The sequence below is a fragment of the Pinus tabuliformis genome, chromosome 5_1 (genome assembly GCF_031772625.1).
Source record: "Pinus tabuliformis cultivar Carrire ecotype Pingquan chromosome 5_1, CPIR1, whole genome shotgun sequence".
NCBI lineage: Eukaryota > Viridiplantae > Streptophyta > Pinopsida > Pinales > Pinaceae > Pinus > Pinus tabuliformis.
Genome location: NC_142305.1, coordinates 656169054 through 656241142, shown reverse-complemented (window position 1 = coordinate 656241142; position 72089 = coordinate 656169054). Strand labels below are relative to the sequence as shown.

Below are 72089 nucleotides of genomic sequence, written 5' to 3'. Positions count from 1 at the left end.
TTGTTGTGTTTTATTTTTCTGCATTTTACTTGTTGTATATGTGTTTTAAACAACTAATTAACCTCATAAATTTCTCACAAAAGAAACTCAATACTTGACACATAATTCCTGACATTTTGGTTAATTTGAGACGATCCTAAACACATTTTTAATACTGATGAGGGAGATTTCCTAACATTAACAAGTTTACACAACATTCAGATCATCCACTATTCTCAACCTTATCACCACCATCATTCAGGAAGCAATGGCAAGGATTGCATGCCTAAAGAATTTAAGAAAGCTAAGCCACCCAAATTTTATGGGGATATCAAGAAAGAAGAGGATATAAAATCTTGGTTGTTTAGTATGAAGAATTTTTTTAGAATACATGACTATTTTGAAAAATATGAAAGATAAAGTCTCCACCTATAGCATGAAGGGAAAAGTCGATATATGGTGGGAACATATGAAGAATTTTAGACGCAATGTTGAGAAAGGACTCACATGGTGCGAGTTTGAAAGGATCTTCACAGAAAAATAGTTGTCTAAATTCTATTATGATGGAATGGAAAAATAGTTTTATGAACTCAAGATGGGTCAATTAACTAGTGATGAATATGTCACCATGTTATTAGAACTATAGAGGTATGTGTCATATGTCTAGGAGGAAAGAGATAAAATTTAGAGCTTCATCAGCAGATTGCCTATGGGATTCAAAGATAAAATTGAATTTCTATAACCTCAAATGTTTAAATATTATATCAAGAGGCTATAAAATTGCTATGAGAAAGAAAATCATAGGCCAGAAATCAAAAGAAATTGTCAAGAAAATAAAAAAGTTGCACATAAGAAGAGATGGCCCAAGAAAAGCTTAGGGAAGAGAGAAGGTGAGCACCCAACTCATTCAAGGTAGTCTTAGTAGAAAGCTAATTTCATTGTTAAGAGAAATGTAAAACATCCAACATTAGCACAACCTATGTTTGAAGGTCAAGAACTACTCAAATGTTGGACTCATGGTGAGAACCAGATAACAAGGGACTACGAAAACCAGTAGAATGTTGGACCAAAGATTTACAATGCTCAAGAGACTTCCACGGTGGGTAAGGTAGCTTGGTGTATGCCTATAATTTATGTAATAGTGGACAACTTCCAGGCATATCACCAATCATCCATCATTGAGATGGAAGGTAAGATGCATGACAAAGTTATTTCCATTTTAATTAATCTAGGTTCTAATTATACTTAACGAGAGTTTGTGGAAAAATGCAATCCAGTGAGGGAATTGCATGAAGAAGCATGGCTAATTCAGCTAGAAACTATGACAAAAAGGAGGATCAACCATTGGACAATAGTCTCTGCATTTGATATTAGTGACATGCCCATAATAACACACTTGAAAGTATTTCAATTCAGTGTGTATGGCATATTGTTGGTCACAAACTAGTTGTATCAGCATAGAACAAAGGTAGATTATTTTATAAAGGAAATGAAATGCTTATATGAACAAGAAGAAAGCAAGGTTATATAGGAAAAAAATAAGGCTACCTCAATAAGACTAATTACGGCCATGCAAGCCAAATGCGGCAGTAGAAAATGATGCATGTTTTTGCGGTGTAATTTTCTAAGGACAAGAAAGCTGACAGTGAAATGGAAGATGTAACACCCTCCCCCCACATTTATGCAAGCTAACTGGTCCACTGGGGTGAACATGTGACAAATATTTATTGTGATATGATTCAAATCACCATGTACAATTAAGGAGGTGGAATTGACATGACGATATTAGTCTGACCTTCCTTGGAAGCTATAGAACCTTCAAGAGCCAACCAACCCCTTTAGGTGTCTAACCCATGACAAAACTTGATTTTTCACTTACCTAGAGCCTCATTTCCTCCCATGACAAGGAATGCATACAACTCGAAACATCCAGTCATTCCCAAAGAAAGGAATCCATGCAACTGTGACCTTTTTTCAGGAAGTTCAGTGCCAACGACCCCTAATTTTCTGCCACTTTTTCAAGGTCAAGGCACAGGCCACTGCCCAAAAATTCATGAAACTTCAAGAAATGTTAAATATGATTAAACAAAGGTTAACAATGGAAACAATTTAATAAGTATGATATGATCTCTATTATCCATGACAAGGATTTTGTCAAGCATATCATAAATAGGTTATCTACTGGTCACAACAAAAAATCTAAGCATAGGGATCTCATACTTATATGAGAATCATCAAAGAGGACTGATATATTTCCAAAATAGTTGAATTGTTATGTATTAGGTCATTCATTCATTAACGCTTCATATAATAACCAAAAAATGATGAGATCCATACATCATAACTGCATAAAACATTCTTATAACCAGCAAATACCTAGAGATATATCAATGAGGAAACAACCATTAAAGTCACATAATGGCAAGTACATTTACTCATAAAAGAAAAAAGGAAAAGGAGCTCTTACTAAATTCAAAATCTAACCAAGTCAAGGACTTCCACGTACCACCCAGCCAGAGTCATGGCTCAACCAAATCATTCTTTCAGCCAATCACGCCTGCGCCATATTCCAGGTGTGAATATGTGATCTCATGAAACAAATTAAAAAAAGGAAACCAAGACTTCCAAAGGCCAAACCACCTCAACCCTCAACGAGTGATTCCACCTCACAGATGCACATCAATAACCATCACCAGCTCGATCTCTACCTAAGTTTTCAAGGGCTCAAGAGCATTTGTTCCATCCAAGGCTTCATGAACTAGGAACTCAACCTAGAACTACTACGGGGCTCCAGATAATTTATCCTAGGAAGGATTCCAAGACTAGTAACTTAACCCACTAAGGGCTCTAGATTGTTTTTCCATCCAAGTCTTTGAGGACTAGTAACTCAACACCAGTTGTTATAAGGATTCGAGAGTTTTTTTCCAATGAAATCTCCAAGAACATGTAACTCAACCCATAACCATAAGGAACGTGAAAAGCGATTAGAAAAGAAGAGGAAATAAACCCACAAAACCATGGCTATCCAAGAAATTAAAATTCTAGGAAAAGCCACTATCAATCCAGGAATTCCTCCATGCCAATGACAAATCATAACCAAGAAACCACATGCATATGCCATGCATGCCAAAACTAGCAAGGAAAACATACAGGAAACTTGGTACCTGCAAGAAAATCCCATTGTAGTTGTTGATCCTAATGTCCTCTTGTTCTTGTCTCTTCTTTCCATTTCCTTATTGCTCCAAATCTCAATTATGGCACACTGCTCCAAGAGCACTCTAGGAAAACTCTAAGTGTCCAAGAGTATAAGAGAGAGAGAGAGTAGAAAATGAGAGATCCAAAAATGAACTAACAAAAAGCTACAAATTGATCCTCAAAAATGTTTTTATTAGTGATGGCTCTATTTTCTTTATTTTCCACTATTTATTCTTCGTTTTCATCCTCGCATCCAACATGTGACCTTTCAGCTCCATTTTCTCCTATTTTCCAATATTTTCATAAATAGGATGCCAATAAATGTCTCATGCGTTTCCAAAGCCTTTTCCATTTCCTTTGCCAATTTCCATAGCCATTAATTAATCACAAGTGATCCCCGTCACTATTCTTTTTCCCAACTTTTAGCTTGGAAGACGTGTCCCATGACCTTGGTTATTATTTTCCTTTGTTAACTTTATAACATAGATTTTGACTAGGGTTGTTACAAAACCCTCCCCCTTGGGGGAACATTGTTCTCAGTGTTCAATGACACCTACAACCAACAAGGTTGTTGAAAAGAAAAACATATTGCCCATTGAGATTTATAAATTAGCTTGTTGCATTATTTACATTGATAATCCTACTAAGCAAGAAACCAACATAAGAAACATAACAACATGACAACCATAATGAAATGATATCTATATTTCTTATTGGATATTTATAACATAGTTCATGGAGATATTCACATCCATATACATCTATACGCATATACCAAAACATCACACAAAAAATATATCCTAAAAACATTCACTCAACTAGCCAATAGAGAAGGATAGATAGTCTGCATCTAATTAGCCATCACCCATGTAGCTTCATCAGGCCCAAAGTGCTTCCAATGCATTGTAACCTTCTTGATTGCTCAGTTCCAAACAATGAGCATCTTTTTATACAAAATTCACTAAGTTTCTAGTTGGAATTCTCCTTCTAGTTGCACCTATAATACAGACCATCCAATCACATGATCAACAACTTTAACATACTTCTTGAGCAAAGCCACATGGAAAACACCATGGACTTTCATTGTTAGAGGAAGTGCAAGTCGATAGGCTACATGTCCAATCCTCTCAAGAATATTGAGAGGTCCAAAAAAGTGAGCTGCAAACTTGACACATGATCCAATCCTCAAGGAGCTCTTCTTGGGATTCATGCGCAGGTAAAACCTATTCCCAAAAATGAAACTCCTTAAGCATCCTATTCTGATTTGTATAAATTTTTTGTTTGTCTTATGTTGCCTTCAAATTCTTCTTGATTACTTGCATTTCTCGTTCCATCTCTACAAACATGTCCATTATTATCAACAATATGTTAACTTAATCACTCCAACTGATGGAAGTATTACAAATAGTGCCTCCAATGGACTCATCCTAAGTGACTCTTAATACCCATTATTGTAAGAAAACTCAATGAGTGGAAGATACTCTTCCCACCTCCTCTGTTGATGCACCACATACATCCTCAACATATCCTCCAAAATCCTATTGACCCTCTCTATCTATCCATCTATCTATAGATGATAAGCTATACAAAATTCTAACTCTCTGCCCAAACCTGCAAACAACTCTTTTGAGAATCTAGGAGTGAAATTGGCATCCATGTCTAACACATTATGCTTCGGAACACCATGAAACCTCACTATCTCTCTAATCAATACATGTGATACATCATTAGCTGGATAAGTAGTCTTCACTAGAATGAAGTGACTTACCTTTTTCAACCTGTCAACCATAACCATGATGGAATCATGCATATAGATGTCTTCGGAAAACCTGTAATGAAATCTGTTGAAATGACCTCATATTTCCCCTCTGGGATTATAATCGACTATAGTAATCCACCTAGATGCTTACCCTTTTCTTTTACCTGTTGAAAAACCAAGCATCTAGCTACAAACTCTGCCACTTTCTTCTTCACATTCAACCAATAGTAGAACTTCTTCACCACTGTCAATGTCTTCTAGTATATTGGGTGTCCTGAATATGTTTTCACATGGAGTTCTCAGAAAATAGTCTTCCTGAGCTCACTGTCATTTGGCACATAGATCTTGTCCCTAAATTTGACCAAACCATCTGCTGTGAGACATTAGTCCACATCCTGATCACCAGTAACCTTTTGTAACTTGTGCTTAAGCTCCATGAACCTACCATCCTGCTATCCTACCTGCAAGATCCAATGTGGATCCAATGTTGTAAATCTATCCACTAGGAGCTCATAGTTGTTATGTGATTTACATGTACTCTCCTAATAAGAGCATCTGCAACCCTGTTATCTTTCCCCTTGGTGTACATGATCTTTAATTTGATCTCACAAACCATGGCCAACCATCTAGATTTCCTGGTATTGAAGTTCTCTTGGTCAAATAGATACCTCAATCCACTTTGATCACTCATCAAGATGAATTGCTTGCCAAGAACATAGTGTCTCCACATATTCAAAGCATGGATGATCATTGCCAGCTCAATATCAGGTGTTGGATAATTTTGATCGTGCTCATTTGGTTTCCTTGATTCATAGCATACTACATGTCCTTCTTGCATAAGGACTCCACCAAGTCCTCTCTTGCAAGCATCTCTACATACCAAAAAATCTTTGTCCTAATCTGCAGCCTTTAAAACCCGAGCATTTGATAAAAAATGATTTAACTACTAGAAACTGATTGCACATTCCTCTTTGCCTTCAAATTTCTTACGTTTCCTTTATAATGACATGATGGGATATGAAATTTGCAAGAAGCTCATGATGAACCTCCTGTAATAACCTGTTAATCCCATGAATGATCTTACCTCATCCACATTCCTAGGAGCCTCCCACTCCATGATAACCCTTATCTGTTCTAGATCCCCTACTATGCCTTCCTTGGAAATGGCATGTCCCATGTAATGTACACATGTCTAAAAGAAGTTGCATTTCCCCAGCTTAGCATAAAACTAATGCTCTCTCAGCAATCTCAACAATGTTGTTAAATATTTAGTATGTTCTTCCTCATTCGTAGAATATACCAATATATCATTAATGAATACAATAACAAACTTTTCCTGAGAAGGATGCAATCCATTATTCATCAAGACTATAAAAGTAGTTAGAGTATTAGTCAAACCAAATGGAACTACAACAAACTCATAATTCCCATACCTAGTCCTAAAATAAATCTTGTAGACGTCGTCTTCCTTAATGCATAAATGATGATATCCTAATCTCAAAACAATCTTTGAGAACAATTTTTCTCCCTTCAACTCATCAAGCAAATCATCAATCCTCAGCAACAGATACTTATTCTTTATGGTCACTTTGTTCAATTTCTTGTAATCAATGCATAACCTGAGAGTACCATCCTTATTATTCGCAAACAACGATGGTGCACCGCAAGGTGACACACTAGGCCTAATGTATCCTTTGTCAAGCATTTCCTTCAACTATAATTTCAATTCTACTAACTCTAGTGTGGTCATCCTATATGGTTCCATTGATGTTGGTGGTGCCCCTGGTACCAACTCAATAGAGAATTCCACTTCCATATGAGGTGAAAACTCTAAAATCTTTGCTGAGAACACATATTAAAAATGTTGTAAAACTGAATACCTCCTCGAGACATCTAGGTCCTCAACTTCCTTACCTTTGTCAATAGAAATATGCACTGCAAATAACACACACCTTTTTCTATGACTATGCCTGGCCTGCATGGTTGTCACGATTCTAATTGATGTTGCCTTATTCTTACCCTAAAAGATTCTTTTCCTCATTGTCATCCAAGCACTCAATGGACTCGCTATAACAATCCACTTAATTCCTATGAATATATAGCCAATCCATACCCAAAATCATATTATATGATGCCAACAAAAGTACATTCATATGTGTTGATGTAGGAATACCATTTAACTCAAAAGCACAAGCTCTTACCCAATGATGAACTCTCTTCTTAGTACGCATAGACAACTTCACTAACTAAGAAACTACATGAACTTATTTATCCAAACCACACTTATCCAACAAGTTAGGACTAACATAACTTTAATTAGATCTAGGGTCAATCAAAATAGAAAGAACTTGATCACAAATCTTATCATCCAAATTAATAATACATGCTTGGTGATCTACCTACCTATTATCCAGCGCTGCATAAATTTTAGGAATACTTTGTCCAACATCCCCCACTATTTGTGCCTCCTGAGAACTGTAGATATTCGGTATACCATCTTGATACTGTGGAAAATCACTCATGCAATGATATTTTCCACATGTCCAACAATGTAAAGGCTTCCAAACATCACCCTTGTTCTGCTCCTCAGATTGATATTCCTTTCCTCAATCATTTGCATTGAACTTCTTAGGTGGCGCTACATTCTATTTTTTACCTAGGTCGTGAGGTTTTGTTCACTTCTTATCCCAGTTTCATTTATTCTTCTCATTACCTTCCCAATCCTACTTAATTTCAGATCTGCACTTTTTGGTGGCTTTCTCCAATGGTCTAGGCTCATCAAACTCCATCCTATCTTTGGATGCTACCGGAAACCCACTGATGAATCTTTGAATCCACTTTCTCCTCCTTCAAATAAGGCACATACCTCAATAACCAAAAAACACTGCTAGTGTATTGTTGCTCAGTCACAGATCCCATCTTCAGCTCATAAAACTCATTTCTCCTGTCATCATAGTATCTCTCGAATAGATACTTCTTCCTAAAAAGTATCTCGAACTCAACTCCTCTTCATGAATATCTCTGAAATTCTTTACATATTCCCACCAGATATCTTGTTTACCTTTAATACTGAATGCAACTATTATGGCCTTCATCTTTTCTGAGTAATTATGTAATCTGAATAACTTATTCATCACAAGAAACCATGCTTCGGGATCATGTGACTTCTTAATTTTCTCGTCAAATGTAGGTGGCTTGGATTTCTTGAACTTATATAAAAAATATCCTGTATCACTCCTCCTGTAAGGATGATAACAATGATTACCATGATACCTATCTAAACCAGAAATAGAGTACAGTCCATGTCCACTCTATCATCTATCTGGTATATCTAAAAATTTATCATCTCTAACCATGTCATCTTTATCCAACCTGTGCCCACCATGTGACCTACTACCATATATTCCATTAGTCCTATCCTCCTTTCCATTACTGATTCTAAGTGGTCCCTATCCCTAAAAGTCTAACAAACTATGGAAAATCACCACATTGACTTTTGTTTGTTTCCCCTCTGCCCTAGAAAGTATCTCTTGTGATTGAATGATTTAGTCATTAAATTCTTCGCAACTCCTTATTTCTTCCTTCAAAATTCTCAAAGTGTTTGTTATGTTAGGAGAATATCCCTCACCATGCTAGTTATTTGATCTTTAGGGAGAATCGTGTGAGTTGTAGTCTACCATATTGCTAGTCATCTTTGACCTTCTCTTCCTACAAGGTATATCATGTTAGCTAAATCAAATTTGCAATATCAACCAGATTAGTGCAATACATGCATAATCATAATCATCACAATATATATGCATAATATCAATAATCATCTAGTTACCATGCATGATACACAACTACATATCAACTAGGCACAATGCATGCATAACAACATATATACAACACACATTAAAATACAATGCATATAAACACTGACATGCATTAATCACAAACACATTCTGACAACAACACAATTGACTTTTGCATGAAATCAAAACGACAACCATGACCACAATCATTCATACACAATAGCAACATGTATCACAAGCACAAGGACACATATTCAACCGACATGTACACATGAAAACACATTCATCCAAGGAGAATATAAATAAGGCATCACATAGGGAGAACAAAACCATGCTCTGGTACTAGTCTGTAATTCCCTCCCCCGACATTTACCCAAGCTAACCATTCCACTCGGGTAAACATGTGACAAATAGTTCCTATGATATGATTCAGCTCCCCATGTATAGTTAAGCAAGTGGAATTGACATGACAAGACCAATCTGACCTTCCTCAAAAGCTACAAATCCTTCAGGAGCCAACCAACCCCTTCAGGTGTCTATCCCCTGAGAGAACTTACTTTTTCAATGATCTGGACCCTAAATTTCTCGAATGACAAGGAGTTCATGCGACGAGGATCCTCCAGTTGCTCCAACAACAAGGAATCCATGTGACTATGGCCTGTGCCAGGTAGTTTAGTGCTAGTAACCCCAAATTTTGTGCCACGTTTTCAGGGCTAGGGCTCAGTCCACTACCTAGAACTTCACGAAACTTCCATAAATATTAAATGATATTGAAACAAGATTACTAATGCACACAATTGAACAAGGAATTGATCTAGCCCCTACTAGCCATGATAGGAATTTCGTCAATCATATCATAAAGAGGTAATCTACTGGTCACAACAATAGATCTAACCATATGGATCTCATACTTATCTAAGAATCATAAAAGAAGACTGGTATCTTTTCATAATAGTTGAATTGTTATGTATTAGGTCATTCATTCATTAACATTTCACATACTCACCAAAACATGATGAGATCCATACATCATAACTATCATAAAACATACTTATAACCAACAAATAACCAAAGATATATCAATGAGGAAGCAACCATTAAAGTCACATAATGGCAAGCACATTTACTTATAAAATACCAAAGTAAAAGGAGATATTATTAACATATGAAAAATATAACCAAGTTAGGGACTTCCATGTACCACCCAACAATAGATTGGGTTGAACCAAATCTCTCTTTCATTTGATCACCACCGAACCATATTCAAGGCATATTTCATGAAACAAATCAAGAAAAACCAAACCAGGGCTTCCATTGGTGAAACATCCTCAACCCTGAACCATTGATTCAACCTCATGATCGTACATCAATAACCATCACTAGATCGGTCTCTACCCAAGTTGTCTAGGGCTCTAGAGCATTTGTTCCAATCAAGGCATACATAACTAGTAACTCAACCGACAAATGTTTCCTGTATCTAGAGTTTTTGTCCAACCAGGGCTTCTAGGACTAGTTACTCAACCCACCGAGGGCTCTAGATAAATTTTCCAACCAAGGCTTTGAGGAATAGTAACTCGACCCAGGTTGCTACAAGGCTTCCGGAGCATTTTTCCAACAAAGGCTCCAGGATCTAGTAACTCAACTCACATGCACAAGGAACATGAGAACCAACCACAAAACAAGAGGAAAGAAATCTACAATGCCATCTATATCCAGGAAATGCAAAGGCTAGGAAAAACCACTTTCAACCCAGGCAGTCCTCCATGCCAATGACAGATCATTACTAGGAAACCACATACTTGTGTCATGCATGTGCAAACTAGCAAGGAAATCATACATGAAAATCTGTACCCACAAGGAAAACCCATTGTATCTACTGATCACAATTTCCTCATCCACTTTCCTTCTCTTCCTTTTACTTCTTGTTGTAAATCCCAAGTATGCCACACTCCTCGAAGAGTTCTCCAATAAAACTCTAATTGTCCAAGAGTATGAGAGAGAGAGTAGAAAATGAGAGCTCCAAAACTAAACTGATAAAAGCTACAAACTAATTCTCATAAACCTTTTTATAATGAGGCCTCTATTTTCTTCATTTTCTATTATTTTTCCTTCATTTTCATCCTCACATGCAACATGTGTCCTTTCACCTCACTTTTCTTATATTTCACAATATTTTCATAAATTAAATTACAACAAATGTCTCATCCCTTTGCAAATACTTTTCCATTTCCTTTTCTAAATTCCATAGTCATTAATTAATCAAAAGTGATCCCTATCACTATTTTTTTTCCCAACATTCAACTTGGAATACATGTCCCATGACCTTCATTATTAATTTTCCTTTATTAAATTTATTACATATATTTTGACTAGGGTTCTTACAAAACCCTCCCCCTTGGGGGAATATCATCCTTGGTGTTCAATGACACCTACAACCAATAAGCTTGCTGAAAGGAGAGAGATACTTCCCATGGAGCTTTATAACATAGCTCGTTGCAGTATTTACAATGATCATCCTGCTGAGAAGCAAACCCACATGAGAAACATAACAACGTGAAAACCATAATTACGTGATAGCCATACTGTGTATTGGAGATTTATAACCTAGCTCATGGAAGTATTTACATCCATATACATATCTTCACATATAGTAAAACATCCCACCAAAACATATGCCAAAAATGTTCGCTCAACCAGCAAATAGAGGATACATAGACCACATTTGATCAACCATCTCCCATGTAGCTTCATCCAGCCCAAAGTGTTTCCACTACAAGTTAACCTGGTCAAATACTAGGTTCCGGAGCATGAGCATATTTTTCTGCAAAATACACTGAGGTTCCAACTGAAATTATCCTTCTAGCTCCACCTACAATATAGAACAATCAGTCAAACAATCAACCACTTTAACATACTTCTTTAACAATGACATATGAAAAAAATCATGGAATTTCACTGTCGGAGGTAGTACAAGTTGATAGGATACTGGTACAATCCTCTCAAGAATCTTGAAAGGGTAAAAAAATTGAGGTGCCATCTTGGCACATGATCGAATCCTCAAGGAGATTTTCTTGGGCTTGATGTGTAAGTACACATGTTCCCCAACCTGAAATTCATTAAACATCGTGTTCTGATTTGTATAAATTTTCTCTCTATCACATGTCGCCTCTAGATTCTTCTTGAATGCCTGCATTTCATGTTCCATCTCTTCCAACATGTCTTTTCTTATCAACAACCTATTAACTCGATCACTACAACTGATGTGAGTATTACAACTCTTCCCATACATTGCCTCGAGTGGATTGTTTCTCAGTGACACCTGATACCCATTTTTGTAAGAAAAGTAAACCACTAGAAGATACTCTTCCCACGTCCACTGTGGATGCATCACATACACCCTCAGCATGTCCTACAAAATCCTATTTACCCTTTATGTCTTTCCGTTTTTTTGCGGATGATAAGTTGAACTGAAGGGCAATTCTATACGAAAACTTACAAACAACTCTTTCCATAATCTACAAGTTAACTTGGAATCCCTGACTAACACAATCTTCTTTGGAATTCCATGAATCCTCACTATCTCTCTAATGAAGACCTGTGATACATCATTAGCTGAATAAGTAGACATCACTAGAATGAAGTGACCTACCTTTGTCAACCTATCAACCATAACCATGATGGAATCATGTTGTCTAGATGTCTTTGGAAAACCTATAATAAAATCCATGTAAATTACCTCCCACTTCCACTATGGAATCAGAATTGACTGTAGTAATCCACTTGGATGCTTACACTCTAATTTTATATGCTGAAAATCCAAGCATCTAGCTACAAACTCTTCGACTTTCTTTTTCATATTCAACCAATAGCATAACTTCTTCAACATTGTCAATATCTTTTGCTATATTGGGTGTCCTGAATATGATTTTACATGGCATTCTTGCAAGATAATCTTCTTGATCTCACTTTCATTTGAAACATAGATCTTGTCCCTAAATCTTACCAAACCTTTCGTTGTGAGACGATATTCCACATCCTAATCAACTCTACCCTATTGTAACCTGTGCCTAAGCTCCATGTACTTATCATCCTGCTATCATTCATGCCATATCTGATCCTGTAAATATGTCTCGTAGGAGATCATAGCTGCTATGTGATTTACATGTACTCTCCCACTAAGAGAATATGTAACCTTTTTATCTTTCACCTTGATGTACCTAATCTGAAGGTTGAACTCACTGATAATGCCAAACCATCTAGCTTTTCTAGCTTTCGGGTTTGGTTGGTGAAATATATACCTCAATCCACTGTGATCACTCGTCAGTATGAACAACAGGTAAGAATATAGTGTCTCCACATCTTCAAATCATGGATGATCACTACCAAATAAAGATCATATGTCAGATAATTCTACTAGTGCTCATTTTAGCTTCCTTGATTCATAGCATATTACCTGTCCTTCCTACACAAGGACTCCACCAACTCCTCACTTGCAATAATTTGTATATAACACAAACCCTTTGTCTATATCTGCAATTTTTGAAACTTCTTGAAACTGACTGCAGATTCCTTTGTGCATTCAAATTTCTTAGTTTTCCATTGCAATGATGTGATGGGATAGAAAATCCGTAAGAATTTACTAATGAGCCTCTTTTAATAACTTGTTAATCCCATGAGTGATCATACCTCATCCACGATATTAGGATCTTCCCACTCCATGATAGCCCTTATCTTTTCTGGATCCACTGCTATTCTTTCCTTCGAAATAAAATGTCCCATGTAATGTACCTTTGTCAGAAAGAAACTATATTTACTAAGCTTAGGATACAACTGATGCTCTCTCAGTAGTCTCAATATTGCTATTAAATGTTCCATGCGTTCTTCCTTACTCGTAGAATATACCAATATATCATCAATGAATACAATAACAAACCTGTCTAGATAAGGACACAAAACATTATTCATGAAGAACATAAAAGTAGTTGGAGCATTAGTCAAACCAAATGGAACTACAAGAAAATCATAATGCCCATACCTAGTCCTAAATGAAATCTTGTACATGTCTTCTTCCTTAATGCATAAATGATGTTATCCTGATCTCAAAATAACCTTTGAGAATACTTCTTCTACCTTCAACTAGTTAAATAAATCATCAATCCTCGGCAAAAAATACCTATTCTTGATAGTCACTTTGTTCAACTTCCTGTAATCAATGCATAACCTGAGAGTACCATCCTTCTTCTTCACAAACAACACTAGTGCACCCGAAGGCGATACACTTGTACTAATGTATGATTTGTCAATAATTTCCTTCAACTAAAACTTCAACTCTAATAACTTTGGTCTGCTTATCTTGTATGGTGCCTTTAATGTTGGTGCTTCCTTTGGTACCAACTCAATAGAGAATCCCACTTCCCTGTGAGGAAGCAGCTTTGAAATCTCTATCGAGAACGCATCCTGAAACTACTGTAAAAAAAGGTACCTCTGAAGTTATCTATGTCCTCAGCTTCCTTACCTTTGTCAATAGATTTATGCATTGCAAATAACGCACATCCTTTTTAGCAACTATGCTTGCCCTGCATAGTTGTCACCATTCTAACTGATGTTTCCTTCTTCTTATCCTGTAATATTATTTGTTCCGCGTTGTCATCCAAGCACTTAATGGCCTTGTCATAAAAATCCACTTTAGTCTTGTGAAGATATATCCAATCCATACTAAAAATCATACTATATGATCCCAATGGAAGTACATTAAGATGTGTTGATGTAGGCATACCATTCAAATCAAATGCAGAAGCTTTAACCCAATGATGAACTCTCTTCTTAGTACCTATAGCCAATTTCACTAACCAAGACTTTGCATGCACTTATTTATTCAAACCACACTTGTCCACCAGGTTAGGCTTAATATAACTATAATTAGGTCCAGGGTCAATCAAAATAGAAAATACTTTATTAAAAATCTTAACGTCCATCTTGATAATAGATGCCTGGTGATCTCCCCGCCTGTTATCTAGCACTAAATAAATCTGAGGAATACTCTATCCAACATCCCCCATAGTAAGTGCCTCCTGGTCATTGTAAATTTGTGGTATACCACCCTCCTACTGTGGACAATCTCTCCAGAGATGATATTTGCCACAATTCCAACACTATAAAGGCTTCCTACCATCATCGTTGTTCTTCTCCTCAGAACAAAATCCATGTCCTCTATTAGATGCATTAAACTTCTTACGAAGTGCTTCATTCTCTTTGTCAGCTGTGTCCTGAGGTCTTGTTTGCTTCTTATCCCATTTTCCTTTATTCTTCTCATTATCTTTCCAATCCTGCTTAGTTTCAGATTTTCACTTTCTGATGGCTTCCTATAGTGAAATATGATCATCAAACTCAATCCTATCTTTGGTTGCTACAGACAACCCAGTGATGAATAATTGAATCTTTACTTTATCCTCCTTATGATAAGGCACATACCTGAATAACTCCAAAAATATGATAGTGTACTCCTCGGCCATAGATCTAATCTTCAACTCATATAACGCCTTTTCCTTGTCATCGAAGTATCTCTCTGTTAGATAATTCCTCCTGAAAAGTCTCTCGAACTCACTCCAAGTTAACTCCTCTTCATGAATACCTCTGAAATTCTTTACATCTTCCCACTAGATATCTTCTTTATCTTTAATACTGAGTGTAGTTATTTTGGCCTTCATGTTCTCTAAGTAATAATTTAATATGACGAACCTATTCATCCTAAGAAACCATGCTTTGGAATCCTGTGACTTCTTCATTTCCCCGTCAAATGTAGGTGGCTTGTATTTCTTGAACTCTTCTAAAAATATCCCCTATCACTCCTCCTATAAGGATGATAATGATGATGACCATCATACATATTTGAACCAAAACTATAGTAGAATCCACTTCTACTGCCACATCTATCCAGTGTATCTAAGAATTTTCCATCTATAACTGCTTTGTCTATATCCAACAGGTGCCCACCATGTGACCTACTATCATATTCTCCATTAGTCCTATCCCCTTGTTCGTGACTAATTCTAAGTGGTCCTTGTCTCTGCAAGTTTGACAAGCTCTGAAGAATCACCGCATTGACTTCTACTTGTGTCTCCTATGCCCTAACATGTATCTCTTTTGATTGAATGATTAGGTCATTATATTATTTGCAACTCCTTCTTTCTACCTGCAAACTTCTCAAAGTGTCTATTATGTAGGATGAATATCCCTCACCATGTTGCTCTTATGATCTATAGGGAGAATTTTGGTTGTTGTAGTATACCATTTTTCAAGTCATCTTTGATATTCTCTTCTTGAAACATAGAATATTTTAGGGGCGAATGTTCGCCCTTTGGTGAAATTAAGGGGTTTTAAATTTTTAGTGGGCGAATATTTTGTATCATAGCACATTTTTACAAATCACCTCAAATAGCCCACCTTATTTTAAGGGAGAGGGTGAAAAAGGTAAATTTAGCCCTTGAAACTAGGAGTTACAACCTTCCATTCGCCCATTTTCAAGAATATGTTTTATTTAAGTGAATCCATTCGCCCATTTTCAAGAATAGGTTTTATTTAAGTGAATTCTATAGGCCAAATACCATATTTATAAAAGAGGTATGGTAAATTAATAAAAATATAAATAAATGAGGTATGGTAAATAAATAAAACATTTTTTATATTTACTCCATAAGTCACGTTATATACATGCAAGGGTGTAAACAAATAAAAATATAAGTAAAGTGGAGGTATGGTAAATAAATAAAACGTCTTTTTATACTTACTCAAAAGGTATAATAAATAAATAAAAATATAAATAAACTAGACGTATGGTAAATAAATAAAACCTCTTTTTATATTTAGTCCATAACCCTCGTTCTATTTATGAAGGCTTAAGAAAGAGGTTTTATTTAAGTGAATCCTATGGGCCAAACACCATATTTGTAAAAGAGGTATGGTGAATTAATAAAATATTTACTCCATAACTCACCTTATATTTACGAACACTCAAAAAATGCGTTATATTTAGGTGAAACCTATGGGCAAAATACTATGGGACAAATTCCATGGACTAGATTTTTATTAATACCATGCAAAAAAACATTATTAACCCTAATATTAGTATTAATAAAAATAAAACTGACACATGGTATTGACCCATGGTATTCACCAAAATGGCACATGGTATTGTCCCATGGTATTCACCTAGAATGTAGCCTATCTAAATGGGGGAATTAAACCAACATAGATCCATCTTTACTCTAGATCTACTAACCACGAGAGGTATCAAATATCGTATATGAAAACTAGCATAGAGTGAAAAAATATTTGATCCCTCTCGGGGTTTGGTGGATCAAGAGTAAAAATAAAAATGACACATGGTATTGACCCATGGTATTCACCAAAATGGCACATGGTATTGTCCCATGGTATTCACCTGGAATGTAGCCTATTTAAATGGGGGAATTAAACCAGCATAGATCCATCTTTACTCTAGATCTACTAACCTCGAGAGGTATCAAATATCGTGATATGAAAACTAGCATAGAGTGAAAAAATATTTGATCCCTCTCGGGGTTTGGTGGATCAAGAGTAAAAATGGATGTTGTAATTTAATGTATGTTAAGCATTTTAGCTTCGTTAAAATAAAAAATAAAATAAAATTCAACTATTAATTTTATTAATTTTTATAAATTACTAATAGTAATTTTTAAGCTCCAGGTTTATGATAACCCATGGTATTGACCCATGGTAATACCATGTTATTCATGTGAGCATAGACTATTTAAAGGGGAAATTCTATCATGTTAGGTCCATCTTAATTATGGGTCTACCAAGTGCTCAAAGGGATAAATAGATTTCATCCTCCTAAGAGTGGTAGATGTGGAGTTAAGATGGATATAGGTTGGTTTTTATGATAATGAAGATATTATATAGACTTAGGAAATTATATTGTAAAAACATCTTAAGGTGAATGGTTAAAGCATAGACATTGGAAAAGTATATTTGTATACTTCTGTTTTAAATTGAAACAAATCCAGGGCTAAAAGGAATGGATTAATTGCACTAGTCATCCTCCTATAACTTTCCAACATATGCTGGAGTAAACAGATTGTAATTTGGGTAATTTTTCTAACTGCAAATAGGAACATACTTGTGTATTGGCAGGGTGGTTACGAGGTCCCTAGAAGTGATGAATTTGAATTTTTCTTGGTTTTATATATAGTATTAGGTTTTTTCTCATGCTTTCTGTGAATGACATAGGTGAATTTTATCCTACACCCACTAGGTTATCGATATGTAATTTCAGTAATTTTGATTTCAAAAGATATTTTAAAGAAATGCAATGATTTCATTTGTGTATTCAATAAACAAAATATTCTAATGGAATTCTGCATTTGTGGTTTACCTATATAGATTCCATGGAGAAGTGTTAGTGGTGTGACATCAACTGTCCTCAAGTAGAGGCTTTAGTTTTACTCTTTTTGGAAGCAAATACTTTCTTCCAACATTTTTGAGTTCCATGAAAAATTTGAAAGTCCTAATAGTATTCAATTATGGGTTCAAGAGATACGTAGTATTCAATTATGGTTAAAGATATCCACACTGAATGATCTATCGGCCTTATCTTCACATAGTTTAAGACTATTCACTTGGAGAGCCTGCATGTGCCCCCACTTCAAGAACATAGTAAAGTCATGTAGAACTTAGAGAAGCTATCTTTAATATTTTAGTGAAGAATGGAAAAATGTCTGGGTTCAATAACAACCAGTCGAGCATTAAGCTTCCAATAATGCTTGATTTTAACCTGGAGCACTTTTGTGATTTGGAGGAGATGCCCCCTCATATTTGTGACACATCTTCAGTTGTGAATTGGACTATTACCAACTGTGATTTCCTTCGAAAGTTACCTGATGAAGTGGGGAACCTCAACTCTTTAAGAATGTTAAGGAAGGAAAGAAAGTACATTATGTTAAATTCTCTTATGCTTTTCAAGTTTTTCTTGGATATCTACAACATTTCAGGTAGGAAAGTACATTCTGTTAATGAAAATTTGTCTTGATAGAAAGGCCCAATTTCAAATTCTAATGCTTTCAAAAAACATTGTATAACTGTAATGTTTCTAAAAGGAAAGCATATTTTTTCAATTGAAGTATCATGATCCCATATTCCAACTTATTTTTCAGTAACCCATTAGGCTTTGCAGCTTTGAATAAATCCATGTCTTTTGATAAGATCCTCTTCCAAATTAGAACGTAGTTTCCTTTTGGCAATAACCACATACAATGTCTTGATTTTGTTATTGAGAAAATAGAGGTTGTGAAACAAGCTTGTGCCATACAAGGACTTGATTCATTGATTATGTATCAATTATGGCTCTTGATGTAACAATGTCTTGATTTTGTTGCTTGAAAATACAGGTTACTCTTTACTATTTCACAGAATTTCTTACAATCTTTCCACAAGTATTGATTTGTAATCTCAGTCACTGAGGGATGATAGTAATGACAAAGGTAATATTCCATGGTTTGAAGTTACCCTCTTACTAAATATTTAAATATATCACCACAATTTAACTATTAGTTAAAGGAATTGTATTTGATTTGTAAACAATTCATTTCTTGATTTATAGATTTTGATTTTTTCCCTTTTTTATTTTTTTCTCAGATTTGGTATGAGATATCTTCCAATATTTGGGTTCCCTAGTTTCCCCACCATAGCTATGAGGTTCAAATGCTATTATTAAATATTCTCAGAACGTTACAACCTTTCTAGTAAGTGTACTTTGAAACATTGTTGTTTCTTTTCCATGGTGTTAATGCAAATAAGCACTACAACTAGTGCCATTATTTAGATTAAGTGCTGAAATCTTGGTGGTCTTGTAATGATGGAGTGATTGTTTTCTAGCTACTAAGGCTATATGCATTTTTATCTCTTATGTTGTCCTGAGATATTCAAATTCAGAATAAGAATTGAGGTCTCGTTTCCACTATAGATTGCAGTCAGTTTCTTGAACATAATATATATTAGATTATATTTTACTAATCAACTGTGGATGTGATCCCATGTAGGAAAGGAAATTCAAATTGACTTTGATTTCACATTGATTTGTCAAAACATCCACACAGAAAAGGAGATTCAAAGTGACACTGATTTCACACTGATTTGTCAAAATGGAGGCAAGAGAAAAGGAAACTTTGTATTCAACAATGCTCTTAATTTCATATGTACATGCACAGACATATTAGTAGAAAATATTGAAGGGTTTCCTAAGTAATATTTTCCATTCCACTACATTCTTTACAACTTGCAAATAAATAACTCAGAACAATTCATTACACTACTTGTTATTCTTTATTAATGAGTGGTTAAGATTTTGATATTGAACTGGCTAAGATTTTTCTTCCATCTGTGAAATTGTGTGTTCTATAATTCTTCTTTTCCATTCAATATGTATAGCATATAAAGTGTGTCTAATGGAGTAAGAAGATTGGAAAGTCTTGTGATCCTTGAACTATGTTACAAGGCAGAAAAACAATGGGGCAGGGTAGGTGCATCCCCACAAAGGGGTCGCAAATACCAAAGTTGGTATTGGCTAGTGCCTTCAGCTAGAAAATTTCCTTTACCCTTGTATTAACAGTGAATCTGGAGAGGATTCTAATATTATCTTTATAAGATTTATATTAATTAATATTGATGAATGAAATTCTTGAGACATGAGCTAGGATGTCCTTGCAAGGTGGTTGTTGATTATTGGAAGCTATGATGGCCATTATGTTAGGCTAGGTGGTTGCACTCCCTTGATCATGAGCATGATTTTGATCAAGATGGAAGACTTCATAGTCTGGATTGATTGTTTAGCAGTGATAATTAGTGGGCTCATTCACAAAAGCTTCTATTTCACTAATCCTTTTTATAGAGTTGTTAGATTCAATTTCCAAAGGTTTTAATTACACTATAGAGTTGAGTTTTGAGAGAGTTGTGATTCACAGTGTTAATTATAGTAGCTATGACACTTAAATGAAGACAAGCATAGTAGATGTATCAGACTCTATTATAAGCTTACCTACATATTATAAGGGACTTGGTTGGCTTCTTTATAATTTTATAAACAAGTTCCATTTTGTGGAAATGTGAAAAAACAGTGATATTTCCACCATGTGGCTCTTGTCATATATGGTTTTATACTTTTTCAAAAAATTCTCTAAGAGTTCACAATGCTAAGATTCACTAGGACCTTACAACGTTTTATTATTTAGTAAAAGACTCACCAAGCTCTTACAGATTTTATAATTGAGTAAAATATTCACCATGCCTAGTGAGAGATTCACCAAAAAATTATATATACATATTATATTATTGATAAAATCGTCTTCCATTTTTCCTATATACCATGGAGATTCGCCCATTTATTATACATATAAATTTAGGGGGGGTTCTTAAAATTTTCCCTGTCTTGAAAGGTATATCATGTCAGCTAAACGAAATCATAAACAAACCAATGTACCCCAGTGTAGTTCAAGGGGGGATATCTCGTTTGCAAGATCAACCAGATTAGTGAAATATAGTTATAATCATAATCTTCACAACATATAGACATCATCTCAATCAACATCTAGTTACCACAGATGTTGCCACAACTACACACCAACAAGACAAAATGCATGCATAAAAACATGTGTACAACATCCATGCATACACAGTACATATAAACACAGGAATTCATTCATCACGAACACATTTCAACAACAACACCATTGAATTCTGCATGAAATCACAATGACAATCATGACCACTAGCACGCATACACAACGATCTCATAGATCACAAGCATAAGGACACATATGCAATTGACATGTACATATGACAAAAAATTCATCTTAGGAGAATAGAAACCAGAAATCACCCAAGGAGAATGGAACCATGCTCTCATACCACTCTGTAACACCATCCTCCCACATTTACCTAAGCTAACTCATTCACTAAGTTAAACATCTCACAAAAAGTTACTATGATACGATTCAAATCCCCATGTATAATTAAGGAAGTGGAATCGACATGACAATACCAATATGGCCTTCCTCAGAAGCTATAGAACCTTTACGAGCGAACCAACCCCTTCAGTTGTCCAAACCCTAAGAAAATTTTCTTTTTCACTAACCTAGAGCCTCAGTAGCTCCAATAAAAATTAATTCATGTGACTGGGACCCTCTAGTGGCTCCCATAGGAAGGCATCAAACAAACCCAAATTTTGTGCCACGTTTTTAGGTCTAGGGCTGAGGCTACTTCCTAGAAACATTTGAAAATGTTAAATAACATTGAAACAAGGTTACTAATGTAAACATTTGAACAAGGAATTGATCTAACCCCTATTAGCCATGACATGAATTTCGTCAAACATTTCACAAAAAGGTAATCTACAAGTCACAACAATAGATATGAGCATATGCGTCTCGTACTTATTTGAGAATCATCAAAGAGGACTAGTATCTTCTCACAATAGTTGCATTGTTATCTATGAGATGATTCATTCATTGAAATTTCACGTACCAACCAAAACATGAAGAGATCCATACATCATAATTGTCATAAAACATGCTTATAACTGGAAAATAATTAGAGATATATCAAAAAGGAAACAACCATTAAAGTCACATAATGGCAAGCACATTTACTGATAAAATTCAAAAGGAAAAGGAGGTATTATTAATGTATAAAAAATCCAACCAAGTCAGGAACTTCCATGTAACACCAAAATATAGATTGGGTTGAACCAAATCTCTCTTTCAGCCAATCACCCCTGCACCATATTCCAAGCATGAATGTGGTATCTCATGAAAAAAATAAAAATAAAAAACAAATCAGGGCTTTAAGTGGCCAAACAAACGTCAACCCTCAACCAGTGATTCCATCTCATGGTCGGGCATCACTAACCATCACTAGATTAGTCTCTACCCAAGTTCTCTATGGCTCTAGATAATTTGTTCCAACTAAGGCTTCCGGGACTAGTAACTCAACCCATAGTTGTTGTGAGGCTCCAGAGTGCTTCTGGAACCAAAGCTTCCAAGACTAGTAAATCAACCCACCAAGTGCTCCAAAGATTTTTTCCAACCAAGCCTTCTAGGACTAGTAACTCAACCCAAGTTGTTATAGAGCTTCTAGTGTGTTTGTCCAACCAAGGCTCTACGAACTAGTAACTCAACCCTTGACCATAAGAAACATGAAAACCATCCAGAAAACAGGAGGAAAAAAGCCCACAACACCGTGACTATGTAAGAAATATCAAGGCTAGGAAAAACCATTACTAATCCAGGTAGTCCTCCATGCCAATGACAAATCATAACCGGGAAACCACATATATGTGCGATGCATGCCAAAACTAGTAAGGAAATCATACATGCAACTCGATAACTACAAGAAAAGCCCGTTGTAGCTACTGATCATGATGCCCTCGTATGCTTTACTACTCTTCCTTTTCCTTCTTGTTCCAAATCTAAAGTATGCCAGACTCCTCCAATAGTGCTCCAAAAAAATTCTAAGTGTCCAAGAGTATGAGAGAGAGAGAGTAGAAAATGATAGCTCCAAAATTGAACTAAAAAAAAGCTAAAAACTGGTCGTCATAAGCCTTTTTATTAACGATGCCTACATTTTCTTCATTTTCCATTAATTTTCCTTCATTTTCCTCCTCACATGCAACCTATGACCTTTCACCTCCGTTTTCTCCTATTTTCCATTATTTTCATAAAAAAATACCAATAAATATCTTATGCCTTTCCAAAGCCTTTGCGATTGCCTTTGCCAATTTCCATATCAATGAATTAATGACAAGTGATCCCCATCACTATGTTTTTCCCAACATTAATCTTAGATTATGTGTCCCATGACCTTGGTTATTATTTTGCCTTTATCAACTTTATTACATGGACTTTTACTACTATTTTTACAAGATATTAGGAAGCTAAGTTGTTAAAGAGGAAACCCATTTTGTAGTAATATGCATATGTATTCCCAGTTTAGGTTCTAGGATTACATTCCTATATAGAGAGAGATGTTTCTATTGAGATGGTGCCTGGCGCAAAACCCCAATCCAAGGCACAATATAGGATGATAAAACTAGAGCTACTAGAGTTGAAATTGAAGCTAAAAGAAATTCTTGGTAAGTGCTACATGAAGTCGAGCATCTCTCCATGGGGAGCACTAGTATTGTTTGTAAGGTTTCCAAGAATTGATGACGTCTTTGATTAGTTTAGGAGAGCAACAGTTTTCTCAAAAATTGACTTGAGGTATAGGCTACCATAAAGTAAGAATTTTGGAGGAGGACATTCATAACATTGCTTTCATGATAAGATATGGGCACTATGAGTTTGTAGAGATACCTTTTTGGGTTACTAATGCCCCTTCCACATTCATGTTACTAATGAAAAATGTTCCTTGTCCATGTTTTGACAAGTTTTTCATTGTGTTTGTTGGTGCCATACTGGCATACTCAAGGAAAAAAGAAGAGCATGAAAAGCATCTAGTTGCCGTGTTACAATTGTTACGGAAGTGAAAGATTTATTCAAAGTTCATGAAGCGTGACTTATTCCAATCATAAATACATTATTTGGGGCACATCATATCCAAGGTAGGGGTCTTAGTGGATCTTGAAAATATCAAGGCCATAATGGAGTGACCAACACTAAAGAATGTGGATGGAGTTAGATCATTCATGGGATTTGCAATATATTATAGAATATTTATCAATAATTTATCCAAGATAGGCCATCCTATCATGACCTTTATTAGGAAGGGAAATATATTTGAGTGGAAGTCTTTGTGTCTATAAAGCTTTGAGCTCTTAAATAAGTGCTCACCAATGGACAAATGTTGAGGATTGTAGATCCTAGAAAGGATTTTGTGGTGTGCATGAATGCTTGCAGAAAAGGGCTCAATTGAGCCTTAATTCAGGAAGGCGAGATAGTATGCTATGATTCAAGGAATTTAACTGAGCACGAGGTGAATTATGTAACCCATGATTTAGAATTGGATGCAACCATCCATGCCTTGAAATTGTGCAAGCATTATCTCCATGACAGGAAATTTACACTCATCACAAACAATAATGCACTCAACTATTTGTTCAGATAACCCAAATTGAATGTTAGGCAAACAATATCGTTGCCCACACTCATTGAGTTTGACTTTGAAACCAAGTATATAAAAGGCGAAGAGAACAAAGTTGTTGATGCCTTGAGAATAAGAATTCAAGTGAATCAGTTGGAAGCTATCAATTCCTATAGAACAGACCTGATAGAAAGGGTCAAAAGTGTTACACAACAAAATGAAAAATATCAGCAAGTGAAAGAAAAATTGTTGCAAAGTGGTGAGGATGAAGAATATCACCACACCGAGGATGACCTAATCAGGATTAAAAACATAATTTATGTGCCAAATAGTGTTGAAATAAAAAGAGTGATAATGAAAGAGTTCCATGTTAAAGTTTATCCAGACCATCTAAGGTATCAAAAGACTTTTACAACCATTAGAACATACTATTACTAGTCGAATTTGAAAAGGAAAGTGGTTGATTTTCTGGAAAAATGCATAGAGTGTCAATAGGTAAAAGGCAATTGCAAGCATCCAACAAGATTGTTGCAGCCTATTCCCATTCCAGAATGAAAGTGGAAGGTAATTTATATGGATTTCATTACAAGATTTCCTATAGCATCTAAGTATCATGATGCAATCATGGTAGTGTTTAATAACATAAGAAAGGTATCTCATTTTGTGGTATTCAAATCCATTAATTCTACCAGTGACATGGCACAAATATTCATAAAGACGGTTTTGAGGTTACATGAAATCCCCATGAAAATTGTTTCACGCAGAGTTGCTAGGTTCACTTAAATGTTTTCGAAGGAACTATTTGTAGGATTGGGAACATAATTGGCATTTATTATAGTATATAATCCACAAATAGATGGGAAAACATAAAGGAATAGAAGAATCGTTAAGGACATGTTAAGGATGTATGTGATGCATCAACCCAAGAAGTGGGAAGGATATCTTGCACTTGTGGAGTTTGCATTTAACAATAGGCACCGACAACTGATAAAGATGAGACCATTTCAGGTGTTGTATGGTAGGAGTTACAACACTCCTATTAGGTAGACCGATCTGGTGAACTGAGTCCATGGAGGAACTTATATGCTCAGGGATATGGAACATCAAGTTTAGATAATAAAATTATATTTGAAAGTGGCAAAGGTTAGGAAACATATCTATGTAGATCAATATAGAGTGCACAAATATTTCCAAGTTTGGGAGCATTTATGTTTGAGAACAAAACACAAGAGAAATTCCCTAGGGATTGGGACATTTGCCAAGTTGGCACCATGATATTGTCAGCCTTTGGAGATTCTTGAGAGGATTGGAATAGTGGCATATAGGTTGGCTTTACCTCCTTCAGTTAGAGTTCATGATGTTTCCCATATCTCATTGTTTAAAATATATGTGTAGGATTCTAATCATGTGATTGTTTGGTCTATGCTACAGGTGGAACCATAGGGAGAGCTCTAGCCAGAGCCAATGGACATTCTAGACTGCATGAGTCTCATGCTCCAAAATCAACCATAGAGCAAGTCAAGGTGTAGCGGGAGCACTTTGGGCCAAAGGAGGCAACTTGGGAAATGATTGAGAAAATGAAAGCTAATTACCCCTTTTTGTTTACTTCTTAAGGAAACTGTGTATATGATTGTAAATACTATAAAGAGACGTGTGTATAAATATCCATAAAACAATATTTGTTATTTTTATTTCTTGTGTTGCATATGGGAAAACGGACACCGAGGGCGGTGTTCCCTCAAGGGGGAGGGGTCTGTGACAACCACACCCATGGTTCTCTCATAAAAATGCATTGTAAATATTTTTACAAATATGTAAAATTTAAAAGAGGGGACTGAACGAAAGGAACACATATTCCATAGTTGATGGGAGGGTTGCTTGCTAGGAAGTTGAGATGTTCTTATGTAGAAAAATTAAATTGTTTGACAACCACTAAAGGTTGGTGAATGCATGGATCTAATGGAACGGATCTTAAATTGAATGATTTTAAAAAGAAGGTATATAGGCCCATGCACTAAGACCCTTCCAATGGAAAACCAGGCAAGAAAATTTATGGAGGATGAGACTAGGAAAAGCAAGAAGGGCGAGGATGGAACACCCCTGTAAAACAAGGAAAGAGATAATAAAGGAAAAGAGGGCATTGATGCAATGGGGGATTATCTCATTCGGAAGTTCATGTAGGAGAAAATCAATTCACACAAAAATCACCAGGAGCAGAGCAGAGAAATAACTCACATAAGATAAGAGAGGTTAAGGGATTTGTATATTGATTCCCTAGAGCTATGGGTTGGGATGCTAGTTTTTCGATACCTATAACAGCTTGGGGTCCCTATAGGTTGTTGGTTGAGATAGATATCTCCAGATAACTATAACAACTTCAGTTCCCTGGAGGTTGTGGGTTGAGAATCGAATATTTAGAGCCCTGTAAGATCGTGGGTTCCCTAGAGGCCATGGGATGAGATAGGGATATTTGTAGCCCTGTAATAGCTTGGGTCCCTTGGAGGTTGTGGGTTGAGATACTCATCCCTAGAGACCTCAATAACTTGGGAGAATGTTAGCCTTGAGTTAATTTTTTTGCAGTGGATTTTGGACTTCCAGGGAAGGAGGTGAATCCGTGTCATTATTTTTTAGGATGGAGGTGGTGAACCTTTGGATTCCCTGTGCATTGTTTACTAGAGTGGGAAGATGGTGGGACTGAGGAATGCGGTCCTCTAGAGTCCCTCTTCCAACTAGTACATTGGTGTTATATTCCTCTAAGCAAACCCTCCTTAGTATCCAGACTCTGGCAGGGGTGACAACTACAAGTGAGCTTGGCTGTAGCTATCTAAGGTTGGGTGGAGATTCCTTTTCCTAGACTCAATTTCCTTACAATCTTAATGATAAATATCGTTTTCTATTTTTTAAATGTTAATGAATTTGTGATGCATTCTAGTTTAAAATGGCACTGGATTATGGACTGTGATAGTGGTACTAATGTAACGATCATGTGGATTTACCTTTGCGTGGAAATGACATTTATAGTTATGACAAAATGACAAAATATATAAATATGTGATGCATCTCCAAGATAAATGACGGTGATAAGTAAAGTTGAGCAAGCATGTGCTTCTGGACTGGACTGAAATGTTATGTTAAGTGCTTTATAGTGTTATTCAAAACATATAGTGTATATCATATTAAATAATGCTTTGTATGGTAGATAACTAGAGTTGTATCTCTGAAATAAAAATCTATATGCAATGCTTAATTGGGTTGTTAACTATACATATTAAAACAACGCGGGAACATTATGAAATATTATAGGAAGTGGAAGGCCATAAGGACCCGGACTAAAACCTGGAAACATTGGGCATAAATACCCTTTATATTAATCTAAAATGATGACATGAGAGACTTCCTACTTATTAGGGTATGAGAATAGGCAAGAGCTAACCAGCGTGCTATCGGGCCTTTAATGCACCCGATAGCGGCCTCACCATACATACATGCCCATGCCATCCATCGTTTCTCCGGGAGCTCGACAACAACCTTTTCTGGGAATGGGTGACCCACCACCTTCGAGCTAGCACCCGCTGTGCTAGCGCATTTTCAAACGATCGCTCACGCCAAACATTCATGTGCTCCATTCGCGCTCCCAAAATAGGTCCTCTGCAACCCTCTCGATCATTTGTTTCTCCTGCTCATAGTGCTGGCTCACCTCGCAGGTCCGCTCACGGTGTCAAAGAAGAGTAAGAGATGAGTCCGTTTGAGGATTCTTGCAGACATAAATAGGCACGTTTGGTGGAGTTTGAGACAAGGATCCCCTTTGACACGCCTGAAAACGCCGGTGCAGGTAATGAGAATCCGCCGGAGTTTTGCTCTCTTTCTAAGGACTTTTCGATGTTATTGAAGGATCCATGGAGTTGGAAGGATAGCTCAAGTTTTGGAGTCCGTAGCATAGCAGCTATCAGGAAGTAATCTTATATATTGGATTATCTCCATGATTCTACAGTAGTTAAAAGTACAGAAGAAGAAGTTGCAGAGCAGCAAGTGGAGGAGAAGAATTGTTTGAGAGGCCCTCTTTTTGAAGCTACCGATGATCTACTCTAGAGGCCTCAAAGTCCTTTGCCGAGTACAGAGGTTCTGTTTTCTCTGGATTCCATAGGCAGCCATGATTTAACTACTCTGTTGCAAGATGAGAGCATTGTTAAGGGCGCTTCTTCTTGCTTCAGAATTTGGGAACAAGATGATGATCTCAAAGATGACGAAAATCATGCAGGTAGCGTTACCTTTGAGAATGAGAGTAGGGCCTCGGACTGGAATTGGGGGCTCCCTCGAATCAATCTCAATTTTCTGAATCTGTTGAATTGTAAAGCTCTATGACTTCACTGGGATTGGGTATTTTCATTTCATCGCAGCTATAATTTCTGGTAGCTGGTATTTAATACAAACAGTAACCTTTCTTTTTATGAAATATGGACATTATGCTACTCAGAGAATCAAAAGAAGATATATGTGTGTTTCATGTAGTCCGTGTAAAACTCTGTTTTCATAATTTTGCAACCATGGTGGCCAACGACCTGAAACAAAATGCTTAAATTTTTCAAGTTAAACATCAGAGCGCTAAATTTTTCTGTGTGTGTATAACAGAGCGCTAAATTTTGGACCTTTTATTGGTCTCCATGGCCATTGTTTTTTTCGGCTTATTGGGATAGATGACGGTTCTTCGAAGAGGAGGTGGTAGTTACGTTACGGAAAACTGCGGATGATTGTTTTTGGGGGAAATATTCCCTCCTTGGTACAGTTTAATGAATCCATTAGAACTCGAAAATAGATTGACTTCACAACAGGAGACATATGAATCTTTAATCAGAACACAGGTTTCACAACGTAGATTCAGAATCTTCGGATCATGAAATTGAGAATTTTTGTGATGCAATCACTTGTTTCATATCCAAGATTCAGAATCTTATGATCATGAAATTGAGAATTTTTGTGATGCAATCACTGGTTTCACAACCGAGATTCAGAATCTTCTGGTCATGAAGTTGATAATTTTTGTGATGCAATCAATGTTTGTCGAAGCATGAACCAGGATCTTCAAATCATGAAAGGGACAATTTGTGTGGTGCAAACAATTTTTGTGATTTTATTGAACATGATCGAGCAAAGCAATAATGCTCAATCAGGAAGCTAGTTGGATCAAATCCAGAAAAAACACATTCAGGAAAAGGAACGGAGAGCTCTGATCTTCAATCATGAATGACTAGTTATATTGAATTTAAAACAAAAATTGTTGGTAAACTGAATGACCAGTTATATTGATTTTAAAACAAAAATTGTTGGAAAACAGATTAGAAGTTGAAACTTCCTCTACATGGATGTCAATCTTAATCAAAGAGAGCTATGACCTTCAACAATGATGGGTTGCATTGGAAAACAAGTTTAACAATAGAACTTCAACCACAAATTGCTGCATTGGGAAAAATGGCTAATAGCTTTGAATTGAAGAAAATATTAAATGGATTAGAACTTTATTATGAATGGTCAATTGCATTGAATTTGAAAAATAAAAAATTTGGATGAGATCCTCAACCATGAATGACGAATTGTATTGAATTATATAAATTATTTGCTATTCCAAGATTTTTTTGGAAGTTTTTCTAGGTTGGGTTTTTTAGGTGTTAAATCCATATAAATATAGTTAACCAATTAGATTAAATAACACAAATCGAAATTTCTTTATCTAAATTCCCACACTAAAAATTGAAAAAATCCTACTAAAAACAACTTCATTATATAATAGATTAAAATTTAAAACCTCCACTATATAGATATAAATTTCTGATAAATAATTTTTTTTTTTTTTTAAATTAATAGTTAAATTGATTGATTTCATGGTAGGGAGAAATTTGGGAAGGAAGACTAGGCATGAATGACAACTTTGATTCATGAAAGGGACAAACTGATAACCTTGATTCATGAAAGGGACAAACTTAGGCTTTTATCTAATGCAGCAAAGCTATTTGAATTTTTACCCTAAACACTCAATCGAGTCGCTGAGAGCCTAAAAACATAGTTTTAGCTCCCTTCTTCAGATTTCTCTGCAACAACATTTTGTAGCCTATCGGACTTAAGGCAACACTTGTTTGTAGGTGGCAGAATTGATCATGTTGGATTCGCGAAGGAATCTTCTATCCAATGGCATGTGAGATTGAAATTTTCGAATTCATATGCTATTTCTCATATAATTTCTTTTAAACATTATGCTTGAAATTGTTTTGGACAATTTCAAAGGGGAGGAATGAAAAATCAATAACAGAAAATATACACAATTATTTTATTTCAAAAAATACCACTATCTTCATTTACAAGTCCTCTTCAAAAAGATACTCTTGTTTTTTCACTTTATTTAAATAGTTGAAAAAAATCTTACATGAACATATGTGTCTACAAAATACAAAATATTACTTTTCCAATTTCAAAAAATAATAATAAAATATATTTTTGCATAGAAAATATTTTTATTATTATGAAACATTTAGTTCTCTCCGTGGAGATTATGCTCTCATCTATATATATATATATATATAGACACACACACACACACACACATGCTAGATTGAGTTATGCTACACGAGCACACACATAACTCTTAAGATGTGCGGAGATTTGCAAGGACAAGCATTTCATTTAATGGAAAATTGAGAGATTATACGACACTATTTTTTTTGCAAAAGGACAACAACATAATTCTCCACAAAATTTCTTTTTACTCTGAATCAAAATTCACAATGCTTATGTGAATTTTGAGGGCTTCAATTCGATAAAAGAGTAAAATTTTGAAATTTCATCGTCACATTTGGCCCAAACGTGTAACCCATCTTCATGCATTCACCTAGATGCACTTATGCCTACTCCCCAAGCATGTCATAAAAAAACTCAACTTCATTATCTCACATTTTATATGGTCTGGTGCTTGCGGACAAGACAAGATCCATCTAGTCTGATTAGGGGTTCTCTTACAGTGGAAAGATGAGGGAGTTTGGGGGTTAAAATATTTGCAGAGATTTGGATGGGCTCTGAATATAAAGAGCTTCTAGCGAGCTATTTTTGGGTCTCGCTTATGGCAGCAGATCATTTTGGAAAAATATTTAAAGGAATAGTCACTATAGGTTTGGATTAAAAAGGTGTTAGATCCACGAAAAGTTATTCATACATCTGGAATGGCTTCATGAAACTTAAACGTTGGCTACTTGGAAATCTTTGATGGGATATTGGTTTAGGTGCAAATTTGGAAATTGCTTTGGATCCAATTTTGGGTTTTCAAGGTAATCTCATATTTCCCATGGAAATCATCCAACACTTACATGACTTGGGGATCATCCACCTTTACCAGTTGTGGTCTAATGATGATCCAATGGGTCTATATCCAATATGGATTAGATTTGAAGCACTCAGATTGGTGGGATCTATGGCAAAGATTTGTTATGCATATATTGATAACCTATATGGTGTTGACATCACGTTCAAGGATAGGGCCGACAATCTCTTATGGAATAGCAAGACCACACTGGATAATATATTTGCTGAAGAGATTTATTGTCATATTACTCCACAAAGATTGTCCTAGGTGACTGGAATGTATCAGAAAATCTGGACTTGGCATATGCCACTTAAATTAAAATTATTTGGATAGCTTGTGGGACACGATAAGATTCTCACTTGGGAGAACCTAGGAAAGAGGGGTTTCCACGGTTTGGGAAAATGTCATATGTTTCGGGGAGATTCTAAGAATATCATCCACTTATTCCTCCAATGTTCATTTCTTGTTTCCATTTGGATTGGGGTTTTACAACTTTTGAACATTGATGTTGGTTGGATATACACATCAATTAATGAGTGCATTATGGATTGGTATTATAAAAACAAGGCTAATAAGACACTCCCTTTTTTAATTTTTTGGGGTATCTAGAAATGTAGGAACACTGTTATATTTGATAATATCCCCTTCTATATTAACATGAATTGCAACAGAATATGTCTATATTTTAGGGAATATAAACCCAAGGCTAGAAAAGGGATAAAAAAAGGTTACAACCAATTGACTGCTAGAGGAAATACCCAGTTGGATTTTTCGATGGGGTTGTGCAAAACATGGTATGTGGCTATGGTGCATATATCGTTCTGGCTCTAGGTCATTATTATCTATTCAACTAGAACAGTGGTAATGGGACCAATTTCAGAGCAGAGATCATGGCACTTTGGAGTCTTCTTTACTGTGCTTGTTGGTTAACTCTTGAATCTATGCGTGTTTTTGGGGACTCAAAAGTCAATATTGATTGGGTCAATCATAGGTCCACGTTCGATCCTCTACTTCTATCCAATTGGTTGCATCGCCTCCAGAATTTGATCACAATTTTCAAAGAGCTCACCGTTGCCCATATACACCCGGAGCGGAACTCTACAACAAATCCACAATCTAAGTTGGTCTTATCATATCAAATGAGTGAGATAAACTACAAGTTTTTTTGCTGTGGGGTTTCCCTGTGCACCGGAAAAAATCCTATTACCTGATCTCCTCTTTCTCAGCTATAATGTTCACAAATTCATAGCTTTTTGCAACATGATTAATTTTGTTGCAGTTTATGAACTACAGTGGATGTAATAATCTTTTATATTTTAGTTCACATAGATCTTTTCTTACATATTATCAATATCTTCTAATATATATATTTCCTATAAATCTTACTTACAATATTATATTATAAACTTAACAAAACATATTAAATATTCGAAACATTAAAACACATAAACTAATTTTTAACATAATATAAAACTCGTTTTTTTCCAAAAAAGAAATTAAAATAAATAATCTTTTCCCTTCTTCCATATCTCTTTTCTGAACTTTCATGTCTTTTTCGTTATCAGCTAAACGGATTTGATCAACTAACTTTATTATTGCTTTGCTGCATTAGATAAAAGCCTAAGTTTGTCCCTTTCATGAATCAAGGTTGTCAGTTTGTCCCTTTCATGAATCAAAGTTGTCATTCATGCCTATTCTTCCTTCCCAAATTTCTCCCTACCATGAAATCAATCAATTTAACTATTAATTTTTTCTTTTCTTTTCTTTTTTATTTTTAAAATCAAAAAATTAAATTATTTATAAGAAATTTATATCTATATAGTGGAGGTTTTAAATTTTAATTTATTTGGTTTTAAATTTTAATCTATTTATATAATGAAGTTGTTTTTAGTACGATTTTTTGAATTTTTAGTATTGGAATTTAGCTAAAAAAATTTTGATTTGTGTTATTTAATCTAATTGATTAACTATATTATATGTAAATTTAACACCTAAAAAACCCAACCAAGAAAAACTTCCAAAAAAATCTCCTGGAAACAAATAATTTATATAATTCAATGCAATACAATTCGTCATTCATGGTTGAGGATCTCATCCAAATTTTTTATTTTTCAAATTCAATGCAATTGACCCTTCATAATAAAGTTCTAATCCATTTAATATTTTCTTCAATTCAAAGCTTTTAAGCCGTTTTTCCCAATGCACCCATTCGTGGTTGAAGTTCTATTGTTAAATTTGTTTTACAATGCAGCCCATCATTGTTGAAGGTCATAGCTCTCTTTAATTAAGATTGACATCCATGTAGTTTCAACTTCTAATCTGTTTACCAACAATTTTTGTTTTAAATTCAATATAACTAGTCATTCATGATTGAAGATCAGAGCTCTCCGTTTCTTTTCCTGAATGTCTGTTTTCTGAATTTGATCCAACTAGCTTCCTGATTGAGCATTATTGCTTTGCTCTGTCATGTTCAATAGAATCACAAAAATTGCTTGCACCACACAAATTGTCCCTTTCATGATTTGAAGATCCTGGTTCATGCTTCGACAAACATTGGTTGCATCACAAAAATTCTCAATTTTATGACCAGAAGATTCTGAATCTCGGTTGTGAAACCAGTGATTGCATCACAAAATTCTCAATTTCATGATCAGAAGATTCTGAATCTTGGATATGAAACAAGTATTGCATCACAAAAATTCTCAATTTCATAATCCGAAGATTCTGAATCTACGTTGTGAAACCAGTGTTCTGATTAAAGATTCATATGTCTCCTGTTGTGAAATCGATCTATTTCGAGTTCTAATGGATTCATTAAACTGTACCAAGGAGGGAATATTTCCCCCAAAAACAATCATCCACAGTTTTCCCTAACGTAACTACCACCTGCTCTTCGAAGAACCGACATCTATCCCAATAAGCCGAAAAAAACAATGGCCACAGACCAATAAAAGGTCCAAAATTTAGCGCTCTGATGTTTAATTTGAAAAATTTAAGCGTTTTGTTTCAGGCCGTTGGCCACCATGGTTACAAAAATATGAAAACAGAGTTTTACACGGACTACATGAAACACACATACATCTTTTTTTGATTCCCTGGGTAGCATAATGTCCATATTTCATAAAAACAAAGGTTACTGTTTGTATTAAATACTAGCTACCAGAAATCATAGCTGTGATGAAATGAAAATACCCAATCCCAATGAAGTCATAGAGCTTTACAATTCAACAGATTCAGAAAACTGAGATTGATTCGAGGGAGCCCCCCAATTCCAGTCCGAGGCCCTACTCTTATTCTCAAAGGTAACGCTATCTGCATGATTTTCGTCATCTTTGAGATCATCATCTTGTTCCCAAATTCTGAAGCAAGAAAAAGCGCCCTAAACAATGCTCTCATCCTGCAACAGGGTAGTACAATCATGGCTGCCTATGGAATCCAGAGAAAACAGAACCTCTGTACTCGGCAAAGGACTCTGACGCCTCCAGAGCAGATCCTGCAACAGGGTAGTACAATCATGGCTGCCTATGGAATCCAGAGAAAACAGAACCTCCATACTCGGCAAAGGACTCTGACGCCTCCAGAGCAGATCATTGGTAGCTTCAAAAAGAGAGCCTCTCAAACAATTCTTCTCCTCCACTTGCTGCTCTGCAACTTCTTCTTCTGTACTTTTAACTACTGCAGAATCATGGAAATAATCCAATATATAAGATTGGTTCCTGATAGCTACTATGCTACGGACTCCAAAACCCGAGCTATCCTTCCAACTCCATGGATCCTTCAATAACATCGAAAAGTCCTTAGAAAGAGAGCAAAACTCGGGCGGATTCTCATTACCTGCACCGGCGTTTTCAGGCGTGTCAAAGGGAATCCCTGTCTCAAACTCCACTAAACGTGTCTGTTTCTGTCTCCAGGAATCCTCAGACGGACTCATCTCCTGCTCTTCTCTGACACCGTGAGCGGACCTGCGAGGTGAGCCAGCACCGTGAGCAGGGGAAACGAATGATCGAGAGGGTTGCAGAGGCCCTGTTCCGGGAGTGCGAATGGAGCAATGTTTGGCGCGAGGGATCGTTTGAAAATGCGCCAGCACAGCGGATGCCAACTTGGAGGTGGTGGGTTATCCATTCTCGGAAAAGGCGATTCCTAAATCCACCTCTATAAAAAAGTTAATGCTCTGTCTTTACACTCACCTGACACGAGCTTGACGTCACCGGGACCATTCATCATGGGCATGCATCCATGCATCCATCTCTCCTCACCCAGTTCCGGCGATGTGTGTTCGTGCCGCCTCCAGCGTCGGTGTTCCTGCCTGAGTTGCCCAACGGTTCAACGTAATCAATGCAAGTAGTGCGCTCCGATGCACTGATAGTAATCACGACATTAATGTTATTCAAATAATGAGCCCATTTGAATTCAAATTCAAATTTGAATTTAAGCGACCAAAATTGAGCGCTCATCTATATTTCAGCAACCACATTCGAATTTCTTCAGAGGTTCGCACATCTGTATCTCCCGCGGTCATTTCAAATATTTTCAAAAAGGCCAGCCCGCTCTTTTGCATATTGATTCTCAGTTCAGTTTTGTTTTGTAAATGAAGTTGCAGACGATAGAATATCATGACCTCGCCCTTCAAATTCGGTCTTCCAGAGATAAAACTCAAGAGCAGACAATGAACTAAGCAATGAAGGCTCTGTTTTGGCTATCAAATTTAGGAATCCGCAGTGAAGATCGCCAAGAAATAAAATAATGAAATGCCAAGGACCAGGAGAAAAAGAGAGTAAAAATAATTGTTAACCTAGTTCTTCCCCATCAAATTTAGGAATCTGTGATAAAGATGGCCAAGAAATACAATAATGTCCAATAAATAATAATAACTATCCATGATTCGGTGGCTGCAGATGGTTTTGCTTTTGTCTTTACAGCAGGTAATGAGTATCAAGTCTGGTCCGAAGGAGGAGGCATTTTTGTCAGAATTCTGTAAACTCGTGGAAGGAACCATTTCCATGCCTATAAATCTTCCTGGTACCAGCTACAAACGTGGTTTCCAGGTATGTAAATCACCCCCAAAAACCAGTAATTCGTTTCTACACACCAGAATTTGGCAAATGCTGTGAACCCTAAACTAGAATATGCATTAGCGGTGAACGTTTTAGGTGGATTTTCTGGAAACTTGAAGAATAATCAATCACCCGTACTGCTCATTATGTGCAGGCAAGGGAAAATATCCTGAGAATGTTGACAGAAGTGCTCAAGGAAAGGAGGGCTTCCATGGACACTTATAATGATATGCTTGCAATGCTTCTCAATGACAAAGAAGAAGAAGCAGATGGCGCATCTGCTAATTGCAAGCTCACAGATGAACAGATCTTCGATTTACTAATATCTATTATCAATGCTTGCTACGAAACAGTTTCCACCACAACCATGATGGCTGTCAAGTATCTCCATGACAGTCCCGAGGCTCTCCGAGAGCTTAGAGTGAGTTTAATATAATATAAATATAAATCTGTCCATATCTCTCATATCTAAGGCTTTTGTTCTGAATATATACATAAACCTGACTGTCTGCTTGCAGGAAGAACACCTAGCAATTCAAAGGAGAAAAAATCCGGGCGAAACTGTCAATTGGGATGATTACAATTCTATGAAGTTTACTCAGAGTGTATGTGAATCATCATAAACCAGATTTGTTTCCAGAGGGGTTTTAGGGGGGCAAAATTTGATACTAGACTATTTTGTTAGGATATATTATATTCTTTCATTTGGTTTAAAAGTTTTTTTTGTTAGGTATAATATTTAAATTTTTAAAAAATCCCTTTGCTTAAATATAATATATATATTTTAGTTTTTTCTTTTTTGTTCGTCAAAAACTTTTATCTAGCAAGAAATGAATTGATATTTTAATCTCCAAGAGATTAAAAATAGTTTATGGTATTATTAGTTTTTTATTTTTAGCTTTTTGTAATTCAGTCTTTTTCTTATTCAAATTGATGATGAGCTGACCCAACCTTCCAACAATCTCCTTGCCAAAAAGACAATGTCAATGCCAAGAAACTGGTGCTAACATATTACCATAACTTTATATATTGCCATAATTTTTCTCTGATGTCTTTGAATGCATCACATTCCAAAATGAAATGTTTTTCTGATTCTATTGTGAAATATTTTTCTGATTCTATTGTCCCAGACCTGCAAAATATACACAGTGATTCTCTTAATTTTTTTTAGACAAGTAATATATGAAATGCTATTTGAATAATTTTTCAAATCAAAATAGTAATCCAAAATATTATAAATAAACCTCATGTTTAAATCCTTAAAATTTTTTAGTGAAAAATACCTTCACTGAAATTTGATTAACAGATTTTGATTGCTTACCTCGTTGTTTCTTAAGAATCTTTCATTGATTGCAGGTGATATATGAAACGCTGAGACTTGCAACTGTTGTAAATGGGGTTTTGAGAAAAACAACTCAAGATATGGAAATGAAAGGTTTCATGATTCCCAAAGGATGGAAAATTTATGTTTACATGACAGAAGCCCATCACGATAATTTTCTCTATCCAGACTTCTCCGCATTTAACCCATGGCGATGGCAGGTGCGTATGTAGTTGTTGCATTTAAATCCAATGATATAGAGTAGTCACACAGGGCTAATGTGTATAGCTCTATTCAGGAAAAGAACGGTGACTCCGTCATGTATTTCACGGCTTTCGGAGGAGGAAGCAGGCTGTGCCCAGGCAAGGAATTGGGTTTAGTTCAGATATCCATGTTTCTCCACCATTTTGTCACTCGCTACAGGTAATAATCTATTCCACAGCATTTATTATTGTTATCTCATAATGCCCATTTGATAAATCTGGTAACTCTAGTCTCTTCGGTATAAATTTTATTATTGACAGATGGGAGGAGGTCGGGGGAGATGAAATTTTGAAATTTCCCAGGGTCCTAAAAGACTTCGCATCAAAGTATCAGAGTACTGAATCAATGAAAATGCCAGAGTGCATCAACCATAGGGCTGTTTCTCTCAAATATACTAAATGTCATGTATAGAGTATCGAAGTTTATGTTTAAGCTCCATGTATATCTTCTCTTGAAGAAAGAGTAACTATCATCAAATACATATGATTACATGGATCAATTTTGAAGAGAATATTCTACCTTGTGATGTGAAACAATTTAAAACTGTTGATAAAATGAGATATTTTTTTCCCTGTAATAGAGTTTTTTTCCTTGTGATAGAGATTTCTAAAGAGCCATGTTTGATTAATAGCTATAATCAAATTAAGGGGATTTGGAAACCACAAGTTACATTGAAAATGGAAAATAAATAAAAAACGGCCCACCAAAATGAGATTATTCTTCATAATAGTTAAAATCAAATTAATGGGAATTGGAAAATGAAAAGTTAAAATGAAAACTAAATTGAAAACTGCCCCTGAAATGAGATTATTCCTTGTAATGAGATTATTCTTCATAATATTTAAAATCAAACAACTGAGAATTGGAAACCTTAAAAATTAAATTGAAAATTGCCATAAAAATGAGTTGATTCTATCTTGCTATGAGATTTAAGACTAGATTTTAAAACCAGATTGAAAACTCTTTGTAAAATGAGATTACTCTTTCTTCTTATAAGATTTGATTATTGGATCTTGTAATAAGATTTGGAATGAGTTTTTTAAATCAAATTGATTTTTTTTTAAATGAAATTATTTTTTACTGTAATAAGATTTGTAATAAATTTTTTTAATTAAACATATTTAATTAATGGTTAAAATTATATTTAGACATTTGAAAATCTGTATAAGGAAATTAAAACCAAATTGAAATTTACTCCAAAAAATGAGATTATTCTTTTTTATCTGAAATTTTATTAAGCAGATTATTCTTCTTAGTAATAAATTTTCTATTTAGCTAAGTATGTTTGATTAGTGATTGAAATTAAATTAGAAAAATTAAAAAATTGAAAATCAAATTGAAAATTATAACACAAAATTAGATTATTATTTTTTGTAATGAGATTTTTAATTATATTTAAATAATGATTAAAATAAAGTTAATAGTGATTGGAAATTAAACATTCAAATTAAATGGAAACCAAATTGAAAACTACCCATAAAATGAGATTATTTTTCTTTGTAATAAAATTGCTAATAAAATTTTTAATCAAGTATATTTAACAAATAATAAAATTAAATGAATAAAAATTAAAAATCTACAAATTAAATGAAAACAAATTAAAACTAACAAAACATTAATACTATTTTTTTAATCATAAAATATGTTTAATTAATATTCAAAACCAAATAAGAATTAGAAACTCGCCAAAATTTGAACAATGGTTGATATTTCACTTCTTACTCAGTGAATCAATTTTATCAATCTATCTTCCATTATTTTCTCAAATTCCAAATTCTACCTTATGACCATAAAACATGGTACTGGTTGGTAATAGTAATTAGAAAATGCATAGTTATCCATATGTTAGGATAAGCATTTTTTCTTTTATATTAGTATGCATAAACTTCTCTGATATTTTTTGTGTTGCAGTATTATACTTTTTAATTATAGTATTAGTGGTTTAATTTAAATATATAATTAGATTATTATTTTAAATAAAAAAATATTATATATATATATATATATATATATATATATATATATATATATACCGTTCATTGGAAACTAATCATCCAGATTAAATGGAAACCAAATTAAAAACTGCCTATAAAACAAGATTTTTTTTCTTTATAATAAGATTTCTAATAAAATTGTAATTAAACATTTCTACAAATGAATAAAACTAAATTAAAAACTACCCAAATATTAATATTATTCTTTCTAATAATGTAACTAAGTCATGAAATATGTTATGAGGTTAAATAAGTAAGAATTAGAAACCTGCAAATTAGATGAAACTATTCAAAAGTTGAGCAATGGCTTATATGTCACTTCTTCTGCCAATCATTGTTACCATTCCACCTTTCATTAATATCTCTAATTCCAAATTCCAACTTTATGGCCATAAAAAATGGTGTTGGTTGATAATTGTAATTATAAAATGCAATGCTACCCACATACTTTTGTTAATTGTTGTATGATTATTCAACAATTACAATAACTGCAAGGAGTTTGAACTATGCATGACGTGTTGCAAGCTCAAATCTCTTTGTTGAAGAAAGACACTATCCACTCTTCCTCCCATTCTGTGGAATCTCTTGGTCCTTTAATTATGGTCTTTGTTTGATTTGTTATTTCTTTTCTCTAATTCATAAGTGTACATGATGTTTCACAATACATCCTTCTTTTTACTCCTTTGTATTGTACTCATATATGAGGTTGGAATTAATACATTTGTAGAATCTAGTTGTGCACAATGATGATTTGACCTACTATGTAGATATTGTGTAACATGTGTTTCAAGTGATTTTCATGTGATAATTTTCCATCGATTAACATATCGAATGATGGATTTTTGATTCTGCTAGCCAACAATGGAAACACCAAGAAAGAGTTTGAGAAAGGGATAAAAAACTAGCTCTAAACAGGCACCGAGATCATGAAGTTGGTTTAACAACAAGGTTCATACCACAATGTCGGTGAGGGATGGATAATTTTATAAATGAATCGAATTTCAATAAATTGAGGCATATCTAAATACAATATGAAGTGATGGTATCAAGTGTTTCGACTGACATGGATATTTTTTTAAGGTTTCTGAAAATCTTATCTCTTAAACATTTGAAGTTATTCGTTTTTCAATCTCAACTCAAAAACTTTGTTGAAGATGCATTCTCTTGTATCTATTGTCGACATCATGCTAATTGGCAAAGAGAACCATTGAGAGTGGTCCAAAAATATTAGGCATACCTTTATTTTTAATGGCTTATGGTAAGACATATGTGAAGGAGAGGAGGACAATGCACCTACCAAGCTCACATCAAACAAAGATCTCGGCATTTGGGAGAACAAAGAAAACAAATTTTATGCCCTAATCGTTAGTTGTGTAAGTGAAGAGGTGAGTCATCATATAGTTTTAATTACAAATTATTATGGTTCTTTGAAGAAGTTGAAAGATTTATATGAGTCACACTCTGAATTTGAGATTGTTCAATTGATGGTCAAACTCTTTAACCTTGATTTGAAAGACGATAACTCCTTGGCTCTATCCTTTGAAATTAGATCCATTGGGCATAATGTAGATGTCACTGGAACGAAGATGGGCATTCGTCTCACAACCTTTTTTAAGGCCTTCTATCTTACATATTCTCACTATCTTGAATCCCCACATTCTAGTGAGCAACTCAAGTCCATTAAATTTGACACCTTGGTGGAGAAGTTTACATAATGAGAGAGCTTTTGGGAAAAGGAAGACAACAACTCAATCCCATGAAGAAGTAGTGTAAGGGAAGAATCACTCACATGGAAAATATTGCCACTTCATTAATACACCGAAAATTGGCACTCTTGGTCTGTGTTGGGTCGATTGTAAACATACATATATACATCGACTCCTTTAACTGTAAATCCCAAGAAACTGCGGAGAGGCCTTTCTCCTTTTCTAATGTTCGGTTGATTTTTATTCTTGGTTCTGCCCAAGACGACGATTCTTCTGAATCATTGGTCTCTCAATTTTTTAGTGGTGAATTGAAATGTACACAAAAATTTCAGCATGTTAAGACCCATCGTTGTTATGAACCACCTACAGTGATGGTTCAGTGTGGAAAGGGTTACTAGAGTCTTATGGAATAGAAATGATGCATTAAATTCGATATCGCCATGATGCCTTAGCTTTTGAGGTTTTCCTTGTATATATTTTGTAGTTGGAATTTGTTTTAATTTTTAGCTATACAAGATTTTCAATGTTTTCCCTAATATTTGATATTTTTTAACTAGTTATTTTAAAGGCATAATATTTAATATTTTTTAACTAGATATTTTAAAGGCATACACATTTTATAGGTATAATTTTAAGTATTTTTATTTTGAGTAGAATGTTTAGAATTTTAGTTTAATTAATAAAGATTTATTTTTTATTAAATATTTTAAAATGGTTTTAATAGTAATTATGGTTTAAAAGTTAAGGTTTATCTTAAAAGTACTTATGGTATTTTTGTTCTTTTAATTAATTAATTTATTAAAAATAATGTCATAAGAATATGAATTATGATTGGTGGATATTTGGTATTAATAAGCCATGGTATTGGTATTGGCACACAGTATTATAATAAAAGTTATTTGCAAATTAAGAATTTTCATGGTAAAATAGAGATGAATCTCCATGGCTAATAATTTTGGTATGTGTTTTTTAAAATAAATATGTTTAACATACATATTAATTTTTTTTATATAATTAATAATAATAATAATAAAGTTTTAGTTTAGTTAATTTTAATGTTTTTTTTAAATGTTGGTAATGTGATATGTATCATGAGCTTTGAGGCTTAGCTTAGTTCTGTGCATCATAAGTTCAATTCTCTCGACACTATTAGGTGAGGTTCTCATTAAAAAAAATTGAAATGTATCATAAGATCATGTTTAGAACTATTGAATGCGAAACCGCTTTGTGACGTTAGTGATATATTCCGACAGGGCTGAAAAAAAGTATTAGCCCGGTCTCTAAAGATGAAGAGAAAGGCCCGACCAGCCGCTTCTTCCAACCAATATGTATTTGTTCTGCATTATCAACTTTTATTGACCATTTATTTTATATAATTATCTTAATTTTATGTCACATATAAAATTTTCAAAATAAAATTTGCAATTAATAATGTTTTTTTATGTTAGGATTAATAATATTTTTTATAATTCTTAATAATTGACATTTTATATATGCATAGTATAATTAATTTTAATGATTAAACTTTTTAAGCAATTACTTTTCAATATAATTTAGAAAATTAATTTAATTAATTATTGTTAATTGAGTTACTAAGAATTTGATTTTATTATAATATCTATCAACATCTTTGTTGAACATTTATTTTATATAATTATCTTAATTTTATACCATATAAAAAATTTCCAAAGCAATATTTTTGATTAATAATGATTTTTGTTTTAAAATTAATAATATTTTTTTTTAATAATTAACTCATTTTATATATATGTTAGTTGTAATGATTTAATTGTAATTTTTCAATATAGTTTAGAAAAATAGTTTAAATAATTATTGTTAGTAGCTCTATGTAAATTCTTAGTAATAAGAATTTGATTCTATTTTTTCAAAGTGTAATTATCCATTAAGTTTAAGTTGGAAAATAGTTATCCACTTCACTCACAAATAAATCAAACACTTATATTGTGAAATTTAGATCATAAAATGACAATTTGTTTTTTTATAATTAACTCAAAAATGTTTTCATATGATTTACATGTTTAAAAATGTTAAATTCAAACCATTTTAAAAAAATATTATGAGATTATACTCATTTATAGAGTGGTATAATTAGTTGTATGATTTTTTTTTAATCATAGTGAATTGGTAAGGATCAAAATTAACACTTGGAAAAATATCGAGAAGTTTATGTGATCGGCTAGGATTTTGGTATGAAAGCCCTGACGCCTCTACAAAAATCCCTCAGCAGCAGTGATTCCTTCACCTGTACCTACCTCACTTTGGCCTTCTGATAGAGGCATGATTACACCTACGAGGGGGGCGAGAGATCCCCTCCTACCGAAACGTAGCGGCTAGGGAAACAAGTAGTCAAGGAGCAACGACGATAGGAAATCATGGCAGCACCAACAAAGGCCCTCCAGTTCTTGGGGCCCTGATGAGCACCATTATTGCAGCAAGGACGCTACAACTCCTGGGGCTACCAACTTTACTTCATCAACCTGGGGTTCGTACAAACTTGGAGGTGGCAGTGCTGTATACACAAATAGATGTAATTGGTCTACTATTTGTCACTGTTGAGTTAGGGTGATAGACCACTAGGGTTTCTCAAACCAACCTTCTATTGACTAGAAGAAGTCTGATTACCAATTTGGAGAAGGGAAACTTACCCTAATTGGAAGAAAAGAAATGTTGTCTATTGCATGAAAGAAAGACTGAAAGAAATGCTTGCAAAACAACATGAAATCCTCTATCTACTTGCTAACATACTTTGCTTGCAAAAGAACCATATTTTAACACATGTGAGGTTTTAACTAGTCTAAGCATGAAATTTGATCTAAAGAGTGCTACCTGTTGTGTGCAAGAATAAATATAAAAGAACTTTTTCTTTTTATATTTTTGCTTGAAAAATGTAAATGCTAATCTTTCTTGGTTCTTTGACAGGGGAGACAGGTGTGAAGGAAAAAGAGTATAATGGTTTAAATGACTTGGAGGGCAAGTAGGGACCTAATCTAGGCTTTTAGTGATGATTTTTCTCGATTCGGGCTCTAAACAGGCTACTACATGTCTTCCTATAGGATGTCTATGAGAAGTACTAGTTCACCTATAGGATTCCTTGTTTTACGATAGGAACAGGCTGAAATCTTATGGAGTGGTCTAGAAGGTGGGGTGGAGCATGGAAAATGTGAATAAGGTGGAAATAAGGCATGGGAGTGGTAGGCACTTACTTAGAACTCAAGCCAAAGCTTTAAGATGGTTGGATTTTCTCAATGGAGATGGCAAGTTTTCCTCATAAGATAAGAATTTGAATTGAGACCTTAGTGACTTTTGGCAATCATGGGTGGATATGGCTTGGCTAAGGTTGCTGAGATGAGGTATCCCTGCAATTTAGAAACTCCTGCAACAACAAACATCATTCTTGGAATTCATATATAAACTCATCAAAAACAAGAAAGTGTATTCAAGTAAAATAAAACAGAGTTATCACCATTTACTTACTAAGCTCATGCACGGAAATGCTTGGAACTAATATGAAAGAGAGATGAAAGCAGTGAAAAACTTAAGAGATCATAAAATACCAATTGCAACTTATCTATGAAACTGCAAGATAATGACCAAATTAGCAAGAAAACCCTAAATTACACAAAAAGTAAGAATTCTATCTTTTTGGGCTGTATGTGAAGTGTTCATCAAACCATGATCCCTAAAAGGGAGAAATGAGGTGAAAACCACTTGTTGTCAGCCTTTTTGGAATATATTCTTATCACTACAATGCTACTGTTAGAACTATCCACAAATGGAAGCAAACTAATTAAATCTACCGATGCTTGCAAATTAACAACACCAAAATCAGTGTAACTCTAACTATGAACCTAACCTAAGCATACATATACAACAAAGTAACCTTTTCTGCTAAGGTTGAGCCCTAACCCAAGAGCTTCAGCTCTCTATGTCAACTCAGTCCTAGATCAAGGGAATGTTACTCATTTTCATTAAATAAATCATAAATACATAAGAGTTCTTGGTTACAATGCTTCAACTCGAAAACGTCTTAGCTATCTTGAACAAAAAATCCAAATCTTAATGACGTCTTAGGTCTGTCAATTTATACAGCTGAATTTACCAACAAATTCCTTAAATTTAGGGAGCCTTGGCTCCAATCTCAAGATCAACTGGCCTTCAACTATCACTGGCTTGGCTGGCAATGAACTTCATGACTCGGTTGCTTACAACTCCAAGTTGATGAGATTTGATTGAGGAATCTTCTGGTGAGTGAGGAGTTAAGGAGGAAGATCATGTCTCCTAGAATCCCTCTTGTTTATCCCCATTCAAGTTCCTGCACTTTAATTAACCAAAATTTACTCCAAAACCTACAATCAATGCACATTAGACCACTAGAAACTGTATACGATGCAGATACATGATTTTTCCTGCATCTGCATATCTTCCGTATATGCACGTCGTTTACGTATCTTCGTTTATGTTACAGAAACTGTGCGCATATACGGAAACTGGGCATATACGGAAGACATGCGCATATACGGAAACTGGGCATATACGGAAACTGGGCACATACGGAAGACATGCGCATGTCTTCCGTATATCCCTAACTTTCCTGTATGTGCATATCTTCCATATATGCACATCGTTCATATATCTGCATCGCAGATGCGCGAATTCCATATACAGAAATTGCGCATATACGGAAACTGTGCATATACGGAAGACACGCGCATATCTTCCGTATATGCCCAGTTTCCGTATATGCGCACATCTTTCGTATATGCACAGTTTCCCTATATACGCAGTTTCTATAACATAAACGAAGATGTGTACAAATTCCATATACAGCGGCAGACGGCATGGTTGACGTCATGGCGCCCTTTCATCCTCGACCATGCATCATGGCATCCATCCGGCACATCCATCCATCTCCGGCTGTCGTGCTCCTGCCCCTCGACGGTGACCCTACCCGCAACAATCTTTAGTTCAATGAAACATTTCCTGTATTTTAACAATAAATTCGATGGTCTACATTATATATCTATCAAACTTTATCATAATGAAATTTCCACTGAAATTTCAATGGTCTACATTATATATCTATCCGATGAGTCTTTTTCAATTTATTTTTATTTATATTTTGAAAATCTTCTAATTAGCTTTTCAATTTACATAGTGCTAAGTTTTTGAGAAGATATGCGCAATTTCTATAACATAAATGAAGATACGTGAATGACGTGCATATACGGAAGATATGCACATATAGGAAAGTTCATGTATTTGCATCGTATACGCGCAAATTCAATATACAGAAATTGCGCATATACGGAAACTGTGCATATACGGAAGACATGCGTATGTCTTCCGTATATGCCTAGTTTCCGTATATGCGCACATCTTCCGCATATGCACAATTTCCGTATATGCGCAATTTATGTATATGGAATTTGCGTACATACGATGTAGAAGCATAAATGAAGATGTGTACAAATTCCATATACAGAAATTGCGCATATACAGAAATTGCGCATATACGGAAGATGTGCACCGTTTCCGTATATGCGCACATCTTCCATATATGCACAGTTTCCGTATATGCGCAATTTATGTATATGGAATTTACACATATACGATGCAGAATGTCTTCCGTATATGCCCATCTTCCGTATATGCGCACATCTTCCGTATATGCACAGTTTCCGTATATGCCAAATTTCTGTATATGGAATTTGTACACATCTTCGTTTATGCTTCTGCATCGTATATGCGCAAATTCAATATACATAAATTGCGCATATACGGAAACTGTGCATATACAGAAGATGTGCGCATATACGGAAACTGGGCATATACGGAAGATTTGTACACATCTTCCGTATATTCCTAACTTTCTTCTATGTGCATACCTTCCGTATATGCACGTCGTTCGTGCATATGCATCGTATACGTGCAAATTCAATATACAGAAATTGCGCATATACAGAAACTATGCATATACGGAAAACATGAACGACGTGCATATACGGAAGATATGCACATACATGATCGTTCATGTATCTGCATCATATACGCGCAAATTCAATATACAGAAATTGCGCTTATACGGAAACTGTGCATATACGGAAGATATGCGCGTGTCTTCCGTATATGCACAATTTCCGTATATGCCCAATTTCTGTATATGGAATTTGCGCATCTGCGATGCAGATACACGAACGACGTGCATATACGGAAGGTATGCACATACAGGAAAGTTAGGGATATACGGAAGACATGGGCATGTCTTCTGTATATGCCCAGTTTCCGTATATGCGCACATCTTCCGTATATGCACAGTTTCCGTATATGCGCAATTTCTGTATATGGAATTTGTACACATCTTTGTTTATGTTATAGAAACTGCGTATATAGGGAAACTGTGCATATACGGAAGATGTGCGCATATACGGAAATTGGGCATATACGGAAGATATGCGTGTGTCTTCCGTATATGCACAGTTTCCGTATATGCGCAATTTCTGTATATGGAATTTGCGCATCTACGATGCAGATACATGAATGACGTGCATATATGGAAGATATGCACATACAAGAAAGTTAGGGATATACGAAATACATGCTCATGTCTTCCGTATATGCCCAGTTTCCGTATATGCGCATGTCTTCCGTATATGCCCAGTTTCCGTATATGCGCACATCTTCCGTATATGCATAGTTTCCGTATATGCGTAACTTATCATATATACGGAAATTGTGCATATACGGAAAACACGCTCATATCTTCCGTATATGCACAGTTTCCGTATAAGCACAATTTTTGTATATTGAATTTTCACGTATACGATGCAGATACACGAACGACGTGCACATACAGGAAAGTTAGGGATATACGGAAGACATGGGCATGTCTTCTGTATATGCCCAGTTTCCGTATATGCGCACATCTTCCGTATATGCCCAGTTTCCGTATATGCATACATCTTCTGTATATGTACAGTTTCCGTATATGCGCAATTTATGTATATGGAATTTGCACATGCAGGAAAGTTCATGTATCTGCATTGTATGTATCATTTCTCCCTTTTAGGGATCATGGTTTGAGGAACACTTCACATACAACCCAAAAAGATAGAAATCTTGCTTTTTGTGTAATTTAGGGTTTTCTTGCTAATTTGGTCATTATCTTGCAGTTTCATAGATAAGTTGCAATTGGTATTTTATGATCTCTTAAGTTTTTCACTGCTTTCATCTCTCTTTCATATTGGTTCCAAGCATTTCCGTGCATGAGCTTAGTAAGTAAATGGTGATAACTCTATTTTCTTTTACTTGAATACACTTTCTTGTTTTTGATGAGTTTATATATGAATTCCAAGAATGATGTTTGTTGTTCCGGGAGTTTCTAAATTGCAGGGAGACCTCATCTCAGCAACCTTAGCCAAGCCATATCCACCCATGATTGCCAAAAGTCACTAAGGTCTCAATTCAAATTCTTATCTTATGAGGAAAACTTGCCATCTCCATTGAGAAAATCCAACCATCTTAAAGCTTTGGCTTGAGTTCTAAGTAAGTGCCTACCACTGCCATGGCTTATTTCCACCTCATTCACATTTTCCAAGCTCCACCCCACCTTCTAGACCACTCCATAAGATTTCAGCCTGTTCCTATAGTAAAACAAGGAATCCTATAGGTGAATTAGTACTTCTCATAGACATCCTGTAGGAAGACATGTAGTAGCCTGTTTAGAGCCCGAATCGAGAAAAATCATCACTAAAAGCCTAGATTAGGTCCCTACTTTCCCTCCAAGTCATTTAAACCATTATACTCTTTTTCCTTCACACCTGTCTCCCCTGCCAAAGAACCAAGAAAGATTAGCATTTACATTTTTCAAGCAAAAATATAAAAAGAAAAAGTTCTTTTATATTTATTCTTGCACACAACAGGTAGCACTCTTTAGATCAAATTTCATGCTTAGACTAGTTAAAACCTCACATGTGTTAAAATATGGTTCTTTTGCAAGCAAAGTATGTTAGCAAGTAGATAGAGGATTTCATGTTGTTTTGCAAGCATTTCTTTCAGTCTTTCTTTCATGCAATAGACAACATTTCTTTTCTTCCAATTAGGGTAAGTTTCCCTTCTCCAAATTGGTAATCAGACTTCTTCTAGTCAATAGAAGGTTGGTTTGAGAAACCCTAGTGGTCTTTCACCCTAACTCAATAGTGAGAAATAGTAGACCAGTTACATCTATTTGTGTATACAGCACTGCCACCTCCAAGTTTGTACGAACCCCGGGTTGATGAAGTAAAGTTGGTAGCCCCAGGAGTTGTAGCGTCCTTGCTGCAATAGCGGTGCTCATCAGGGCCCCAAGAACTGGAGGGCCTTTGTTGGTGCTGCCGTGATTGCCTGTCGTCGTTGCTCCTTGACTACTTGTTTGCCCAGCCACTACGTTTCGGTAGGAGGGGATCTCTCGCCCCCCTCATAGGTGTACTCATGCCTCTATCAGAAGGCCAAAGTGAGGTAGGTACAGGTGAAGGAATCGCCGCTGCTGAGGGATTTTTGTAGAGGCGTCAGGGCTTTCATACCAAAATCCTAGCCGATCACATAAACTTCTCGATATTTTTCCAAGTGTTAATTTTGATCCTTATCAATTCACTATGATTAAAAAAAAAATCATACAACTAATTATACCACTCTATAAATGAGTATAATCTCATAATATTTTTTTAAAATGGTTTGAATTTAACATTTTTAAACATGTAAATCATATGAAAACATCTTTGAGTTAATTATAAAAAAACAAATTGTTATTTTATGATCTAAATTTCACAATATAAGTGTTTGATTTAATTGTGAGTGAAGTGGATAACTATTTTCCAGCTTAAACTTAATGGATAATTACACTTCGAAAAAATAGAATCAAATTCTTATTACTAAGAATTTACATAGAGCTACTAACAATAATTATTTAAACTAGTTTTCTAAACTATATTGAAAAATGACAATTAAATCATTACAACTAACATATATATAAAATGAGTTAATTATTAAAAAAAATATATTATTAATTTTAAAACAAAAATCATTATTAATCACAAATATTGCTTTGGAAATTTTTTATATGGTATAAAATTAAGATAATTATATAAAATAAATGTTCAACAAAGATGTTGATAGATATTATAATAAAATCAAATTCTTAGTAACTCAATTAACAATAATTAATTAAATTAATTTTCTAAATTATATTGAAAAATAATTTCTTAAAAAGTTTAATCATTAAAACTAATTATACTATGCATATATAAAATGTCAATTATTAAAAATTATAAAAAATATTATTAATCCTAACATAAAAAAACATTATTAATTACAAATTTTATTTTGAAAATTTTATATGTGACATAAAATTAAGATAATTATATAAAATAAATGGTCAATAAAAGTTGATAAACATTTAAACATGATCTTATGATACATTTCAATTTTTTTTAATGAGAACCTCACCTAATAGTGTCGAGAGGATTGAACTTATGATGCACAGAACTAAGCTAAGCCTCAAAGCTCATGATACATATCACATTACCAACATTTAAAAAAACATTAAAATTAACTAAATTAAAACTTTATTATTATTATTATTAATTATATAAAAAAAAATTAATATGTATGTTAAACATATTTATTTTAAAAAACACATACCAAAATTATTAGCCATGGAGATTCATCTCTATTTTATCATGAAAATTCTTAATTTGCAAATAACTTTTATTATAATACTGTGTGCCAATACCAATACCATGGCTTATTAATATCAAATATCCACCAATCATAATTCATATTCTTATGACATTATTTTTAATAAATTAATTAGTTAAAAGAACAAAAATACCATAAGTACTTTTAAGATAAACCTTAACTTTTAAACCATAATTACTATTAAAACCATTTTAAAATATTTAATAAAAAATAAATCTTGAATAATTAAACTAAAATTCTAAACATTCTACTCAAAATAAAAATACTTAAAATATGCCTTTAAAATATCTAGTTAAAAAATATTAAATATTATGCCTTTAAAATAACTAGTTAAAAAATATCAAATATTAGGGAAAACATTGAAAATCTTGTATAGCAAAAAATTAAAACAAATTCCAACTACAAAATATATACAAGGAAAACCTCAAAAGCTAAGGCATCATGGCGATATCGAATTTAATGCATCATTTCTATTCCATAAGGCTCTAGTAACCCTTTCCACACTGAACCATCACTGCAGGTGGTTCATAACAACGACGGGTCTTAACATGCTGAAATTTTTGTGTACATTTCAATTCACCACTAAAAAATTGAGAGACCAATGATTCAGAAGAATCGTCGTCTTGGGCAGAACCAAGAATAAAAATCAACCGAACATTAGAAAAGGAGAAAGGCCTCTCCTCAGCTTCTTGGGATTTACAGTTAAAGGAGTCAATGTATATATGTATGTTTACGACCGACCCAGCACAGACCAAGAGTGCCAATTTTCGGTGTATTAATGAAGTGGCAATATTTTCCATGTGAGTGATTCTTCCCTTACACTATTTCTTCATGGGATTGAGTTGTTGTCTTCCTCTTCCCAAAAGCTCTCTCATTATGTAAACTTCTCCACCAAGGTGTCAAAATTAATGGACTTGAGTTGCTCACTAGAATGTGGGGATTCAAGATAGTGAGAATATGTAAGATAGAAGGCCTTAAAAAAGGTTGTGAGACGAATGCCCATCTTCGTTCCAGTGACATCTACATTATGCCTAATGGATCTAATTTCAAAGGCTAGAGCCAAGGAGTTATCGTCTTTCAAATCAAGGTTAAAGAGTTTGACCATCAATTGAACAATCTCAAATTCAGAGTGTGACTCATATAAATCTTTCAACTTCTTCAAAGAACCATAATAATTTGTAATTAAAACTATATGATGACTCACCTATTCACTTACACAACTAACGATTAGGGCATAAAATTTGTTTTCTTTGCTCTCCCAAATGCCGAGATCTTTGTTTGATGTGAGCTTGGTAGGTGCATTGTCCTCCTCTCCGTCACATATGTCTTACCATAAGCCATTAAAAATAAAGGTATGCCTAATATTTTTGGACCACTCTCAATGGTTCTCTTTGCCAATTAGCATGATGTCGACAATAGATACAAGAGAATGCATCTTCAACAAAGTTTCTGAGTTGAGATTGAAAAACGAATAACTTCAAATGTTTAAGAGATAAGATTTTCAGAAACCTTAAAAAAATATCCATGTCAGTCGAAACACTTGATACCATCACTTCATATTGTATTTAGATATGCCTCAATTTATTGAAATTCGATTCATTTATAAAATTATCCATCCCTCATCGACATTGTGGTATGAACCTTGTTGTTAAACCAACTTCATGATCTCGGTGCCTATTTAGAGCTAGTTTTTTATCCCTTTCTCAAACTCTTTCTTGGTGTTTCCATTGTTGGCTAGCAGAATCAAAAATCCATCATTCGATATGTTAATCGATGGAAAATTATCACATGAAAATCACTTGAAACACATGTTACACAATATCTACATAGTAGGACAAATCATCATTGTGCACAACTAGATTCTACAAATGTATTAATTCCAACCTCATATATGAGTACAATACAAAGGAGTACAAAGAAGGATGTATTGTGAAACATCATGTACACTTAGGAATTAGAGAAAAGAAATAACAAATCAAACAAAGACCATAATTAAAGGACCAAGAGATTGCACAGAATGGGAGGAAGAGTGGATAGTGTCTTTCTTCAACAAAGAGATTTGAGCTTGCAACACGTCATGCATAGTTCAAACTCCTTGCAATTATTGTAATTGTTGAATAATCATACAACAATTAACAAAAGTATGTGGGTAGCATTGCATTTTATAATTACAATTATCAACCAACACCATTTTTTATGGCCATAAAGTTGGAATTTGGAATTAGAGATATTAATGAAAGGTGGAATGGTAACAATGATTGGCAGAAGAAGTGAAATATAAGCCATTGCTCAACTTTTGAATAGTCTTATCTAATTTGCAGGTTTCTAATTCTTACTTATTTAACCTCATAACATATTTCATGACTTAGTTACATTATTAGAAAGAATAATATTAATATTTGGGTAGTTTTTAATTTAGTTTTATTCATTTGTAGAAATGTTTAATTACAATTTTATTAGAAATCCTATTATAAAGAAAAAAAATCTCGTTTTATAGGCAGTTTTTAATTTGGTTTCCATTTAATCTGGATGATTAGTTTCCAATGAACAGTATATATATATATAATATTTTTTTATTTAAAACAATAATCTAATATATATTTAAATTAAACCACTAATACTATAATTAAAAAGTATAATACTCCAACACAAAAAATATCAGAGAAGTTTATGCATACTAATATAAAAGAAAAAATGCTTATCCTAACATATGGATAACTATGCATTTTCTAATTATTATTACCAACCAATACCATGTTTTATGGTCATAAGGTAGAATTTGGAATTTGAGAAAATAATGGAAGATAGATTGATAAAATTGATTCACTGAGTAAGAAGTGAAATATCAACCATTGTTCAAATTTTGGCGAGTTTCTAATTCTTATTTGGTTTGGAATATTAATTAAACATATTTTATGATTAAAAAAATAGTATTAATGTTTTGTTAGTTTTAATTTGTTTTCATTTAATTTGTAGATTTTTAATTTTTATTCATTTAATTTTATTATTTGTTAAATATACTTGATTAAAAATTTTATTAGCAATTTTATTACAAAGAAAAATAATCTCATTTTATGGGTAGTTTTCAATTTGCTTTCTATTTAATTTGAATGTTTAATTTCCAATCACTATTAACTTTATTTTAATCATTATTTAAATATAATTAAAAATCTCATTACAAAAAATAATAATCTAATTTTTTGTTATAATTTTCAATTTGATTTTCAATTTTTTAATTTTTCTAATTTAATTTCAATCACTAATCAAACATACTTAGCTAAATAGAAAATTTATTACTAAGAAGAATAATCTGCTTAATAAAATTTCAGATAAAAAAGAATAATCTCATTTTTTGGAGTAACTTTCACTTTGGTTTTAATTTCCTTATACAGATTTTCAAATGTCTAAATATAATTTTAACCATTAATTAAAAATTTTTATTACAAATCTTATTACAGTGAAAAATAATTTCATTTAAAAAAAAAATCAATTTGGTTTAAAAAATAATTCCAAATCTTATTACAAGATCCAATAATCAAATCTTATAACAAGAAAGAGTAATCTCATTTTACAAAGAGTTTTCAATCTAGTTTTAAAATCTAGTCTTAAATCTCATAGCAAGATAGAATCATCTCATTTTTAAGGCAATTTTCAATTTAATTTTTCAGGTTTCCAATTCTTAGTTGTTTGATTTTAAATATTATGAAGAATAATCTCATTACAAGGAATAATCTCATTTTAGTGGCAGTTTTCAATTTAGTTTCCATTTTAACTTTTCATTTTCCAATTCCCATTAATTTGATTTTAACTATTATGAAGAATAATCTCATTTTGGTGGGCCGTTTTTTATTTATTTTCCATTTTCGATGTAACTTGTGGTTTCCAAATCCCCTTAATTTGATTATAGCTATTAATCAAACATGGCTCTTTAGAAATCTCTATCACAGGGAAAAAAAAAACTCTATTACAGGGAAAAAATATCTCATTTTATCAACAGTTTTTCATTGTTTCACATCACAAGGTAGAATAATCTCTTCAAAATTGATCCATGTAATCATATGTATTTGATGATAGTTACTCTTTCTTCAAGAGAAGATATACATGGAGCTTAAACATAAACTTAGATACTCTATACATGACATTTAGTATATTTGAGAGAAACAGCCCTATGGTTGATGCACTCTGGCATTTTCATTGATTCAGTACTCTGATACTTTGATGCGAAGTCTTTTAGGAGCCACAACCCTGGGAAATTTCAAAATTTCATCTCCCCCGACCTCCTCCCATCTGCCAATAATAAAATTTATACCGAAGAGACGAGAGTTACCAGATTTATCAAATGGGCATTATGAGATAACAATAATAAATGCTGTGAAATAGATTATTACCTGTAGCGAGTGACAAAATGGTGGAGAAACATGGATATCTGAACTAAACCCAATTCCTTATCTGGGCACAGCCTGCTTCCTCCTCCGAAAGCCGTGAAATACATGACGGAGTCACCGTTCTTTTCCTGAATAGAGCTATACACATTAGCCCTGTGTGACTAATCTATATCATTGGATTTAAATGCAACAACTACATACGCACCTGCCATCGCCATGGGTTAAATGCGGAGAAGTCTGGATAGAGAAAATTATCGTGATGGGCTTCTGTCATGTAAACATAAATTTTCCATCCTTTGGGAATCATGAAACCTTTCATTTCCATATCTTGAGTTGTTTTTCTCAAAACCCCATTTACAACAGTTGCAAGTCTCAGCGTTTCATATATCACCTGCAATCAATGAAAGCTTCTTAAGAAACAACGAGGTAAGCAATCAAAATCTGTTAATCAAATTTCAGTGAAGGTATTTTTCACTAAAAAATTTTAAGGATTTAAACATGAGGTTTATTTATAATATTTTGGATTACTATTTTGATTTGAAAAATTATTCAAATAGCATTTCATATATTACTTGTCTAAAAAAAATTAAGAGAATCAGTGTGTATATTTTGCAGGTCTGGGGCAATAGAATCAGAAAAACATTTCATTTTGGAATGTGATGCATTCACAGAGAAAAATTATGGCAATATATAAAGTTATGGTAATATGTTAGCACCTGTTTCTTGGCATTGGCATTGTCTTTTTGGCAAGGAGATTGTTGGAAGGTTGGGTCAGCTCATCATCAATTTGAATAAGAAAAAGACTGAATTACAAAAAGCTAAAAATAAAAAACTAATAATACCATAAACTATTTTTAATCTCTTGGAAATTAAAATATCAATTCATTTCTTGCTCACACAGATAAAAGTTTTTGACGAACAAAAAAGAAAAAACTAAAATGTATATATTATATTTAAGCAAAGGCATTTTTTAAAAATTTAAATATTATACCTAACAAAAAAACTTTTAAACCAAATGAAAGAATATAATATATCCTAACAAAATAGTCTAGTATCAAATTTTTCCCCCTAAAACCCCTCTGGAAACAAATCTGGTTTATGATGATTCACATACACTCTGAGTAAACTTCATAGACTTGTAGTCATCCCAATTGACAGTTTCGCCCGGATTTTTTCTCCTCTGAATTGCTAGGTGTTCTTCCTGCAAGCAGACAGTCAGGTTTATGTATATATTCAGAACAAAAGCCTTAGATCTGAGAGATATGGACAGATTTATATTTATATTATATTAAACTCACTCTAAGCTCTCGGAGAGCCTCGGGACTGTCATGGAGATACTTGACAGCCATCATGGTTGTGGTGGAAACTGTTTCGTAGCCAGCATTGATAATAGATATTAGTAAATCGAAGATCTGTTCATCTGTGAGCTTGCAATTAGCAGATGCGCCATCTTTTTCTTCTTCTTTGTCACTGAGAAGCATTGCAATCATATCATTATAAGTGTCCATGGAAGCCCTCCTTTCCTTGAGCACTTCTCTCAACATTCTCAGGATATTTTCCCTTGCCTGCACATAATGAGCAGTATGGGTGATTGATTATTCTTCAAGTTTCCAGAAAATCCACCTAAAACGTTCACCACTAATGCATATTCTACTTTAGGGTTCACAGCATTTGCCAAACTCTGGTGTGTAGAAACGCATTACTGGTTTTTGGGGGTGATTTACATACCTGGAAACCACGTTTGTAGCTGGTACCAGGAAGATTTATAGGCATGGAAATGGTTCCTTCCACGAGTTTCCAGAATTCTGATAAAAATGCCTCTGCCTTCGGACCAGACTTGATACTCATTACCTGCTGTAAAGACAAAAGCAAAACCATCTGCAGCCACCGAATCATGGATAGTTATTATTATTTATTGGACATTATTGTATTTCTTGGCCATCTTTATTACAGATTCCTAAATTTGATGGGGAAGAACTAGGTTAACAATTATTTTTACTCTCTTTTTCTCCTGGTCCTTGGGATTTCATTATTTTATTTCTGGGCGATCTTCACTGCGGATTCCTAAATTTGATAGCCAAAACAGAGCCTTCATTGCTTCGTTCATTGTCTGCTCTTGAGTTTTATCTCTGGAAGACCGAATTTGAAGGGCGAGGTCATGATATTCTATCGTCTGCAACTTCATTGACAAAACAAAACTGAACTGAGAATCAATATGCAAAAAAGCGAGCCGGCCTTTTTTAAAATATTTGAAATGACGGCGGGAGATACAGATGTGCGATTTTTCAGGTTGACGAACCTCTGAAGAAATTCGAATGTGGTTGCTGAAATATAGATGAGCGCTGAATTTTGGGCGCTTAAATTCAAATTTGAATTTGAATTCAAATGGGCTCATTATTTGAATAACATTAATGCCGTGATTACTATCAGTGCATCGGAGCGCACTACTTGCATTGATTACGCTGAACCGTTGGGCAACTCGGGCAGGAACACCGGCGCTGGAGGCGGGCAGGAACACGCATCGCCAGAACTAGGTGAGGAGAGATGGATGCATGGATGCATGCCCATGATCAATGGTCCCGGTGAGGTCAAGCCCCTGTAAGGTGAGGGAAAGAGCTAACCAGCCATATATTGGGTATTTAATGGTCTCAGAGCAACACGCGACTTAACGCGATAACATGGGAGCGGGCAAATTTGGCATTAAATAATATTTGCCCACTCCCGTGTTATCAGGCTAAGTTGCGTGCTGCTCTGAGGGCATTAAATACCCAATATATGGCTGGTTAGCTCCAGCCGTCAGGTGAGTGTAAGGACGGAGCATTAACTTTTCTATAGAGGTGGATTTAGGAATCGCCCCCGGAAAAAGTTGCCGTCTAGCGAGCTTATGGAAAAATGATGGATTGCATGAGCATGTATGTATGGTGATGCCGCTATGGAGTGCATTAAAAGCTCGATAGCGGGCTGTTTAGCTTTTGCCATGAAAATACACATAAATATTTATTCACCTAGCTACAAGCCTGTGAATCTGTACAAGAGTAATTGTGATAACGTTGAAGGACCTATTCTCCCTTTTTAGTGAAAGAATAGCCTGAAGCCTTTGCACGGAGGCTTGGATCTTGAGTAGACCAGATGTATTCCACTAGCCTTGGGGCATATCTTCTAGGCCCAAAAAGCCCCTGCAATGTGTCATGGAGCTTCGGTTAGGCCTACATTGGATTATGGATCTCCAGACTTGTGGCGGGAGAGGTGTAGCCCTTTGGGGGTCCACCGCAGGTCCACAACAGAGTCTGTATTTAGGATCACCTATGTACGCACGCAGGGAAATTCCCTATTTTGATATGGGTAACGTGGGAGGGCCAGGAAGACGTTGGAGAAACCTTCACTCAAGCTCAGGAGGCTTATCACCATGGAGTGTGTTAAGAAGCTATTTTATTCATTGTTGTTGAGCGACGATGCCATTATTGATGTTTACTAAACCATTGTGGTGTAACCCTAGTCGGAAACTAGTTAGAATAACCAATGAGAAGAAATAGATTAGGAGTTGAACACTCTCATGGAACTTGTCAAAATCCAAGTTGGGTTCATCGTGCAAAGCCGGACAAGTTTTCCCTGGTCAGGCCATGGCAGGGATCGAGTGTAAGATATGATGCGGTGCAAAGAGGACCAAGCTCCAGAATTATAAGGTATACTCCGGAAACCCTATCCATTAACTAGGAGGAAATCTAGTCATAGAAATTTCCCATTAGTGTGGCATGATTCCCCTTCACCACATTTGGAAGAAATTATAATGACGTCGCCCAGAGGTGAAAAATCTGGAGGGTAAACCCAAAGGTTTGGTTTTCACATTGATGGGATCGACTGGGATGACGTTTTCCAGGATGAGTGAGCTGATATGCAAGCCCGTCGATCCTACCACTAGATGGAAGCACAAACCATATGCCATGTAGGGCCGGAAGCTCTAGCTTGGAGGAAGAGAAGAATGCACCAAGCGAAATGTGGAGAACATAGGTTTCGGGATGAAATCATTTGATGTGACTCGGAAGTCTCATCTCGGAGGAATTTTAGGTGGAGGAAGTGAAGGCACCAGGAAGAACCCAATGGGGTGACACGAGTTGGATGCAGTGTCAAGACCCGTAAGCCCGATTGTGTTTTCATTGGTGAAGGGAGGAACCATAGCCAGGTTAGCCAACAAGTCCTAGCCCTAAGAAGTATGCCAACGAATGTTGGGATAAATGAGTCTAAGTGACGTGTTATGGGCCGTCGTATCAACCAATGGTGGAGGAGTATATAGATAAGAGGAGGTCGTATGACCCACCTTCACGCCTAAGCCCGACAGTGAAGCCTTGGAGGTAAACACGGTTTGTTCTCTCGAAATTGCTGGAGAGGTGAGAGAGAGATGATGTAAGGTGAAATTGGTGGCAATGTCGGACTCATGGAGACAGCCGATTGGTGGGAAGGAGGCCCCACCTGAATGGTTAACCTTCCACAGAGATCGTGGGAGCGCAGAATGGTGTAACACGAAATGTTCCAAGTGAGTGATTGGAGAGGGTTAACACCGTGACTTCCATGCATGCCAACGGTAGATTTTCATGTGGCAGGTGGATGACATGGCGAGGCCTATTCGTTAAGAGGTGATATCCCATACTCCAAAGGTCGGATTGAAGTAAAATTTATATCACGAGATTCATCTTGATGAGAGGAATGCAATGGTGGTGATTGTATTTGCATTTAGTGGAGTTAGAAAAATTGAAAATTGTATACCCCGTTTTCATAATTCCACGTTAGAGATTTTGGTATGCATACTAACCACCTCTTACTCTATGTATTGGCAAGGGGGCGTTGTTACAATCAAATTGAAAGTTTGAATATGATCAATATTTTACAATTTAATAAGAAAATACAAATAAATACCCATAAAATTTAACTTCTAATTACACAGGTTGATATACACCAAAAATGTTACAGCACAATTTGCTTAGTTCTACTAGTAAGAATCTTAAAGAGTAGGTGAAACTCTAAGATAATTAGAACAAATGTACCAATACAATCTATTTACTAAAAAAGGAAAAATTGAGGGAGTAAAATTTAGTGTCAATTGGCTTCTCCAGGTTTTAATAACTTCATCTATAAACTAAACAGACCTGTTTTTTTATCATTATAAGATTTCAGTCGGTTAAGACAACCTACATCTATTAAAACATGGAAACTTATGAAAAGAGCAAATCATAAGTGGTTTTAAACTATATTTCACAATTTCAAGGCTGTTAACATAAATGGTTAGTATTTGGTGTAGTCGTCATTTTTAATAGGATCGATATATTTTATGTTTTTGACCATATAAAACTAGAGTAAATTTTTTATTAAACATTCCTATTTTAAATTTGTTATATTTCTTCACAATATAATACTCATAAATATTATATCAAAATATTTAATAATTTCATTGTTATTCCAAACATAGTATATAAAAAAATAATCAACTTGAAAATATATATAATATAGTTAAGAATGCATGCTTTTAAATAATATTTATGTATTCTTCTGAGCGAGCATTTGGAATGATCTTAACTAATTTTCTTAATATCAACCTTTTGGAAAACCTTATAATGAGTTCTAGCTTTTAAATAAATATAATATTTTTATCAAATTTCTTTTATTTACATTTATAATTAATAAAATATATTATCTTACCATAAATTTATTTTAAACTTGAATTTCTTATGAATTTAGTGATTTTGAGGTGCAATTCTCTTTTAAAGTGCAATACTTAAGATTTACACAGTGAATTTAGTGATTTTGAGGTGTAATTCTCTTTTAAAGTGCAATACTTAAGATTTACACAGTGAACATCTTGATCTCTCTTAACACTTATAGATTTGAGTTTAAAATAAATTTGTGTTAGTTATATATAAAACATTTGTCAACTTCATAATTAGCATGGATACAATTTCCAATTTCATTTATCTTAAAAAATAAATTAATAAAATGTTTTAATCCTAAGATTCGTTTTTGTAATTTTCAATAACTTTATATTAGATATACATAGTTGACATTGACATATTTTATTCAAAAAGGAAAATAATTTATTTGTATCTCATTAGAATTTTTTACTTTCAACCACTTCATCTTTCTCTATGTAATGGTTATATACAATTATCTTAATATGAAAATTTTATTTTTTTTATACTAGCTTAGGTCTATCTTAACCTCTGATCTAAATGGATAGATCCATGGTATCTATATATATATATATATATATATAGAGAGAGAGAGAGAGAGAGAGAGAGAGAGAGAGAGAGATTTGTTAACCTTATTTTGACTAGCAGTTTCACATCTCCTTCAAACACACAAATAAAATGTTTTAACCATATTAAAAAAAAAAATTATTTTGAATTTTTTTATATAATATATACATAGTTTCACATTAAAATATTTTACTTAACATGACCTTATTTATGGCTCACATTATCCACCTTAAAATTTTATTTCGTTATTAGTATATTTTGAAATACATCTAGGCCTATGAAGCATTACAAATCTCCCTTAGAAAGCAATTATCAATGGAATCATAAATATCTTATCTTTCTCATATATGTAAAATATCAATTAAATATTAAAATATTTTATTTGTCATTTGCATCAATTTTTTTTTTTTGCATTTTACAATACATTATCTATTGAGAATTGAATAAATTAAACATCACCCCTAAAATATAAAACAATTTTAAATTTGAATTACTTTATCTTTCTCTATATAAAATTGATATAAAATTCTATTATTGAATATGTACATTGAAATACCTTATTTTTCACTAACATACATACATACATATATATATATATATATATAGAGAGAGAGAGAGAGATATACATACACACACACACACACACACATATATAGATATACATATATATACGTACATATATATATATATATATATATATAGATAAGAATTGATAATTACATTATATTAACAGTGGAAAATATAGAATACATAGTCTAGAGAGTGTGGGGGGACTGAGCCTCTCACCCATCAAAAAGCTCTATATGAAGAAGGGGAAACCAGGGATCAAAGCATGGATTGTCCTGTGCCCCAGGAGGGGAAAGCAGAGGTGAAAATTTGAGTTACAAAATAGAGATACATCATCAAAATGTTAAATTTCAACATTGTAACTTTAGTGGTGTTGGTCCAATTGTCATGAAGCCAAAAAGGAGCAGCTGAGAGGCCATGATGTACCAACATGGTGTTAGTCATGAAAGTCGAGAGGTTATCACGAGCCTACGAATGAGTCAACCTTTAGAAGTTGGACCAAAGATGCACTGGATCCACACTGGACTGGAGTAGTGCCCACTTAACCTGGGACCTTTCAAAGATGTAGAAACCCTAGGAATTGAGATGGGGATGAGGTGATGAGGGAACTTGGCTATGCGAAAGGGGCATGGTAAGAGTTGTTTCATCGTCTCTACAAGTAGGAGGAGTGTGGTGTGTAGGGTCCATGCCAATTGGGGGGGAAGATGAGCATAGTGGTAGAGAACTAGAAGGAAAGGGAGCAGGGGAGGAAAGGGACATGACATTAGGAGGGAATTCAATGACCAAGTCATGGGCCAATCTTGTGAAGGAGGATGAGGCATGAAAGTGGTAAGCCAAGAGCTTCGCAATGCATCTAATGACTCTCGACTTCACATTCTCTTACTTCTTGAGCTGATGTGCCAAAAGATTACGAAGAGACCAAAGCGTGGGTCGGCCACACTGAGTTTCATCCTTTTCATCGTTAACCACCTAACGTGCGAAATGGGGAGGGATGTTATTTTCAAATAGTGCAACAAAAGTCTCTTCATCAAAGGTTGTTAGAAGGGGCCCACTTCCCCTCCCTAGGCTCGCGCGGTGCCCATTTCCTCTTTCTCAGCTCATGATAGAGTAGAGGGATGTTTTTTAATGGGGAATAAGGCTGATAGAAAGAAGACGTCGTAGGGTTGGAGGTGGGAAACCCGACGGGCAAAGATTTGAGTAGGACAATAAGGGAGATTTGAGTAGGACAATAAGGGGCATGTAATGCAAAGATTCCATGGAGGAGGGAATTAAATGCATGGAGAGGAAAAGTGGGGCAAAGGTGCGAGCAAACGAAGACAGGTCTCAAGGGGAGATGAATTTAATATCCATTCCCACCACCTATAATATAAGGAGGATGAAAACCTCCAACTAGAGGGTATCTCCGGTAGTCTCTCGGGAAAGTGGATACAAACTTGTCGATGCCCAGATCCTGGGGAAAGCGCACACACACATATTACATTGTAGCCAATCATCTAATGAATTACACATCTCGTCCATGTTGAAGTATAATATAATTTCAATACTATTTATGAATTTTAAATATCAAATTCATATTCAATACTTAAGGAATTACACAAATCCATTTATAGTACTAAAAGGTAAATTGTAGTTATAAACATAAGGTGGAATTTAAAGTATTTTATTTCCTTTCTTTTGTTATTACTATATTTTAACTTGTTATAGTAAGTATCATTTCATTATTTTTTAAATGTAATGTACTAAATCCAATCTACACAATATTTGTACTAAGCTTTACTTTATCTCTCTATTACTATTTTTTTATCTAACAGTTCACTACAATATCTCCTCCACATCAATGAGTCAATGATGGATTTTTTTGTAATTTGTTATCTTCCGTTATTGCTATCTAACTATATTACACATTGGTAATTTTTATAATTTCTTTGTGATGTTCCACATATATAAACTTGCTAACATATTATTATAAGTATGTTTGTTGTTGTAATGTTAATTATATAGATCATCTTAGGTTCAGATCTACAAAGTGTCTAGAAGAATTTACCTTTCCTCATGTTTTACAGTTATTTCACCTCTATATTCTTATTTTTAATTTTCATAATATGCTAAGAAATATTCTACATATGGTTATATATATGGGATTGACATTTGTTTTTTTGACAAGTTATATAATTTTTAAACTTGTGTGTGTGTGTAATAGTTTATTGTAACTATTATATTTTTATGTGTTTATTAATTATTTGTTTCGAAAAGTCATGGTTATCAATATGGATTTTTATTATTTTAATTTGATATTTAGATTATAAATAGTTTACCAAAAAAATTATTATATATTTTTTACAATGAATACAACTTGTATTAATAAAAATGTATCCTCGAAACACACAAGTACATTGGAGTGACTATTACAAAAAAAATTTCTTCCATGAATCTAAAAACAAAGGAGGTAAAAACCATCCCTCCCGCAGCCCCCCCCCCCCCAAACAAAAAAAGAAAGGTGGTGCAATGTTCCAATATCATACCTTCTAAAAGTTTGTACTAGTAGCTTCTTGAGAGCCTGAGTATATTTTTACAAATTGATTGTAAAGGATTATGCGAAAAAAAAAAAAAAAAAATCTAAAATTTGAGAGAAATCATCCTAATGATAGACCCTCAAGACGAAAAGGAGTTCTTCACACTAGATTTAGGGGTTTTCATGCTTCAATATTTCCTAGTTTTTATTAAAAGAGAGGAAGAAAATTGATTATTTTTTAGAATATCTAAATAGGAAGGAGAATAAGAGGGCAGTTTTATCTCCTCCTCATCATCCATTTCAACATCTTCTTATCTCTATTCCATAAGAGGGACTTTTTCAATATCGTTTGATGAAGAATATTCCTTAATGGAAGAATTAATATTATTTGGAGACACTTGGTCTATCAACGATTAATCAATTTGGGCCTCATCACCCATAGCTTCTACCTCTGGGGACTTCAAAACTTAATATCTATTAATTAAAGGAGGATGCTCACAAGGTTCAAGCTTGATAGCACATAGCCTCTTAGTTCAATGCTTATTGTGTTTCCTTGTAACTAGTTTGAAATCTCATTTGTCATCATTCCTATGACAAAATTACAAATTACTAGAAGAATGCTGAGAGCAGCTTCAACCATAGGACTACTTTTCACAAAGTTTCCACACTCATGAAAAAAATGCATTTTTAGGGAACTTATTCATAATCAAGGACATTAATATGGAACCCATCATCCAAGTTAAGATGAATCTCCTCGGGAAGGCCTTTTAAAAAATGCATCTTATTCCCAATTCGAGCATAAGTTATGTTATTATCCTTGTAAATATCGCTATGAATAAATCAACCAAATTTATCTCCTATATCCTTGAAAATACCTTCACACTAGAAAGGAAGGGGAATATATGGTGGTATAATACACACACATGTAGAAGAAATTTCCATCAAGAGATTGAAATGAAACTACTAGTGGGTAAGAAACATTCCACTAGTGCCCATGAAATAAGGTCCATATTTATAAATCTAATCCCTTTCCTCCTTATTTTCAAAAACAAAATCATAATAATTGTTTCCCTTGTAAAAATATGAACTACCACATTATTTACCCAATTAAAGTAGGTCCATTCTAAGACAAAATAACATCTGGGCCAAAGGATAGTAAACTTACCAATCAATCCTCTTTCTTTCAATGTAGTCACATTCTTCTTCAGAAAAGAGGAAAATCCCAACTCAAGTTACGAATCAACTCCTCATTTAACAAATATACTTCGGAGACCCATTGAATAACCAATGACCTCATCCTCTAAATAACTAGAAAAACACCATATGATAGTCAAGTAGTAGGAAAGACCCCAATGTGCCATGAATGCATGGAACAAGAAGGGAAAATATGAGTTTGATAGAAAACTAATATAAATAGAAACAAGGAAAAACCATAACTTGAGACACTCTAGACATATCATGAAGGCTAAAAAAATATGCACTCACCAATAAATGAAATATCCATAGAAAAATGATTGACACTTTGGGATCAACAATTGCGGCAAGGAAATCCTATTCACTCATCCATGGGATGTCTTCCACTCCATTCTCTCTCTCTTTTTATTTATGATATTATTAATAACATATTATTTTTTAACTTTTTTTCGGCATCTCTTCATAAGTGCCACTAATGGACCATTTACAAGGGTCTCTAAAGACTTGAATTCATGTAGAGGGGGAAATAAATTGTTCACCAAATCAGTTGAGCTAAGACACTTTTATAATTTCTCAAAAATAAAATTACAATATAACGAATTGAATTAAGTCAATTTATTATTTTTATTACTTGTAATTTTTATTATTTTTTTAATTGAGTGGAAATTATATTTTATTTTTATTATTATTTTTATTTGATGTAATGCGTCATTTTAACATCATACAACATCTCCATCATACTAAGATGTAAAGTGCCTTTAGGAACAATATTTATAACTTTCATTTTTATTATACAAAAGTAGATACATCTCAACTCTAACTCTATCAAACTCCAATACTAATCAAATTACCTGAGGAGGAAACCTCATTTAGAGTGAAAACCTTAAGGAAGTTTCTCACCTCAAGGGATTTGATCCCTCTTGGTATTTGATAGATAGGGTTAGCATCATGTTACTCATGTGTGTGTACCAATCATCTAGGAGTTGTATATCAGACATGGAAAGGATTACACACATTCTTCATTTTCAATTTCTTTATATAACATATACATCGTTGGCATCGCAATATTTTACTTAACCATACATATGTATACATTTAATTATGGCTCATTGATTTCTTTTATTATTTTTAATGTTTTTAAATCTCACATATCAAATCCACATTAAAAATTGAATGAAATTATAATAATGATAATATTGAAGTATTTTAGTTTATGATGAGTATCCTAATCTTTTATTTAAGAATTACATTAAAATAATTTTAAAACTAAAAGAATTACACATTTTCCTCATTTTTTTTCTCTAAGTGTATTTATTTTTTGCTAATATGGGTATCAAAATATTTTATTTATTAATGATCTATAAAAAATGATGAATATTTTACAATTATTATAAAAAAAGTATCTTTTAACTTCAAGTTGAACACATAAAGAAATATACATTGTTATTAAGTTGAATTATAGAATATACATCATAACATAATACTCTATTTTATATATAATTCATCAATAAATAAAAATTTAAAATTTGATATGTTTTTTTATTACATAAACTAAATTTAAAACACGAGATAAAATAATAATAAAAAAAATAATATTTCATAGATCAATAGTCATATCTAAGAATATTTTTTTTTGTAAAGCTTGGCAGAATATTCTAATTCATATTTTTCAAAAGCAGGATACAACCATAATTCAAATAGTTTAGTGGCCTCAACCTACCCAAAGGAAACCAGGCTTGTTGGCCATAGAACAACATTATAAGTCATCCTAAAACATAAAATTTTAAGTCCATCTACCATTTTCTTATAGGACTAAAGTTCTTGAAACCTTCTAAGATCTAACTAAATGATACATAATATCCTAGCGAGCAAATTTACCATGCTGAAAGAGGAGAGGTACAACCTCATCTATCAATCATGAAATATCTATTAATCTATGATAGGATAGAAGGCATAAATAATTTAAGCCTATATACGAATAAACCCCTGGTATAAACCCTCATTAAACTAGTTATTCTGCAAGGACCAAGAAGTAATCAATAAATCTTAATATTCTGAGATTTAGAATAGAGGCATTCCGACCCATTGCTAAATATGAAACAACATACCCAGAATATCAGTTGAATTAGAAATGAATTATATATAAGTATGTATTTTATTGTTAAAATAGTTACAGTTCCAGATTGATGCCTTCAGGTCGTTACGACCAAGACCTGAGAGTCCTTTAACCAATAACTTAATTAAAACAAAGAACAAGATACAACAACAAAAATATGTTCACAAGCCTCGACTCAGGGATTGGTAATTTTTCCCCCAAATTTCTCAAAGCATACACCGAGGTTGTCGACTCTCTTAAACAACCAGCTAATTAAGGAGTAAAAGTAATCTAGGCAACATTCCGAGCTCGACTCAGTGGAACATTAAACCCTTCATTAACTAAACTGTTGAGGACCAGAATGCCAACCTGGAAATAGTCAATGAAACCATAAGACTTTGAATCTTGAAGGGTAAGTTCCAAGCTTGCACGAGCAGAGCAGGGAGAGGAGAATACCTGCCATAGACCACAATTAGACATATAATTATTATAAGGCTATCTGACAAAGAGAAAAATTGTTAAGATGCATATTTCAGTTTTAGGAAGGATTATACATGAATCTGGAGGATGTCCTCTCCAAGCAACCACCTACACATTCACCGAAACCCTTAGTGAATCATTCTAAGCTCATAAAATTATCAACAACTCATGAATCTCCCGAGTTAATGAGTTTACCTTCCGAATCCTGGAGCAGAATTGTTTCCATCTCTGTGAGGTACTCTTGACCCAACCTGGACAGAGGCGACAATTTTTCAGTGTGGGCGAGAACAATTTCTTCCACATAGAAATAAAAGAAACTATTGATATTCAGGGAGCTAATAATACTCGCCTTCTCCGGACTAAGCATCATAATGAGACCAAGCCGCAGGAGGGTTGACTGCCAGACTATAATTCTCAACAAATCAATTCCGCGTTGTAGAGCAGCAAGAAGCGTCAGGTCGATGGTAACACTAAACTCACCGAATGTTGGTCATGAGAAAGTAGTTAGGTGGTAAAACCCTAAACAACCACCACCATTGGATCGTCGGATAGGAATCGATAGAGGTAAGGCGGGACAAATGGCACATGAATGCATAACCAAGTAGAAATCACATGTAGCATCCTCGATTGAGATCACACCACGTATCACAACGTACGAGGACCGGCTAAACCAAGGCTGGGCTTTAAATGCCAAAGTACTGGAGGCCATGTGAACAATTAACTCTAACCTCCATAGCAGCATGGTAATCTGTGCATATATTAAGCACATACAAGCTATATCTATGAGTTTTCCAATACTACGACAACCTTAAACCATATTATTAATTAAATGTATAAATTATATGTGTCCATATAAATGTTTTTATTTATTTATTTATTTATATATGTTATGTTATTTTTATATTTATTAAAAGTGATTGTCACATAATGTTATTAATTTTTTTTTTTTAAATAACATTACACACAACATCTCTTGTAGATACATATATAAGTCAAAACACACACACACACAACATCTCTTGTAGATACATATATAAGCCAAAACACACACACACACACACACATATTTTAATTTTTTTAATGTAACGTTCGCTGACAACATATCCCTCATGAACTAGGCTCTAGAGTGCCTCTTGATGCCATAAAGTAACTGGTCTCTAGAGTGCCTCTCCACGCCATTTACACACAACATCTCTTTCATATACATATATTAAAGTAATGTTACACACAACATCTCTTGGATATACACATATTAAAGTTTGATGCAAAATAAAAGTGAAAATTGAATTATTTAAAATGGTTGACATTGATTTTTAAAGTAACATTATTAAAAAAATTTAAACCAACGTTTCCCACAACATCTCTTAGATATACATATATTAAATTTTCATGTAAAATAAAAGTGAAAATTCAAGTATTTAAAAATTGCTAACATTACACACACACATATATTTTATTTTTTTAATGTAACTTTACATGAAAACATCTCCCTCATGTACTAAGTTGTATATTTTTTAATTTTTAAAAAATAAAGTTACGTGATAACATCTTCCTCATGTACTAGGTTGTATATTTTTTAATTTTTTAAAAATAAAATTAGGTGACAATATTTCTCTCATGTATCTATTTATTATCAAACATGTAAAAAAATGCCAATCGGACATGTATGTAATTATATACGTTATCAAAATTTTATATAATATAAATATAATTTTTTTTTATAAAAATTTGTGAACTTTATATAAAATATGAATATTGTTATTAAGAATTACTATAGATTTATCTCAAGACATTAAGAAAAATCAAATCATGTAAAGTGAATAAACTTAAATATAGATTTAGAGTTGAAATAAATTAATGCTATATCAAACTTCATAGTGATTGTTCTTGTCCGTGCCCTTTTAAGATGTTTGGAGGCGTTTAACATAATTCATGATCGAAAAATTGCTTTTATGTGATGTCTGCAATCCTGTAATGTTGGTTCAGTTGTGGAGAATAATTTAGAAAATTTCTAGTTGGGAATGTTTCATGAAAATCGTTAATGGTCTTATTAGGATAATATTATTTTATGAGGATATTTATAATTATTAACAAAATTTTAAATTTTAAATTATTTAAGATAAAATATGATAATAATAAATTGTATATTTATAATATTTCAAAATAAAAAAATTATTATTTTTTATTTCTATGGAAATACTAAAAATATAATATTACTTAATATTTACTATATAGAAAATTTCAACACATTTTTTTCTTTCTATAGACAATCATTCAAATTAATTAAAAAAGACCGTCATAACATTGAATCCGCTCCCCGCTCCTCTCAAGTTCCATGAG

General features: G+C 34.0%; 1 protein-coding gene and 2 pseudogenes across 1 annotated transcript; 1 reads left to right on the top strand and 2 right to left on the bottom strand.

Annotated features, from left to right (window-relative positions):
- Window positions 1–35388: 35388 nt before the first annotated feature.
- LOC149166701 (uncharacterized) lies at window positions 35389–36794 on the bottom strand (annotated as a pseudogene).
- Window positions 36795–37056: 262 nt separating this feature from the next.
- On the top strand, window positions 37057–39159 carry LOC149166700 (cytochrome P450 85A1-like; annotated as a pseudogene).
- A 17139-nt stretch (window positions 39160–56298) lies between these two features.
- On the bottom strand, window positions 56299–58660 carry LOC149166699 (cytochrome P450 85A1-like). Its single transcript, XM_089431391.1, has 6 exons — window positions 58385–58660; window positions 57955–58221; window positions 57771–57857; window positions 56862–57047; window positions 56660–56784; window positions 56299–56558 (listed from the first exon to the last, which is right to left on the bottom strand). The coding sequence occupies exons 1-6, from the start codon at window positions 58550–58552 to the stop codon at window positions 56471–56473; spliced, it is 921 nt and encodes a 306-aa protein (XP_089287517.1). The 5' UTR covers window positions 58553–58660; the 3' UTR covers window positions 56299–56470.
- Between the last annotated feature and the right edge of the window lie 13429 nt (window positions 58661–72089).

What these genes read in the sequence shown, in the direction of transcription:
- LOC149166699 (XM_089431391.1), bottom strand. Translation starts at nt 58,552, where the DNA reads ATGATTCGGTGGCTGCAGATGGTTTTGCTTTTGTCTTTACAGCAGGTA. An exon ending in AGGCTCTCCGAGAGCTTAGA is followed by an intron (nt 57,858 to 57,954) that starts GTGAGTTTAATA and finishes GTCTGCTTGCAG; the next exon opens with GAAGAACACCTAGCAATTCA. An exon ending in TTAACCCATGGCGATGGCAG is followed by an intron (nt 56,785 to 56,861) that starts GTGCGTATGTAG and finishes AGCTCTATTCAG; the next exon opens with GAAAAGAACGGTGACTCCGT.